Below are 70,017 nucleotides of genomic sequence, written 5' to 3'. Positions count from 1 at the left end.
GGTTTGGAATACAGTAATAGATATAAAGCAAGATGGAGGTTTTAGGGCAGAGGCTGCTCCTTCTTCTTTACTAGTGGAGTCATGTCTTTTTCTTTTGTTTTCCTCTCCCTTATTTGTATCTCAGTTGTAAGATCTAATTTCATCCTTCAAGATGAAAACCAGGACTGATGTTGGGGTTTGGAGGTGGAAAACCCTGCTGTGCCTGGAGGGAGCCCACTGGATCCGAGGGGTCACCAGGTCCTTGGCACATCCTGTGCCCAGCTGGGCTGGGCACGGTGTGCTGGGGATGGTGATGCCCTGGCAGGGTCTGCTGGGGACAGAGCCCTGGTGGGACAGAGCCCTGCTGGGGACAGCCCTGCTGGGGACAGCCCTGCTGGGGACAGCCCTGCTGGGGGAAGGGCTCTCTGTGGAGTGCATGTACATGGGTCACCCTCGGGCTTCCACGTGAAGAGCTTTTGTTATTTCTGCCGAGATACTTGAGATCTCAGTGGTTTTCACGCTAATTTTAAACTTGTAAGATGTTTCTCATGGGCTGTTTATAGACTGGTTGGCTCTTCAAAGGCCCAGAGGGACTTTTTCTGTAGAACAAGCCTGAGAACTTCACTCAGGGAGACCAGCCAGGAACCCAAGTCTCATTTATTATCCTCAGAGGCAGAGCTCACTGGAGAGGGTGAATCCTGCAGCCTTAATGCAGCTTCTCATCTTGGACTGACCACACTGGTGCTGAGGGAACTGCTCAAGAGACCTCAAATAAAGGCTTGTATGGAGGTGTGTTAGGCTGGGATCAAAGGGACTCCAGTACCTCAAAATCCTTACCTTTTGAAAACCAGGCTGCTGAAGATCTCCAGCTGCTGTGCTCCTAAAAAGTTAGAAGACCACAGATATCCTCACCAAGGACAGCTTATTTTGAAGAAGGCAGGTTTCACACCTGACTACTCAGTGTGCAGTACTTTCCTACCTGGTTTCTTGCTGAAAAATGTGTAGGCTGACGGGACTCATTGTTTTGGAGCTTAAGGGGGGAGTTAAATCCCTCTTCTGCTCAGTAGTGCACATGTAGAGGTTTCTCTAGTGAGGATTAGGCATTGATGTGCAGAAATAAAGGCAAAGAAACAAGCCTCCTTTTTGAGGTTGTTATAGAAGGCATTGTGCAATAATACCTCAAATTATTGTCTGCGTTTGGCTTGTGTAGATGGCCAAGATAGGAACTTTTCCCTGTGTTTCCTCAAATTCCAGTTTGATGGGAATAATTGTTAAACCCAGGCAGTTCCACAAAGCAAAGGCAGGTAATTGGTCCTCTAGTGCTTGTTCAAATCTATTTCCAGTTCTTGTGATGGAACAGGGTTGTGAGCACTTTGACTTTAATCATCTTCCTTTATTTTCCATCTTTCTTTAAATAGATGCTGAGGTTTCTTCTCCATTGTTCATCAGTTTGGGCTGTGTAACTGTGTCAGCTGCTAATTGAGAGCAAGTGGAGCAGGAGCCTCTCTTCATTCCTCCCAGGTCTCCTTTCAAAGGATGTTTTTCTTCTTGGATCACAGCAACTTCTGCTGAAGTATTTGTGGCTGGCAATTAGTGCATTTTTACTACATTTAGATCTTAAGGGTGACACTTGCATGAACCCTCATCACTGGAGCTTTTTTCCAGCATCTTTGCCTTGAAAAAGCACTCCAGGCTTTTAAATCTCATCCATGGGAGGTACTGTGCAAGGGTTCATTAGGTGTGAGCAGCAGGCTTTGAATTGTTTGATGAAAACTTGTCTGTGGTGTGTGAGGTTGGCTGCTGTGGGACTGCAAGCCATGAGAAATGTGCTCTGTTAGCAGCACCAAGTGTGGCATGGCAAATGTGCTGCCCCTGGGATGTAGCAAGAGGCCTCTTGTGAGCTTGTGAAGGTCTTGAAGGTCTTTGGCTTCATTTTCATCTTTGATTTCAGCTGTGGCTCAGAGTGCTGCACGTGTGCAGCTGGATCACTCTGTCCTGGGGCCAACAGCAAACTTGTGATGGAGCTGATGCCTTGGAGGGGCTGCCTGGAGCAGAGGCTGGACAAGATTCAGAGAATAAAGTGTGTATTTATTGAAGGCCTTCAATAGCTACACCCTGGGCAGCCAAAGCTCCATGAGGCTGCACCCAAGGTGGACAATGGGCACCAGTTTTACAGACAATTAAAAGTTTGGCCCATTCACATATCAGGGGTTAATCCTCCAATTCCATCTTCAGGTAATGAAGTCATTTACCCCCAGTTTGCTCCCCCAATTCACTTTTGTTTGTACTTTTTGGGGCCTGAGGCTGTGGGTGTCCTTGGATCTCAGGCCCAGAGGGATTTATTGTCTGACCAAAATGTGAAGACAGTAGCAAACACTCTGTATGGAGTTTGGAGTTGTGCACTGATGCAGTACAGGATTTGGAAAATACAAAAGCTAAAATCCTAAGGCATCAGTGCCCCATAAAATCCCTTATGGGCTGGAGTATCTGCAGTGTTCAGGGCAGGGCTGTGCAGGAGGCTCCTTCCCTCCCTGGCATGGCTGGGGTGGGATGTGCTGAGCCCAGACCAGGGCAGAGCTGTGGGAAGGAGCTCTTTGCTCACAGCAATCCTGCCTCCAGCCTGCTGCTGCAGCCCTGCCTCTGCTGAGTGACTAATCCACATCACTGCAGTGCAGGTCACCCCAAGGGCAGCATGGAAGGGATGGCAGGAGCTTTTTGTGCCTTTGGGTGGCCCTCGACTTGTCCAGAGCTGTGGCGATTTTGCAGATTAAAGAGTGCATGGTCAGGGCCAGATGGTGGCATTAGCAGGGGCTGACTCTGCTGACACCCCAGGGTTTGCCCTTTGGAGGATTTTTGGCTGTGCGAGGATGTGGAAAGTTGACCTGAATTAACATTTTAAAAAGACAGACCCTTTCAATTGTTCAAACCCTCCTGTGGATCTGGATTTCAAATAGTGTTGCTTTACTATCAGGTACGTCAGATTAATTACATCTGAAATTAGAGTAAAGATCCCTAACTCAGAATCAAAGCAACTTAATGCAGATCAAGCATTTAACTTTAAATCCACAGCCCTGAGTTAACTCCAGTCGATTTCCCCGTGTCCCTGGGCAGGCAGGTCCAGGGCCCTGCTGCTCTCCAGAGTGGCTCTTCTCTCCCAAGCAGAAGCAGCTTCTAAATAAAGGAATCTGATGGCCTAAAATTGCCTCATCATTCCTCTTTCCCTCCTTGGGAACCGCCTCTCTCTCTGCTGAGGAGCAGACATTGTAACGTTACAATTAATGGCACCTTTGTAATTAGGAACTGCCTGGAAGACACTCTGCTCCAGTTCTAAAAAATCTTGTGGAAGGACCTGGAAAAGCTCTCAGTCTCTGCTACCTCAGTGACAGAATTCACTGGCAGTCCCAACACTGCTGCTAAAACAGTTTTTATGTTTAAATCACAACTGGTAACTTACACTTTTTGCAAGAGAAGGAGTTCACACTTAGCTGAGTGTTGCCTTCCAGCCTTCTGGCAAAGTGAAGCCAGTAACACATTCAGAAATAAAATTACATGCAAGCACATGTATGATGATCTAGAGCTGGGGAATTGGATGCTGCCTCTTCTCTCCTGCTAAGAAAAGGTGCTCAAAAGCCTTCTGCAAGAAAACCTATGTGGGGAAATGAAAGGTGCTCTGCAAAAGTTGTTCACAGACTCAAGTTCAACCACACCTACCAGCAGGACTTGCTGGTGCTCAGTGAAAACAAGAAAACCAAGGAATCAGGTAAAGGAAAGGGGATACCTGGTATTAATCTCTCTATTTGGCTTGCCCAAACATCATGAAAGTGTTGCACAATCCATAATGGGCTGCTGGAAGTAGCTGGTGGCATTCTGGTGTAATTAGTTATTTAACTTGCTTATAGTTTAATGGAAAACCCAGTAAAATAAAAGCACTTTCTGGGGGCTGGATGTTACTTCAGTTGTCAGTGGTGTGACTGGTGTTGCCCACTTTTTTGGGCAATATTTTCTAAGGCTGAGGGGAGAAAAAAGCCATCTAGCCCATGTAGAAGACCAAAAATAAAAAAAAAAAAAAAAAAAAAAAAAAAAATCAGTCACTACAGCAACTGCACTGAATATTAATTACACTCAGTTTAGTTCTCCTCTGTCAGCTTCCTACCTGGGAGTTTGTCCTGGCCACAGACCTGACAGAAACTCTGCAGGATAACTCCAGAATGAGTGCTGGCTGTCCCCACATGGCCACTAATCCCAAATTTCCTTGGGATTGAGCTCCTCCTTCTCCTGTAGGATTTATGCTTGTTCTGCTTCTAATCTGGGACCTTGGCCTTTTACAGCTAAGCTGGTATTTATGTCCAATTCAAGGTGAGGCAGAGGGGCACTGAGAAGTGATTTGCTCTAAATTAAGATTCAGACTGTGGGCCTGAAGCTCTCTCCCATTGCCTGAAGAGACTTTTCCTCAGGCACTGTTTCTCCCTGGAGTGAGGCCACCACAATCCAGATAGAAAAGGGAAATAGTTGTTGAAAGCTTTTTCTCAGATCAGTACAAGGGAGTCTGTGCCTCTGGAGGTGACATCTGATGACATCTCACATCTTGATGTGTCCCAAGGGACACTGCCAGGCTCCCTCCTGCAGTGAGTGTGGTGCTTGTGCCCCAATCATCCTTTGTTCCTCCTGCCTGGTGCTTAGGGAGAGCTCCAAAGGAAATGGGGATGCTTGGAACTGTTTAATGTTAATTTCCTTACTGGTATCAGTTTTTTTTTACTCTAAACCCTGTTCTTGTGTTTGTATCTGAAAACTCAGCAAAGCCTCTCTTGGGGTATCCTAGGGATTCTCTGGGAATTTGGTCTGCATGCAGTGAAATGCATTCATTCAAAGCCAAATAGCTTTTCCTTATACAAAAAAAAAAGGATGCAAAGTAGTGCTAGGAGTGAATTTTGGTAATTTAGCTAATTTTGTATATATTGAAGGTGCTGAAAAATGGGTAAGGGAAGGCTTGACTGCTTGCTGAACACCCTGTGATACTGCTGGTTACACAGCCACAGTGCTTTGTTTACAAAAAAATCCAGGTAAATGGTTATGAAATGATCATCTCTTTAATGACAGCAAACCTACCTGCTGAAATGAAATTACCAGCTGCTGATAAATCTCAGAAAGTACAGACCTGTACACTCATTGAAAAAAATGGGAGCTGCGCCTCCTTTTCAAGTAAAAGTGTAAATTGAAATCTGGGGATTTGGGTGTTGTTTTGCTTGTGCTGGTGTGAGTGTATGGCCTTTTCTGTGTGTTTTTCATAAAACTGGTGTCACCTAGATGGTATCATCCAGCAAATTGGCCAGAGCACCCCAGAGGAGCTGGTGGGCAGCACAAGTCAGGTGCAGCTGCTCTCTCCTTGCTGCCAAATGTGGGAATTGTGTGAGGGCTGTGGTAGATGAGGCTGGTGAGGCACCACAGGAGAATATTTTTATTTACAGCTACAACATCCTGCATGTTTCCAGGCAGGGCAGCTACAAGCTGTTCTCAGGTGGTGTTTGCAGCAGGTTACAGGGTTAATGGTACAGAAACCAACAATTTATGTTGAAAATACACATTTGTATCACAAACTATGAACTATTTAAAGCCTCCAAGACATCTACCAATGCCCGGTTTGTGCTCTAAGAACAAATCCTTGCATGTACAAAAACCACTGTCACAAAGCTGCAATTCTATTATTAATGTAGAAATTCATGCTGGAATTTAACAATCCACCTAGAGACAATATCAAGGGAAAAGAAGAACTGAAAATTTCCTGGCATGCTTTCTAATCTGAAAATAACAAGCTACTCTTTAAAAATATGTGCTTGGGAATAAATAATTTATTAGTATTGCTTAGCAGTAAGTGCATCTATTGCTTTGATTTCATCCACTAATATAAGCTCAGTAAAAACCTCAATTCATGGCTTTTTCTGTATTTTAAAACATTTGGTGTTATTTAGGTTATTAGTACCATTGTGGTTTAGGGATAAAAAAAGAAATAGGTTGTGAAGTAATGTTGGGACTACAAGGAAGCTTTTGTTAATATTGCAAAGAAAAAATAAACCCACATCCCTGGAAGAAAAAGACAGCTTTGATCATCTGAAAAATCAAAAATATCCTTTTGGAACAGGTACCCTGGTAATGATATGCACGGAGTGTTCACTCACCCAGACCCCTGTGTTGGCTAATTATGGTAATTACAGCACTGTGGTACAAGTTTTTGACAGCTGTGTTGGCAGGGCTGTGGAATTGCCTCTGTGTGAAACTCCTCTGAAAGAAGACATTCCCATGGAGTTTGGGATTTGAAAAGTAATTCTCCACAGAATGGTGCTATTTCATGTTTTCCTTCCAAATTGGGATGAAAATATTGTCAAAATACTGAGACTGTGCTCAGAACTGACAAGGGAGAAGGTTATTCCCTCTTTGTCTGTTTATAATTCTCCCTGCAGCTGCATTTCTGAAGTTTTCCAAAGCGTTTGTGTTTGCAGGAGGCTCCGCCTGTCCCTTCCTTCCCAAAGATCCCCAGAGGAAGATCCTGTGGGAGCTTCCCCAGCTCCTGCTGGGCTCAGGGACAGTTCTGGGGGGAACCAGCCTGTGCCACTGCTGCCAGCTGCTCTGCCCTGCCACTGCCTTCCCTGGCCCTCAGACCCACCCTGCACAGAGGGCTGGAGTTGCTCTGCCTTCTTCCCAATGCTCACAGAATGGCATTTCCCAGAGACTTCCAGAGATTTCCAGAGATTTCCAGGGTCTTTACCCAGCTGAGTGCTGTGCATTCAGAGCTGCTTCTTTGTCAGAATCTGAGGTATTGATGATCCTGAGATTGTAGAAAGTCTCTGTCTGTCAGCCCCGCTGCCAAAGAAGAAGTCATAACTGGTCTGTGCTGGTTTCCAGGTGGTTTATTCTGTTTATCTCTCACATGTTCTGCTGCCCTGCCCAGCTCTGTCCTGCAGGGCAGCGTGTGGGGCTCTGCCCTCAGTGGGATGTTACAAACATTCAATACCAGAAACTCCCTGGGCTGGATTTACAAGAACGTGCCAATATCTGTCACCTACGTTGGACAGTGTGTCCCCAGCCTGAACCAACAGAAAAATGCCAACACCACAGTGAGACATGGAGGGCATGAAGAAGGAGAAAAAGGACGGGACACACCCAATTTCCTCCATCTTGTCCCCTTTGTACCCCTCATCTAGAATCCTAAAATTTTACTTTTGCACCCATGCCACACTTAATTATTCCTTATATCAAACACTCAGAGCTGGTAATTCATGCTGTAAGGTTGAAAACTCTTTTCCATGGACAGAGATCACAGCCAGTGTCTCTGGGGGCTCTGTCCAGGGGGTTCCTGACCCCTGCCAGGGTCCCAGACCTGCCAGGGAGCCAGAGGGAAGCCCTGGGTTCCCACAGGGTTTGACCAGGGAAAAGATGGAAGCTCGGTTTAAGCTCTCAGGAGGGGTTGGTTCAATATCCGTAACTGGAGGGATTTTTTCAGCTGCATGGCAAAACCTTCTGTGTATCTGAGAGCAGAGGGAATGTGCTAAGCATGAAGGTAAGGGAACTGCCTGTAGCTGAAAAACAGGTATTTTAGGTGGTGTGCTTGGTGTGCATGGCCTCCCTAAAGCTGCAGGGTCAAAGGCTGATAACTGATCTCTACACTCAAGAGTCCAAAACAACATTACTGGTAATTCTTTGTACAGCACAGCTGCTAGCAACGAGCTCTGACAACTCTTGTTATCAACAGCCAGGTGAAAAATCACGCTGGCTTTTCATCAGCAGCCCTGCTTGCTGGGGAAAATGGCTTTTTTAAAGTTTTACACAATTTTTGCATCAGCTGAGGTTCCTTTTTTTCAATGAGAAACTGCATTTTCTCATGCTGGCCTGTAACCTGTCCCAGAATTTTGTTCATGGCTCTCTCCTCTGTGTGCTACTCTGAGGAGGTCAAGATCTCTTGGCACAGTGACATATTTTAGTCTATAAAACATTTCAAGCTCAAATACAAAATATTATCACACCCATGTTGTTCCAGAGAGAAATCATGCTGGCTTTTCATCAGCAGCCTTGCTTGCTGGGGAAAATGGCTTTTTTTAAAGTTTTACACAATTTTTGCATCAGCTGAGGTTCCTTTTTTCAATGAGAAACTGCATTTTCTCAGGATTAAAAACTTTGTAATAATCATAAATTTTTCATCAGCCTCTCACCACTAAGCATTGAAATATTAAGCAGCTTCAAAACTCATGGGGAGTGCTCTCTATTTTCTGGTTTTTGCTGTACCCTCTCCCCTCATGGTCGAGCTCACATGGCTCTTCCCAGGTACCTTTCTGCAGCTGTTTAATCCCTCTGAATTCCTGTTACATTGGGAGTCTCCTCAATCTGTTTAACCTTCCCCTGCTCCTTGCCTGGATGCATTTCCTGCATGTGCATGTTATTTTATCTGGCCTGTTCTCAGATTTTATCCAGCCTGATTGGAGATTTCTGAGCATTTACTAGAGGTGGGGGGGAGCCTGGGCATAGATTGTGTTAGGAATGGCACAGAACTGGAGGGCAGTGTCAGCTGTGTGAGCTGTCAGGCTTCTCCTGCTGATTTCCACAGCCTCGGGATGCTGTTGGTGCTGAATGTGGTTTTCTGGGGGACCAACACCTCCTGCTTTCCCATGCCTGGCACTTCTGGGTGGCTGCAGCTGTGGCTGCAGCATCTTCTGCTCTGAGCTTCTCTCCTGAGTGCAGGGACCCAGACTAGTGACTTCTTATCCTGCACTGAGTACAGAACCCTGAGCACTGATTGCTGCTAAAATACTAACTGAGCAATGGAAACCAAGTGGAATTTAAGAAAAATCCCAAACCAAAAACACCACAAAAAACCCTTCCCCCCCAAAAAAATTAAGTGTGCATGGAGCACTAGTAGTAAAATTTTATGGTGAACTTCAGGAATCTGACATGGATAAACCCAGTTTAATTTGTGTCTAGCTGCTGTTTGTGTCAGCAAGCTATTTAGTGAAAAGATGAATTTAGAATTGTCTGTAGAAAACTCCTCTGCACAGTCTGTGTTGTTTTGGAGTGCTCTTTCAAGCCATGCACACGTTCAGACCAGCCTGGGATTTCTGAACTGCCCCTCTGGATGTAGCCAGGGCTGGATGTGTTTGGAGTGTCAGAGTCACCCTTCAGGTGCCTGAGGCTTTTCCCTGGTGGGGGATGGCAACAGCTCTCCAACCTTCCAGGAGGTTTAATCAGGGACTTGATTCAAAAGCTAAATAACAGAGGAGAAGGGAAAGAAGGGCTGCTACCCCAGGGAGGATGTCAGGGAATTCTGCAGAGAAGGGACTGCACCCCTGAGCTGTTTGTGGCAGTGAGTGGAGCTGATGGATGCTGAGGAGATGATGGATGGTGTCATGGAAACTTTCACTCCCTGGCAATTTCTCATGTCCCAATAAAAACACCCACAGCTAATTTAAGCCAGACTTAAATCAATCTTTTACCATCATCATTTGTTTCCAAGAGAGAGTGAGCAATTTACTATCTGTTCTTCCTAACAGCTTCCAAAAATCATTTCAAGTGGGGGATTTGCTGGACTCAGAAGCAAATGATCACCTCTCTAATCCCAGCAATGCAAAGATCAGTCAATGTGCCTGAGCACCCGGGCTGGTGGAGCTGGGCCAGCCTGAGGGATGGGAAGGGTCTGATGCTCTCTGTTTTTCTCTGTAGACCTCTGCTCATCCTCACTGGTCCTGTCAGTCCCTGTGGCAGGGGCACCCCAGCTCCTGCCTGCTGTGCCTCCTCTGGCAGATCCCACTGCTCATGGCTCCCACCAGCTCCCAGGAGGGAGAGCAGGACCACAGAGTGACTAAAGGATTGGGTGGGGGGGGGGTTAAAAGAGTAAATCAGGGAGTAAATCAGAGAGCTGGGTTTGTGAGGAGGAGGAATTACTGTGGGCAATGTCTGTGCTGGGGCTCGGCGTGGGGCAGCAAGAGATCAGATCCTCACAACACTTCACGTGTCTGAGTCACCTCAGACAATTTCTGGTGCTTTCACTCTTGCCAGAACATGGATTTCTTAGGAAAGGAAAGGAAAGGAAAGGAAAGGAAAGGAAAGGAAAGGAAAGGAAAGGAAAGGAAAGGAAAGGAAAGGAAAGGAAAGGAAAGGAAAGGAAAGGAAAGGAAAGGAAAGGAAAGGAAAGGAAAGGAAAGGAAAGGAAAGGAAAGGAAAGGAAAGGAAAGGAAAGGAAAGGAAAGGAAAGGAAAGGAAAGGAAAGGAAAGTCTATCATTTGCTCTTTGCACATCTGGGGAGCTGGTTGTCCAGCTGCCCAAAGCACAGATTTGTCAAACAAATTTGCTCCTTGGAGCCCTTTTTAAGAGCTTCCCTTTCATGGATTTAGGTGATGTCACTGATGCTCTCTTTATCTCCTCTGGCTGTTTTTTCACTCTTTGCATACCTGGAATCCAGGTGAAGGAAGGGGGACATTTCACTGACCTGTTTGTTCAGAAAAACGTAGATGATGGGGTTGTAGACAGTGCTGCTCTTGGCAAGGTTGGCTGGGATGATGCTGGCTGCAGGGGTGATGAGGCCAGGCTGCCCAAAGGTGGCCAGGAGTGCCACAGCTGCATAGGGCAGCCAGCAGAGGAGGAAGCACAGCACCATCACCAGCACCATCAGCAGGATGTGCTGCTCCCGGCCCCATCCCGGCCCCCTGGGCACGCTGCTCACCTGGGGACAGAGGCACAGGGGAGGCATCAGCACTGCTGGCCCTGGGGACAGGGAGGGCCTGGTGTGTTGGTGTGGTCATTTCATGAAAAGTGTCAAAGACCACCCTGGGTCGGGGGTGGCTGCGTGTGCTGGAAAAGTCTCTCCTCCCACCCGAGCTTCCAAAGAAAGGCTCAGCAGTCTCTGTTGTTCAATCTCAAGGCAGTTTATTGCAAGTTATCTAAAAGATTTTCTTCTGGGGCTGCTGTGGTTTGCTCAGCAGCTCAGGCAGAGGCACACACACACCCTGACATCCTCTCTGACCCCAACTGCTTCTTCTCTCCCACCCAGGGCTGCTGCTGCCTTTTATATGGTACATTACATATTACATGGTTTCAGTTTTTCCCAATGCCTATTACCTATATTAAATGGTGCTTTTCTATCTTTTATATGGTACATTACGTGTTACATGGTTACAGTTTTTCCACAATGCCTATTACCTATATTAAATGGTGCTTTTCTACTCTAAACCAATCTGTGAGTGCCAGCATCAACAAGAACATGGAGGTAAGGAAGAAGAAAGAGGAGAAACAGGACTGGCCTACATTCCTCCATCTTAAAACCTCTGACCCCCATGAGCAAAACCAAAGCCCCCTGTACAGGTGTTAAAACCCCCCTGTACAGCACTAAAAAATTCTTCCCTCTACTTTGTGGCTACTTCTACTCTAATATCTAAACTTTTGTGACTGCTTGTTCTTCCTGCAAGGTTGGTAAATCATTCCATGGCTCAAACCCAAAATCACAGCTGTTTGCAGCTGCCTGCCAGGGTCTCAAATGCTTCTGACCTGGGCCTGGAACCTCCAAAAATGTCTGAGGGACATTTTGAGTTCCCACAAAAAGGACAGGACTGCTGGGATGCATTCCTTGAGCTTTATTAGCAGCATCAGCCTCATGACAGGGTTGAGACAATGGCAAGATGGCAAAACTCAGGTACAGCCAGCAGCAGCCAAAGATTTATTTGTTACAGAGCATCTTAAAACCTTTTTACCCAATTGCACATTGCTAAAGCTTACAGGCAGTTGTTTTAGCCAGTTACTAAAAGCACACATACACCTGCTTTACACAATGTTTGTCTTCTTTCTATTACCTATACACATTACTCCATTGTAAAACCTTACACTATACTTAAAACCTTATACTATCTTTCAAATCACATTTTTCTGCAGTCTTAGGGTCTATCTTAGCTAAGTCTAAGACTCAAGCTTAGTGTCTTTATTATTATCACTGCATTAGTTTCATTCAACAATGAAACTCATTGTTTCATGTCCTTGCTTTCTATACTATTGTAAATTTTTCTACCTCCAGACTTTGCAGCTGCAGCTGATTCCAAGTTTCTCTGCTCCTTCTGTTTCTAAGGTTTGCTTTCCTAGCTTTCTGAAAATTTTCTTTTCTTTACTGTTTCCCCCACCTGGGAGCTTCTGGGGTGGCTGCACTGAGGGCAGGGCTGGCAGTGGCACCTGAGCTGTTCTGGCTGGAGAGGAGCTGGGCAGGGCTGCTCTGGTGTGCACTGAGTGTCCCTGACAGCTGGGCCAGAGGTGCCTTCTGGGGCTACCCAAAACCAGAGGCCAGACAGAATTAAGGGAATCAAAAGCAGTTTTATTTATTGAAGGGTCTTCATGGCAGAAAAAGCCCCCCAGGGGCTACACCCAAAAATGGACCATGGCTCACAGGTTTTCACACTTTTATAAATTTGCACCATTTGCATATTGGGGGTTCATTTTCCAATTCCAGCTTCATGTAATGAAGTCATTTACCCCAAGTTTGCTCCCCCCAACTCACTTTTGTTTCCATCTCTCTGGCCTGAGGCAGTGAGGTGTCCTTGATTGCCAGGCCTGGAGAGGAATTGCTGTGTCTGCCCAAAATGGGAAAGCAGCAGCTCACACTGTGTGTGGAGTTTAAAGACTAAGAATTACAGGATTGCAAAAATATGAAAAATATACAAGCTAAAATCCTAAGGCATCAGCAGGACCAACAAAAGTGCTCTGCATCCACAGCAGCCTCCTCCAGCTTACTCCAAACCCAGATTTTAATGGGAGTATCCTGGGCAAGAGGCAGGGAGAGGGGATGTGCCCCGGTGTGACCAGAGGGCAGCAGCTGCCAGAGGTCCCAGAGCCACTGCCCCAGTCCTGCCAGGAGAGATCCAGCATGAAATGTGCCTGTACCCACAGGCACTGGGGCCAGGGATGAGAGGGGCTGACAGAATCTCCTTCCCTGAATCCATGGCCAAAGGCAGCACTCGAATTAAAGTGATTTACAGCAGCTTCCTCCTCTGGACTCGGGGCTCACACATACTCCAAATTAAATCACACTGCAAATAAACACTGCTGGCCTGGGCCTCAGCCTGGCTTGCTGAGTGCTCTCAGGGTGTTTTGAAAAGCAGACCTTTCAGTGGCTGCTGTGTAGTGCCTGGGCTGAGAAGTGCTGCAGTAAGCACAAGGAACTAATTATTACAAGCAGTTTTATGGGGAATCTGTGGGGATGTATTTGAGTGTTGGAAGTCACCTTGAGACTAATTAAAAAGCCTAACCAAAACCGTTCAAAAAATAGAACATATTTGTAATTGCCTGCTGAGGGAACTCAAATACCAAGTACTTTATAAATATCTTGTTAATGTGCAAATGAAATCTTTTATGACACTTGTCTGTGATTTAAAAGGAAAAAAGTGGTATTTGCCACTAGGCAAATAAAGTTGTTAATCAAAATATTTCCATTAGTGAGAAGTGAATATTTCACTCAGAGCCACCCACAGGCATCAGTAGCTCAGATTTATTCACAGCCATCTCAGACAGAAAGCTCACATTTATCTTCTTCCATTGTATCTCATGGAGCTGATAAGAATTTTGTACAGCACATTCTCTGGGTGTGGATTGTTTGAGAGTCTGCCATGTGTAAAACTTCACTCAGGCTGTGTGTGAATCCAAACAGCAGCACTGGGGTGGAGGCAAGGCTGGAGACCAGAGAGGAGCTGCATTTCACATCATGGGCACTTGGTTCTGAGGCTCCTGACAAGAGGCACTGAAAGGCATCAGCACCAGCTGCCAGGGCTCTGTATCCCCACACAAATCCCAGTTCCTTTGTGCCTTCCTGAGGTCCTTCTGTCCACCCCCATGCCAGGAAACACCTGGGGACGTGGTGGGTGATGCTTGCGTGTGGAGCACCTCAAGGAAAACCAAAAGCTCCATTGGGTTCTATTGATTGCCATTGATTCCAGACAAGGAAACCCAACAACCTCTTCCTTCAGATAAGGCCAGAGAGGACAAATGTTTTTCTGATGTTTTCTAACTGGAGGTCAGGCTGCTGTGGGGCTGGCGTGGGAGGAGGGCTCTGGAGGGGTCCATACCCTGAGCAGGGCTGGGCTCCAGGCAGCTGTGCAGTGCTTGCCCTGCACATCTGCAAACCCTGCTGCACGGGAGGAGCAGCTGCTTTTGGCCACTGCTTCAACTCAGAGCCCGTGGGGGACTGCTGCTGCTGCAGGTCCCACCCGGGCAGTGCTCCCTGCTCAGGTGAACTCTCTTGACTTTTGAAGTGTTTTATCCTTTTGTCAAAGAGAAAAGCTTGCAGTTTTCAGACTGTTGATACCAGGGAATGGCTTCACAGGTAAGCAAGGAAAGGTTTCCATTTTCTTGCCAGCAGCAGGAAATTATTATTTTCATCTTACAAGGCCAGAAATTTTGAATATCCTCCCACTTCTGTAACTCTTCTTGAAGCATTGCTTTTGACTACAAGGCTCCCCTGGTCAGTCAAGGAAACCTGAGATAGTCATATGAGGCACACATGCAGAAAACTGCAAAACTAAATCACACCCATCAGCCTTGAAGTGTTGCTGCACCCCATCAGCAGATGGTGACTTGGCTGTACCACGTAACTGTGGGCTGTGCTTGTCATCAGATCACCCTCTGGAGGTGGGCAAAGCAAAGAGCTGTGTAAAAATGATGCTGCCGAATGGTGCTGTGGGCTTTAGTCTAATTTTGTCTTTATTATTATCACTGCATTAATTAAAGGGATGGGACTATTTTGGGGCTAAGAATGATTTATTGCCAAGATAAACATCAGTCTCAGAGGCTGTGAGATTTCAGGGGAGCAAGCATTCAGCCATAGCTCAAAGTAGTAACAAGTTCTTCATTACAAGGCAATATAGAACTTTCTGATCCAATGGACAGTTGCCACTGGGTTTATTTTGCTTTTCTAACCTGTCACTTTTACTTAATTTTGCTGCACTGCGGGTGCTTTTACCGATGGGCTCCTATCTCACATACACACAAATGCTTCTATTATAACATCTAAACTCTCAGCTACTCTATCCAACCACACCCCTACACTATAAACCCTTCACCATCTTATCAATGCAGTTTCTCACTATCTAAAGGTATGTTCTTACTTACCACTATAGAAACCTAAGTTTATATTTTTTCTGCTTAATGTCTGTGTACTTTATTTTTACATCAATCCAAGCTTCTCCCAGGGCTGCAAAGCAAACCCTCCGGTGTCTGTGGAAGTTTCTGGTTTTCCATTTCCCACAGTTTTGATATCTCCCAGGAGAGCTGAGAGCACAAGTGTGGCCCATGCTTGCCTTTGGCTGCTGGAGGCTGGACAGTCATCCAGGCTGCTGCTGGCTCAGGGCTGGCACCCTTGGCCGTGCACTGACCTGCTGTGCTCTGTCCCCTGCTTCTGGCTTGGTCAAAAATCTAAACCTCAACCTGCTGTGAAAGACATTTGTTTTTTAAATCTCACTGTTTCTGTAGGTTTTGGTATAGAAAACAGCCATGAAGAATGTGCTTTTATAGCCCTCATATTTTCTTCACTGGAAATGGAGTCTCTGTTTTTCTCCTAAAATAATCTTTTCAGTTTCCTAAAATTTATTTGTCTCTGTATCACACCTTCTATATGCTGAATGTGTGTGCCAGTGTACTGAGTTAGCAGGACTGGGGAGCTGGAAGCCCTGGCCCCATCTTGCTCTACAATGTTCTTTACTTTCACTTCCCATGGCTGTTGATTTTTTTACTGGCTAGATTTCTTTCTGTTTTCTCCTGCAGAGAAGCACCTCAAGGTGGTGATTCAGCCTGCAGAAGTGATCAATTTGCCTTTTTAAAAATCTCACTGACCATAATTGGGATTGTACCCAGCCACCCTCCCAGGGCAGGAGCAGAAATGCTCACAAATAGTGTTTGTTTGCTGTGGCATGGGTGTCACAGACAGAAGGCTGTGGGTGAGTGACTAATGCAACAAACAATAAGGACAGGTTTAAACAGAGATCACTGTGGACACAGCGAATGCCTGGCTGGTGCTGCTGACACTGTGCAGAAAGAACAGAGTCATCACTTCACCAGGAAAGCAAAATCTGTGTTTTCAGCACTGGGTATGGAAACTGCTCAGCCACATCCAGAGCACAGCTCTGCCCCTGGGAAGAGCTCCCGGGTCTCCAGGGCTATCTGAGCATCTCAGCTGGGTGCCTGACTGTGTTTTCTCTTGCCTTTCTGTGAAACCACCACACTCTTTAGAGCTTGGAGAATTGACAGCAACACTCATGGAACTAAGAGGATGGTCCTTGAGAAATGTCAGAGTAAGGGAGATAAAGGAGGAAAAACCTCAACCAAAGTGGGCATGTGCTGTCCTGAGCAGGCCAGCAGAGCCCTGTGGGCAAAGCTGTGACAGAAGGGGCAGCACAGGCACCCCTGGGCTGTGCCAGTAGCTGAGCATCACTGCCTGTCAGAATCTGTGATATTTAAATTATTCTGAGATTGTAGAAAGTCTCTGTCTTTCAGCCCCACTGCCAAAGCAGAAGCCATAATTGGTCTGTGCTGGTTTCCAGGTTGTTTATTCTGTTTATCTCTCACATGTTCTGCTGCCCTGCCCAGCTCTGTCCTGCAGGGCAGCATGTGGGGCTCTGCCCTCAGTGGGATGTGACAAACATTAAATACCAGAAACTCCCTGGGCTGGATTTACAATAACGTGCCAATATCTGTCACCTACGTTGGACAGTGTGTCCCCAGCCTGAACCAACAGAAAAATGCCAAAACCACAGTGAGACATGGAGGGCATGAAGAAGGAGAAAAAGGACAAGGCACACCCAATTTCCTCCATCTTGTCCCCTTTGGACCCCTCATCTAGAATCCTAAAATTTTACTTTTGCACCCGTGCCACACTTAATTATTCCTTATATCAACCACTCAGAGCTGGTAATTCATCCTGTAGGATTGAAAACTCTTTTCCATGGCCAGAGATCACAGACAGTGTCTCTGGGGGCTCTGTCCAGGGGGGTTCCTGACCCCTGCCAGGGTCCCAGACCTGCCAGGGAGCCAGAGGGAAGCCCTGGACTCCCACAACTGCCTCCTCATCAGAAGGAGCCCAGGAGCTGTGAAATCAAATACACTCTGCCCTGGAGAATTCCTGGCTGGGTTTGTTTGAATATGTACTGAGAAACCAGACTGTAACCCGGTGGAGATGGAATTAAACTGCACAGGCTGGGCACTGAAGGTCAGTCTGATTTCTTCTGAAGAGGGTGTGAGAATTCCTGGTGGTCTCTGTCCATCAGCACATGCCCTACTTCTAAGAATTGATAAATGCAGGTAGCTAAGTTGGATGCTGCAGAGGAAACCCTCTACCCTTTGGGGTTGGGATTAGATGATCTTCAAGGTCCCTTCAAACCAAACACAACCATTCAATGATTCTATCATTATTGAGAATTTCCTTGAAGTTCTGAAGCAGTGAGCAGCCATTCAGTGCTGGTTTAACAATATTTCATAATCTGTCCTAATACTAATTTGAAAAAGTTTCGCTTGGAGAAGAAATAAATGGCTGACACTCCCATGCAGAAATATTGCAAGAACAAGTTAGATTTTATTTTTAAGGAAGTGTTTACTCTCTCTGTTAACATTCAAACATTTGAATTATGCTTTAAAACCTCTAAGTACAATCGTAAAAGCCAGAACCTCGTTACCTGCACTCACGGTGAGGCACTGGCTTTCTCAAAGTCCCATCCAGTCAGTGCCTTGCCATGACCATGAGAGTGGGGAAGGCAAGTGCCAGCTCTGTTCCATGTCAGTTTTAATGCTCCTGAGAGAGGAGAGCTCTGCCCCTGACAGAGCTGGGGCTCTCACCCACGGAGCAGTGCTGGACCAGCACTGAGCCAGCAGAGCAGGCAAGGACAGCACGGGGACACAAGGGGAAGAGCAGAGCTGGAGACCCAAAAGGGCATCAGGCAAAAGCAGCTGCACTGCTGCCGTGTCACCGGGGAGTGCTGCCTCCCAGACCCCGGAGTGCTGAGTCCCTGCACGAGGCTGGCAAACCGCCATTTCATGGGGCTGAGCTGCATCGCTGATGACAAATCCCTGAATTCCTCTGAGTGAAAGACAAACCTTTTGTAGTGCCCTTTGTGCAGCACCACCTGAGTCATGTCCCTACTGGTTGGGGCCCAGGCCTTTCCTATATGAAAGAGGACAGTTAGAAGCCCCTCTGATTTAATTATATTTATTTATATGTTTATTTTTATTTATATATATATTTACATTTATATTTATATATTTTATTTGTATTTATATTTATATATTTTATTTATATTTTTATTTATATTTTTATTTTTATTTTTATTTTTATTTTTATTTTTATATATTTTTATCTATGTATATAGTATATATTTCTATATATTATATAATGTATAAAATATATATAATATATTATATTATATTATATATAACATATATAATATATATGATAATATATAATATATAATATATATTATTATATATATGTATAATATATAATATTATTTAAATCATATCATATCATATCATAATCACATCCATTATATATTATATTATATTATATTATATTATATTATATTATATTATATTATATTATATTATATTATATTATATTATAGTGTATATATATAATATGTGTATATATATAATATGTATCTATTTCTGTATGCTTTGGGGGAAATGGGGTATGTGAGGTGGGGGTGGTGTTTTGTAAAAGATGGGAAATGGAAAGGGTTTCTCAGACCTCTGAAAGCCCCAGAAAATGCAGCAGCTTTTTGTGCAGGGCAGCAGAACTTCCTGCACTGCCTTGGCTGAGGCTGCAGCCCCAGCTGCACACGCAGCACAGCTGAGCTGGCAGGGGAGAGTGGAGATGGAAACTGATTTAAAACAGGGGGAATTAGTTTGAAGCACCTTTATTCTCGGGGCTGGCACTCCTTGCTCAGGATGAGAAGCAAGCCTGTCTGCAGGCTGTGGAGAGCCTTGCACCTTCCTTCCACTGCCACAGCATTCTTCACTCTCACTTTCCTGCCTGGGACTAAGTGTATTTTTATGGCTAATGGAACACCTGATGCACAGCAAGGAATAAAACACCTGTAAGAAATTGCTTTTGCCTCCAGCTGTTGGATATTTTCAACCAGAATTCCATCCTTCTTTTGCAGAGGAGGTGTTGGGATGGGGGAGCTGAGCTGGAGTTTGGCTGCACTCATGAGGTGCCCTGTTTTGCTTTCCTTCAGCTTTGCTTTCCTCCTGCTTTGCTTTTCTTCTGCTCTGCTTTCCTCCTGCTCTGCTTTCCCTTTTCTGCTCTGCTCTTCCTTTTTCTCTGCTTTCCTCCTGCTCTGCTTTCCCTTCTCTGCTTTCCTCCTGCTTTGCTTTCCTCCTGCTCTGCTTTCCTTCTGCTCTGCTTTCCCTTTTCTGCTCTGCTTTCCCTTCTCTGCTTTCCCTTTTTCTCTGCTTTCCCTTTTTCTCTGCTTTCCCTTCTCTGCTTTCCCTATTCTGCTCTGCTTTCCCTTCTCTGCTTTCCCTTTTTCTCTGCTTTCCCTCCTGCTCTGCTTTCCTCCTGCTCTGCTTTCCTCCTGCTCTGCTTTCCCTTTTTCTCTGCTTTCCCTCCTGCTCTGCTTTCCCTTTTTCTCTGCTTTCCCTCCTGCTCTGCTTTCCTCCTGCTCTGCTTTCCCTTTTTCTCTGCTTTCCCTGCTCTGCTTTCCCTGCTGGAGGTCTCTGGGCTCCCCTGCCCTGCCCTGTGCCCAAGCAGAGATTCAGAGCAGATGTTTATGACCTGCACAGTTGAGAGGTGCCCACCTCTCTTCTGTGGAAAGGCAGAGGAATCCTCAGCCACATCAGGACATTTGTATCACTCAGGCTTGACAACAATCCACATAAATTACTGATTTTTCTAGTCACACATTTCCTTTCCCCCTGCCTTTTTCCTGTGCTGTTCTACCCTTGTCTCCCTCAGTTTCTGACACACAGGCTGGGTTGCTCTGAGCATCTCTTTGCTTTTGAAAGGCTGTGGAGACCCCCACCTCACTTGGCTGTTCTAGGGAAAGGGAACTGGACGACAAATGTGACCATTCATGATGTACAAAATGTGCTCCAAATCCCACTGATGCTTCTGCCTCAGCTTCAAACCTAATTACAGAGTGTGTTCATGAGCCTTAATGAGCTGGGTTTGCACCAAAACATCCCAAGTTTGTCTGCTCATACACCAGTTTGGTGGGTCCAAACACAAAAGTTCTGACCCTGGGGCTGTGCTCCTGGTGCTGCCCAGCACTAAGAGCTGGGGGAAGATTTGCCTCTGCAAATCATCTTTTCTTTTCCTGAAAATGGAGGCTGTGGAAAAATCTCCTGTGATAAGTGAATTAACAAGACTGGTGCTGTGGAAATTTGGCCAAAGCTGGCTTCAAGAAAGGAAGGTGGTCTCAGGCTGGCAGGGGATCACACAGCCCAGGCAGGGACCATCCATCACAGATGTGTTTCCAGTATTAACACAGACCCTGCCAGAGCACTTGGGGAGGGGAGAGGAGAGAGAGAAAAATCCATTTCCATCTGCTGTGCTGATGTCTTTCACCTCTGTGCTGCAGAGTGATTTTTCTCATTTCTAAGAGGGCTTGGAAGGTGCTAGAGGAGCCAGTGAGGGCAAGGGAGGAGCTCTCTGGCTCAGATATCCTTTGAAGTGCTCACAGCATCCTCTCACATTCACCTCTGTCCACTCAAGGGTGAACTACATGATTTAAGATCAAAATTTAAATCTCAATTCCGCCCCTCATTTGCTGTTATAGAAATTGAGGATTGTAAGGAGAGGTCTTGTAGTCACTAAAGGGGGTTAATTTTTAATTTCAAATGCCAGAATATTAAAATAATTCATCCTGGTTGTTATTTGCAAAGGCTGGAGCACTGAGTGCAGGCACAGTGCAGGGCTGCTGGAGTGTCTGGGTTCTAGGTGTGCCTCATTCTTCTCAGTCCCTGTGTCTGAGGTTGGAAATGCAAGATGTGGCTGGGGGCCTGTATTCCATTCCTATCTGTCAGAGCTGGGGCATTCTCTGCTGTTCTTTGGGTAGTTTTTTCTTTATCTCTCCCACAGCCAATCCTCCCTCCAGGAGATCTCTGCTGTCCATGGCCACTGAGTGTCCCTGCATGGCTGAGAAAATTCCATCATCCATGGGGAGATGCTCTGCCCAGGGGAGGAGCCAAACATTCCTACCTGGATCCAATCTGACCTGGGAACAGCACAGCAGCCTATGCCCCCTGCATTCCCAGAGGAGCAGCTTCCTTCCCCCTGCATTCCCAGAGGAGCAGCTTTCTTCCCCCTGCATTCCCAGAGGAGCAGCTTCCTTCCCCCTGCATTCCCAGAGGAGCAGCTTTCTTCCCCCTGCATTCCCAGAGGAGCAGCTTTCTTCCCCTGCATTCCCAGAGGAGCCCAGGCCCATCTCCCCCAGCCCTGGAGCTCCAGAGGAAAACTCCCCCCTTGTGCAGGATCCTGCTCCAGCAGAAGCACAGCTGGCACTGCAGGAGGCTGAGCCCCCCTGGGATGGGGCTGAGCCACCTCCCTGACACACAGGGGACAGGGCTGCTCTGACTCTGGCAGTGGGGTTTTGTATTACTGCACTGTTTATTTTTATATTTCCTTTTAATTTCTTTTTCTTAATTAAGAACTGTTATTCCTATCCCCCCATATCTTTGCCTGAGAGCCCCTTAATTTCAAAATTATAATAATTCAGAGGGATGGGATTTACTTTTTCCATTTCAGAGGAGGCCTCTGCCTTCCTTAGCAGACACCTGGCTTTCCAAACCAAGACACCTTGAGTCCTGTGCAACACAGCCAGGGTGCTTCCAGGCTTGGGGGCTCCCTGTGCAGGGATGTCCTTTGGAATTCTGACTGCAGAGCCCATCTGTCAGTGGGAATGGTTTCTACAACATCTCAGCACCACTGCTGTTCACACTGGTTTGGTTCCCCTCCTTCTGCACCTTGCACTGATCCTTTAATCAGTAATGTCTGTGGTGAGATGTGCTCCTCTCACTGAGAGTGGAGTGCTCAGTTCTTGCTCACACAGCAGAGGACCAGGGAGAGCCAGGGGAGGGCAGTGGAGCTCAGCCTGCAGGGCACGGCTGCTCCCTGCTGTCCTGCCAGGCTCTGCTTCCCTCACTGCCTGTGCTGGGGCACTTCTGAGCTTTGGAAGCAGCTGCAGAAAAATTTGCACTACAGGAATAATAATAATAAAAAAAATCACAGCTGCCTTGTTTTCAGCTAGGAAAATCCTTAATGTGCTCACCAGGTCTGTGAGTGCTGTTGGACAAATGCTGCTCTGGCACACCCAGCACGAGGTTCTCTCCCCTCCAGCTCTCTGGACATGCAGTGCTCCTCTTTAAGCAAATCCTCCAGGGAATCCCAGTCCCCCAAAGGGGGGAAGTGTTGCCTGTTGTTCCAGAGCTCTGGCCCTCCTTGCACATGTGCTTTGTATTCACTTGATGCCTTAGGATTTCAGCTTGTATATTTTTCATGTATTTGTAATCCTGCAGTTCTTTAGTGCATAACTCTAAACTCCACACACAGTGTGAGCTGCTGCTTTCCCATTTTGGGCAGACACAGCAATTCCTCTCCAGGCCTGGCAGTCAAGGACACCTCACTGCCTCAGGCCAGAGAGATGGAAACAAAAGTGAGTTGGGGGGAGCAAATTGGGGGTAAATGACTTCATTACCTGAAGCTGGAATTGGAAGATGAACCCCCAATATGCAAATGGACCAAACTTATAAAAGTGTGAAAACCCGTGAGCTGTGGTCCATTTTTGGGTGTAGCCCCTGAGGAGCCTTTATCTGCCTGAAATGTACCTGAAGGCTCATCAACTGCTTTTTATTCCGCTAATTTCGCCTGGCCTCTGTTTTTGGGTACCCCCACAAGGCATCCCAGGTCGTGTCCAGGAGCGGGTCCCTCTGCAGCTCTGAGCAGGGGGGAGCAGCGCTCACCAAACAACCACGAGCATCTGAATGGGCAGAGCTCCTGCTGCTGTCCGAGAGGGGAAATACAGAATACAGAAACATCCCTCGCCGCCTTGGCACTGGCACCGACCTCCGCCGAAGCCAGGAAAGCTGTGAAAAATGCATATTTATGATTGGCTTTTCGCAAATGTTACAATGAATATTATATGTGTAATGTTAGAAAGTTATGCTGTATTAATTCCCTTACGTATTGTGTTAAGTGTAGTTTTAGGTAACAACATAATGTTAAAATAGAGACTGTATGTGGGGAAGTTTTTTTTTAGGGATGAGATACTCGCTTTGAGGAACACCTAAATCTTCCAAAGGAGAGGAATTTATGGCTTCTATCAGAAGAAGCTAATTTCTTCAGGCCTTGCTCAGACCCAAAGATGCCAGGGGAGTAAAGGAAACAGTTGACATACAGCAGACAGAGTTCTAGTTTTAAATAGAATGTATGCATAACCATGAAGGATGTATGAATATGCAACAAGTGTATTGGTTTAAGGGTGATTCCTTTGTTCACAAGTCATGCTTTTTGTGACTTTGTGTCCGAGACCATCCGGACGTCCACAATTCTTTGTTTTTTATTGTCTTGCAATTGTCCTAACTCTAAACTTTATTACTCTAATTGTATTATTATTTTTATAACCATTGTATTATTATTAAACTTTTAAAATTTTAAACATCAAGTGATTGGTGTTTTTCACAAAAGCCAATTCTTTGGTTTTCCTGCGTGTGGGTGGATTGACCCAGGGTGATTTCCCTCTTCAGTCACTGACCTGCATGGCCCCTGCAGCTCTTCAGGGCTCAGCTGCCTCAGGACTGATTTTCTCTTCCCTGGTGTCTCAGGAGCTCGGGTGCTTAAGCTGCCATGATTCCTGCCTTTGGGGATGTGTCTGTCTCACATGCCCAGCTCAGCCTCAGTTTATGGTGGCTATTCAGGCTGGCCAGATTAAGGCTGGAGGAGCAGTGTAATCACCCTTTCCCCTTCCTGCCAGTGGAAGGGAATTGCTGGAACACAGAGCTCTTCTCCCCCAGTTTCTCCTGCCCATGCTGGACAAAGCTATTCCCTGCACTGGAAACTGCTGCACTTGCTAATTGACATAATGAAATTAATATGGAACACATCAAAGGCCTCCTTGCTGCACTTTTTTTTCTTTTCCATAACACATGGGGGACCAAGGGGGCAGAGGGCTGGTAGAAACCATGCCAAGGTGTTGGCTTCTCCTTCCTTGCCTGTGATTACTACTCAAGGTAGATTTACCCTGATATGACTCAACCCAGGGCAGGAGTCTGCAGAAAAGCAGAATATTGAGCCTTGCACTGGTTTGCTTGGATGAATAATTTGAAGGCAGGCCCCCAGATTCATTTGTCAAGGAGATAATAGAAAGGAGGTTGTCTGTGCATTAAAGGGGAAAAACCCCAAGCACACTGTAATACAGGGACAGAAAAGCTGGGATCCATTGTATTTGCATTGTGACAAGTCATGTGAAAGACTCTGCCAAGCTTGCCAGTGACTCCAGCTAATGCCTTTCCAGCCCCTGTGCTCACAAAATGATTTCTCTGTTTCCAGCAAGCATTTTAGGGTTGCACGTGCTGACTAGAGCTGTTCCACAGCCTGGGAGCAGCATGGCTGTCTCCTGCAGGGCTCATGAATTCTGCCTGTGTGCTGCTTTCCGTGAGCTGGCTATTTCCAGCTGCAGTCTGGGATGCAGATCGTGTTTGACCAGGTGGCTTGCCCAGACAGGAACTGGGCTACACAAGACAGATGATGGACTTTGGTTAGCATAAGAGATTTGATAACAGGATGCCTTGGCAAGAGCAAACAGAACTTTGAGGATTAAATCAAGATTGTGAGAAGATTCAATCACATGGATTTACTGGGAAAAGAAAATTACATCAGACTTCTGCAAGCAAGAGATGTTTAAAATTAATAAGTTTGTTTATGTGACTTTTAACCCAATCACTGTAGTAAAATATTACTAGCCTCCCTAAAATACTATATAAGCGGTTGTACTTCACAATAAATTTGGATTTTTTGCTCATCCCTCTCTCTCTCTGCACTGCCAATAGACAGGTCTTTACGGGGTGTCTCTGCACACCACACCTGGGGCTGTGCAAAGTGCTGAAACACAGGAAGGGCCAGGAGAGCCCTTCACTCCTCAGGACATCCCCAGCTCGGGGTGAACCCAGGCTACCAAGTCCCAGTAGAGATTCTGAGCTCCTGTTCCTTGGCAGCCATTGATTGTTTGCATGGCCAACGCTGTCTTTGAGGGTCCACGTGTGCTGTTTGTGCTGCTGGAGGGGTTTTGCAGAAGCTGCAGACACGACCAAGCTTCTCAAAGCAGCCAGGAGGCTCGGGATGAGGGTGCCACCCCTGGGGCACTGTGGTGAAGCCAAGGGAGCAGAGATGGAGCCCCTCACCCAGCTGTGTGCCAGGGCACCCCTGCATCCTGCCCTCGCTTCCCCAGGAAAGCTGCAGCCTTCTTTTTGCTGCACAGTCCTTCACAGGAGAGCTGTGAAACCTGTATCAAAGCAGAAATTAGATAATTAAGACTCAAGCTCAATGGGATTGGAAACCTAGATATCCCTCATTTTCTAATGGTTCTTTTCAGAATTCAGACTTATGGTTGGCAGTGTGCTGTAATACATCCCAGCTCCTGTGGAATTCATTTTAAATGGTTCAGAGCAAGCCCTTCCCTCTGGCCATTCCCTGCCAGCCTCAAACATGGGAGGAAAAGCAGATCTGCTCTTAGTGGTGAAAATTCTCCTCAAATTTAAGGAAACTTGAAGCAATACAGTGGGAGTGGGAGCCTGGACCTATTTCCAAGAATTTCAGCATCCTTGCAAATCTCCCGTGATGACAATCAGGCCAGAAATCAGAGCATGAAAATACAAATGTCAAGCGAAAGGATAGTTTTTCATGCCTGGCTGAAACCAAACACCCTGATCTGCCAGCACAGTTTTGCTCCTGTAAGTGCTGCAGATAATCTCACTTACAGGCAGATATGCATGGCAGGAGCTGGAAGCACCATTAAAGGCTTACACAGTGTTGCCTATAATTTAGGATCCACTAAAAGCACAAATGTCTGTTGTTCAATTCCTTAAATATTAAGCTGGCATGTGAAGCTTATTTTTGTTCATTTTTTCCCCTCTCTCTTACACACACCAGGGGTTTGGCTGCTCCTGCACCCTGCTGCCCTGGGGGCTCCTGGGCAGCAGCAGAAGCAGCTGGGAGCAGCCTGGGTCAGGAACAGGCATGGGAGGCAGCAGAGAGGCTCTGGGGCTTCTGCCTCTGCGCCTCCCCTCTCTTCTGGCTTCCCAAACGAGCCCAGGTGCATCCACAGGACCGTCCAGGTCTGACTTTCCCTCTGTCACCCTGATTCTTAAGATTTTCTAAAGCCTTCTGAGTTTACATTCTGTTGGAGAATTTTCCCACACAATTTCTGTAAACAACATATTGTTTACATTCTTTTATGGGGGTGGAGAAACTTAATGTACTAGTAGTTTGTCCAATGTCTTTGGAGAGGTGGCCCATTCACTCTCCAATCCAATGTCACCTTTGGGAAAGTTGTCATGGTTTGACACTGGCACAATGCCAGTGCCCCTATGAAAATGTGATCCCTCCCTTGAATGCTGTGAAGTGGAATCTAGAACAGAGCAAAGCAGGCCCAAGCTTAATAACAGGAAAAAAACTTTATTAGACTACTACTACTAAATAAAAAAGAAAACTAAAGAAGGGGAAAAAAAAACCACACAAAGATCAAATGAAAACCTTGCAAAACATTCCTCCCCCCACCACCCAACTCCAACAAACCACAGTGAGACACAATCTGGACCCCAGTCAGGTTTCCACCCTCCAGACGATCGATACTCAGTCCATCAAGGGAACAGAGTCTCTCCTGTGCCACAGACCTCCCAAGAAACACAGCTCCACATCCTGTGCTTCCATGTCACACATGGCACCGCCCGGAGAAAAAGTTTGCCATGGTGACCCTTCTCCTTTCCATGCACAGTGCTCTCACCACTAATGCATGGATGGACAGACTGCTTTTAGGACTTTTCCTTTCAAGGATGCCCTGCCAAGAGGGGAGAAAACAACAGTTCAGTTTTTCATTGTTTGGGACCACAGTCCCCCCCCATTTTCCCCTGGGGCTGAGGGCTCAAGAACAGAGATCTTCTTCTCTTCTCTTTCCTTTCCAGGACAGGGGGACGCCACCACAAACCCCCTAACCTTTTCTCTGTTCACTCCAATTTTGTCTTTTTCCCAGCTGAAGCAGGTCTCTTGACTCACTGGCATCCTCCCAAAACACAGTCCCTCTTGAAGGAGAAGATTTGGTTCAGGTTGTGGCTAACAGAAAAGTCCAGCCAAAAGCCACTCCTTGTCCCCCTCCCATCCAGAATTCCTCCTTCCAACATCCCATCCTAAGGTCCAAGGTGTCCCTCTTCCTCTCTTTCAAACTGAGGAGGGGAAAAATTTCACAAAGCTTTCATTTCTCAAGGAAGGATTAAAAGTCCGAACTCCCAGGATGGCTCGATGCCCGGACATCCAGCAACTCCCACACAACTGGACACCTTGCAGCAGCTCCCCCCACTCCTCCTTCCTTGCGGCTTTCTCTCTCCCTCTCGGGAGAGGAACTCTGGGGGTGGGGAACGGAGACATCCCAGATTTCTCCACCCTTCCATCTGCAGGGGGCCAGCCCGGCTCCAGTCCCTCCACCCTTGGGCCCACCTCAGTCAGGCCATGGGCCTTCCCCTCCCCACCCAGCCACGCCCGGGCAGGGGAGAGCACAGCACTGCAACCTGACCGGAACCAAAGAGAGCGAGTTCTCCTGGGAATTCTGCTTTTAACCTCCCTGTGTTCTCAGAGGTGTGTCCACCTTCAATTGGTCAATATCTAAATTGACCTCTTCCTTCCGGAAAAAATTCTCTTTCCGTGTCAAACCATGACAAAAGTATAAAAGGTGGAATCAGAGAAATAAACTTTCTTCTTTACCTTGCAAATAGCAGGTGGCTCACGTCGTGCTTTCACGTGTCCTGTAGCGACATCCCTCTTCGTGGAAAATCCCTTCCTGAAAGGATAATTTTGATCCAGACAGAACAAATTTTGTATTATTTTCCCTTGTTTGGGGGTTTCTGCAGGACCAGGGAGCACAGGAAAGACAACTCCTGACCTTTAGAGTGGTCACCCATCTGACAGGGAGGGTGACAGCCCCTGCCACCACCCTGTCCCTCTTCCATGCCACTGTGGTCCCTGGCACAGCAGAGATCCCAGTGCAGCCACCGAGGGCTCTGCTGAGCCTGAACTGCTGCTGGCACTCACCCTGCTCTATTCCACAGCTGTCCTGGAGACAGACGCCTCTCCTGAGCCCAAATGCAACATTTCATGGGATGGCTGCATCAGTGGGGAGAGTATTTAATGTGAAAACTTCCACCCTGCAGCGCTGCTGCACAGCTGCAGCTCCAGCAGAAGTGAAGGAGAGCACTGGAGAGGGCAGAGGCAGCAGGGCTTGTCCCAGCCCTGGGATCACTCTGACACACCAGACACACAACCCCGACAGGAAAGCAGGTTTGTTTGCTGTTTCTTGCCCTTGGAGGAACTTTGGAGAGGAAGAGCCTCTCTTGCAGGCAGGACCTGCTCCAGCCCCAGCTGCTGTGAATACCTTGCAACAATCAGCATGACTAAAATAGTATTTTTAGCCCTAAAAGATGGAAAAACACTGAAGTCCTGTGAAATCCAGCCCTTGCCTGTGCTCAGGAGACTGGTCCATGGTGGTGCAGCTGTTCCCAGCACAGGGTGACCAGAGAGGACTGAGGTGGCTTTTGTGGGGAATGAAATGTATTTGTAACAAGACAGTAGGCTGGGGGTATATGAGGATTAATTTAAACATCTCCAATGATTTAATTTGCTCCTGCCCAAAGTCCCTGAGCAATAATAAGCTTAAATTAAATGTTTACATCTGCAAATGTGTCTCACAGGGTGATCTTTATTTAATTCCCTCTTATGTTACAGGTGCTTTCTGTGTCAGGTGAGCCCAAGCCAGGTCTGGGATCACTGATGGAGCTGGAGCCCAGCCTGGGGTGGCTCCCAGGCTACAGGGGCCAAGTGTGGAGGTGTTTAGGGGGTAAATGATCCCTTTGTGCTGGGAGAGTCCTTGCCTGGCCACAGACTGGTCCCCAAGGGGGGCTGCCCTCTGTGCACGAGCAGCCAGTGCTGGTCCATCACTCGTGGCTAAAGGCAGGTGTTCTTCACAAAGGAGGAAAAACCTCTGCACTGGCATTTCCAGTGTCTGACAGTGCTGCCCTGATGGTGTTTGGCACCAAATGTTCCACTGGGGTAGCAATATGTAAAGCTACTATTCCTCATCTCACAAAAAAATGCTCATGGTCTGTTGGAACCCTGGTTAATGAGAGTTTTAGATTTTCTGTGCTGCCAGGCACTGACCCCCAGGAGAACACTGCATTTGACCTGAGGCCATGGAAAAGGCTTCCAAAATTGAGTGATAGCACTGGGATTGTGGGTGTGGAGTTTGAATAGAAGTGTGTGATATCACAGGGTGGAAAACTTGGAGTTTAAGGGTTTAGAATACAGTAATAGATACAAAGCAAGATGGAGGTTTCAGGGTGGAGGCTGCTCCTTCTTCACCTTCTTCTCTGTGGGTTTGGGAGGTTTTGTGTGATTGGACAAAAAAGTCCCCATTGTGGGCATGGGTGGTTGGTTATTGGGTTAAAAGTAAAAATAATTTAGGTGTAATTTCTTAATTGGACAGTTGATCCTTAAAAGGCCTTGTAGAGAGAGAGATACAACTCCATTTTTAGTTTGTTAGAGTGAAGTGCTGCAGAACTGACAGTTTCTGAGACTGTGACATAGATAAGAACTAACAAACATCTGAGTCCAAACAAGAAATTCCATCTCACACATTTAATCCCGACCCTGGCAGAAATGAAGTTAAAACTCAGTGATGGTCATTTATGGAGTGGCTTTGCTTTGTGTCCAGGGTTATCTGCCTCATGTCATGGGTCTGTCTTACAGTTTGTATTTGTCAAGTTACATCTTCCTGCTTTGCCTGATGCCACCAGCAGCTTGGTTATCTGTGACCATTTTCTTAGCAGCCTTTTTTTGCAAGATTCACTTTGTGCTTTCAGAAGAGAAGCCCTTCAGAAATCACCACTCCCACACTCTCCACGGACCATGCTGGACCTGCTGATAATGTTCACCCCTCTCCACAGCATTCCTGCAGATTTAAATCCCGGGACCAATCTCATCAAGGTAGGGAAATCTTTCCTAGTTTTAATTAGGGGTAACTGGAAGTATCTAGAATTCTCTGGCAAACTTCCCCCATTTGTGGTGCTGTTATAGGGACCTCTCATGCCTTAGCTTTTATATTTTTCAAATCCTGTACTGCATCAGTGCACAACTCCAAACTCCATACAGAGTGTTTGCTACTGTCTTCACATTTTGGTCAGACAATAAATCCCTCTGGGCCTGAGATCCAAGGACACCCCACAGCCTCAGGCCCCAAAAAGTACAAACAAAAGTGAATTGGGGGAGCAAACTGGGGGTAAATGACTTCATTACCTGAAGCTGTAATTGGAGGATTAACCCCTGATATGTAAATGGACCAAACTTTTAATTGTCTGAAAAACTGGTGCCCATTGTCCACCTTGGGTGCAGCCTCTGGGAGGTTTCTGACTGCCCAAGGTGTGGCTATTGAAGGCCTTCAGTAAATACCCACTTTATTCTCTGAATCTTGTCCAGCCTCTGCTCTAGGCAGCCACCCCAAGGCATCAGCTCCAGCTGTACACACCTGAGTATGACTTTTAAAGCCCTGGTAGGCTGGAGCCTGTCACCAGGAGAGCCACATCTGACTGCAGAGGAGTTCTAAAGGTGGAAAATGGGCTTCATCAGCTTCTGCCTGGTTGGGGGTCACAGGCAAAAGGCAGCTGAGGAATCACCTTACCTGTCTGACAGCACAGAGCAGCTTCCCATAGGAATAGACAATGATGGCAAAAGGGATTACGAGGCAAAAGATGAAAAGGCAGATGATGCAGGATGTGTTGTTGGCATCCTGGGAATGCCAGTTCACAGAGCAGGTTATCCCTGGTCCTTCTGGCCCGTAGCTGCTCCAGCCAAGAAGCAGGGGAACAGTCCAGAGCAGGGAGTATGTCCAGGGCAGGATGATGCCTGTCCAAGCTTTGCTGTACTTGGTGGTGTCAGGCTCTGCTGTCCTCGTCATGGTGCAGCAGCACTCGTAGGAGAGCACAGCCAGGGAGATGAGTGAGATGATGCCTGTGGCAAACCAGAGCCTTGAACTGGCAAAAATGAATCAGTGAAGGCTTTGCTCTGTCTCCCAAAAAAATATGTCAAGCCATGGGTGAAATTTATGGCACTGGCTTTGGAAACAAGGTGGGCAAGGACTGCGACTGGAGGTGTCCCCCCATGAGTGAGAGGTGCTGAGAGCTCTCACCAGGAGCTGGGGCTGTTTAAACAGTGTCCAGCCAAAGAAGCCAGCCATAAATGCTCATCAATAATTAAGCACACCTGTCTGAATGGATGTGTGTGTGTGTGTGTGTGTGTGTGTGTGTGTGTGTGTGTGACCTGCAGCAAAATTCTGGCTTCTCCATCACATTTGGTTCTTGCCACCTGTACAGTTCAAGATTAATATCTAGATTTGCCCAAAGTGTGGAGCTGATCTGGTGCTCCTCTGCCAGCTCTGAAGTGCAGCCTTCTGAGTCCTTCTTGGGGAAGTGCAGCCCCACAGGGTTTCCATAAGGATTCCATGCTGTGCATAATGAAGAGCTGTAGATTAAACCTGTGTTGAAGCCCCTGTGCCAGCAAGTGCCCCCCTCGGGGGGGACAGGCAGCTCGTGAGCTGAGTGATGGGTCTCCTGCAATTGGGGTACTGCCAGCAGACACCAGTGGGACAATAAAACCACCAGCAGCAAATCAAAGGCTTCTTTTGTATGCAGAAATGCTGGAGGAGAGGTAATTTCTGAAGCTGATATAAGAGTTTGGGATTTCCCTCCACACACACCTCCAGGGCTGCATTGTGGAAGCGATGCTGGCAGCTACAAGGGGATGTTGCTGGATGCTGACACACTCCTGCTGAACTTTCCTTGCCAAGTAAAGGTTTTACATGCACAAATTTGGCTTTTTAGCCTGTATAACTTCATGAGGGAAAGAGATGGCAGCAAAGAGCTGCTGCAAATCTCTCTTTAGAGTGTGCATAAGCAGTGTCAGTGTCTCCTGAGTGGCTGTGTACAGCTCGATGCCAGGCTAAGCTGTGTTCCTGGGGAGGTTCAGCTTTGTTCTGATGGGCAGAGGGATGCTCTGCTGGTGCAGCCTCTGCTCCGTGTGAATGCTGGCTAGGGGAGAGCCCCAGCGATGTGTGCCGGTGTCTGCAGTGGTACAGCAGGCTGGGAGAGACTGGCAGCGCTGGGAAGGTTGAAAACACGAGCTATTGTCATGTGTAACACGATATCCATCGTACCTGCCACCCCCACAGCCCCCAGCGCTGCGGGGGCTCTCCCCTGTGTGCCCGGCTGGCAGCTGAGGACAGGGCTGGGCAAAGGAGAGGGGCACAGGGCTGGATAAAGGAGAGGGGCACAGGGCTGGATAAAGGAGAGGGGCACAGGGCTGGATAAAGGAGAGGGGCACCGGGCTGGGCAAAGGAGAGGGGCACAGGGCTGGATAAAGGAGAGGGGCACAGGGCTGGGCAAAGGAGAGGGGCACAGGGCTGGATAAAGGAGAATTGCACAGGGCTGGGCAAAGGAGAGGGGCACAGGGCTGGGCAAAGGAGAGGGGCACAGGTCTGGATAAAGGAGAGGGGCACAGGGCTGGGCAAAGGAGAGGGGCACAGGGATGCTCTTTTCTGCCGGCCTGTCCTGCCCGGTGGCATCTGGGGTCAGGGCTGGCAGCCACCAGATTTCCAAGCAATCGCGGCTGTGAGGGATCAGGGCTGCCCGCGCTGAACGCGACACTCAGGGACAGGGTTCAGTGGTGGGCCTGGCAGTGCTGCGGCAGAAATTGAACTCGGTGAGCTTAAAGGTCTTTTCTAACCTAGACGAGGCGGATTCTACCCCCGTTTGCATCCTTTAAAGTTTGTAGAGCTCTTCCTCAGCCGCTGGAAACACGCAGTGGAGCTTGAATGAGGACTCACGCTTAAGGCTGCCTGAGCTTTTTCCAGCAAAAGAACCGCTGAAGCTGGGGACGTTTGCCCCCAGCCCTGAGCTCCTGGCGTGCCGGTGTCCCCTCCCCGGGCGCAGCCCGAGCTCCACCGCGCCCGCCGCTCTCCCGGACACGCACCCACCGCACCTGCGGGCTGGCCCTGCCCTCTCATGTCCCCCGGGGCTGCCGGCGCTGTCCCGTCCCCTCCCCGGAGCTCCCGGGGGCCGCAGCGGCAAAGCCAGGGCTGCACCGAACCCGGGCCGAGCCCAGCTGCGCGGTCTCGGCTCGCAGGGCGCAGCCGGGAAGAGCACGGGCTCTGCCGGAGCGCAGGAAAGGCGAAGCTTCAGCTGCCAACCAGCTACAGATCCAAGTGTTTCTTATCAGCTGAACTTCCTTCAAATCTAACTTCTGGTCATACCCCACCCATCAGTAAGGAGAGCCCTGTCGGACATTTTAATGTATTGATGTGCTGACCTAAGAGGGGGAAAAAAAAACCACCCGCACTTTTCTACTCACAAGGCAATTTTTCTCACTGTTTGCAAACAAAAAGTGAATTTGTTCCATTTCCTTCAGCTTGGCTGCTACGAGCAATTAATACTGAAAAAGAGAGTGTGAAGCCTGGTATTCCCCCTCTTTTTTTTTTTTTTTTTTTTTTTTTTTTTTTTCTCCTCTTTTTATCATTTGGCACTTCAGAGTATTTCTGCTTGTAATAACCTTCAAGTTTGTGTTTTTTTTAAACAAAACCTCTGCACTTTGGGAAAACTGGCCGCTTCTTGCCTTTCCTCTGGGCTGCTAAGGGGATGGGCAGGGTCCACCATGATGCAATTATTTATCAGCATTTCTGAAGACTAAGAATGTAACTGGCCATGTAGCTCAAGAGGTCAGTCACCCGAAACTCTGCACTTTAGATAAAAAATAAGGATGGAGAAACAGCCCCTTCACCAACTTTTTTGCCCTCCTCTGGACGTGCCCTTCAGTGTCTTTCATGCCCGGAACTGGACACAGGATTTGAGGCGCATCCATCCAGGTACTTTTTAATGCAGCGAAGAATGTGCCTGTCCAAGCTGTGGGCTGCCAGTTTTCCCAGGAGAATGCTGTGGGATGTTTCAGACCATTTACTGAAAATGTGCCAAGATGTCGTTTTGATAATGCAAAATTGGTTTGATCACCTGGAAAATCGTGTGGCAAAAGGACTCATTTGGGGAAAAGGTGCTACGGTGCAGCACGTCTGTCTCCTTGATAATTTGGGAACTTGGCTGGAACTACACAGCTGCCGGTGAAACTGGTTTCTCCTCTGAAAGAAAGGACAGGAATTGCCTAAACCCCAGTGTGGAATCCGGAGCGATTTCGTTACGTTTCCCTCGACTGTAGCAACAGCAAGACGGCACAGGGCCGCTCCGAGTAGGATGGGGCTCGGCTCCCTGGGGGTTTTCCAAGCTGCCCGGAGCAATGCTCGGCTGAGCGCTCGGAACCGAGCCGCGGGCACACGGTGCCCGGGAGCCGCGGGCACACAGAGCCGCGGGCACACAGAGCCGCGGGCACACAGAACCGCGGGCACACAGAGCCGCGGGCACACGATGCCGGAGAGCCGCGGGCACACGGTGCCCGGGAGCCGCGGGCACACAGAACCGCGGGCACACGGTGCCGGAGAGCCGCGGGCACACAGAGCCGCGGGCACACAGAATCACGGGCACACAGAATCACGGGCACACAGAACCGCGGGCACACAGAATCACGGGCACACAGAATCACGGGCACACAGAATCACGGGCACACAGAGCCGCGGGCACACAGAATCACGGGCACACGGTGCCCGAGAGCCGCGCTCCAGCCCCGTGCGGGACGGCCGGACCGAGGGTGCCCCGCACCCCGAGCGGCCGCGGAGCTGCCAGAGCGGCTCGGTGCCGGGGCTCCGGGAGAAGCGATCTCCAGGTAAACAAACGCCTTGGCCGGGGGCTCTGTTCCGGCTGGGTGAATTCCCTGCCGGGCTGGGAGCTGCCCGCGCTGTCCCGGGGTGATCGCAGCGCCCGGACACGGGGCCGGGCAGGGCTCGGCGTGGCTGCCCCACGGGCGATGCCCGGGCTCTGTGCCGGAGCCCAGGGCACGGTGCCGCGCAGGGGACGGCGTTCCCGGCGGGGGCAGCGCTAAATGCCGTGTCCCCGGCGGGACCCAGCGCCGGCAGCTTTGCCGCTGTGCCTCTCTGCTGGCTATCGAGTGGTCCAGCCAGCATCCAGACCCATTTCCCGCACAAATATTTCGAGAATGGCTGGAAAGGGGCAGGAAAGAGGCACAGATATTTCCCTCTGGCTCGCACCAATCTATGAGTTGCACTATCTTGTAAATCCATTGTCCCGATGTGGAAATCCCACCAGCCACAGCCACCAATGGCACTGAAGTCAACACTGTTACAGCAAATTATCTTTACTCTCTTACTAATGATAAGAGAAGTAATAATCCTCTTACATGACTAATTACAGCCACAGAAATTGTGGTAATGAAAAGAACTCCCTTTGCCAGCATTCAAAAAAGTTACAATTTACATGAACTAAGAGCCTTATGTAAATAATTATTATTATTTTGTACATGACTCTCCCTGGTCCCACCTGATCTCAGTAAATCAGGGTGTAATTAATCACAGAGGATTAAATGTTGCAGGACAAAGACTGGAAAATGCAGTAGAAGCAATACTCTGGTTGGTTTTGATTTAAAATAAGCTTGGGTTATCTGTCTGAAGAACATGGCAGCTCTGCTTCCCACTGCCAGCTCCTCTTGCTGCTCTCAGAAATCACTGGAATTCTTGTTTCAAGTTTTGGGGTTGTGTTTTTTATTTCTTAAAGATTCTTTTTTTTTTTTTAATAGATATCTTTATAAATCATCATGTCCTTGTAGGGCTGTAAGCCCCAGAGTGTCTCAGAGATGCAGTGGCCCTGAGCTGCAGGCTTGGGTCTCCCAGCCTGGATCATGCTGCTGATACAGGCTTCACATATTTCTGTTGTTCTTGTGGTGTTTATTAGTGCAGACCTGTGGTCTGTGCTCTTCTCCAGCCTTTCAGCCTCCCCAAAAGATGGTGAGCACAGCACTGTGGTCCTTGTGGAGCCAGGAGACCTGAGTGGTAACATGGCCCTCCATGCCAGGGGAGAGCTCTGGGGAGGAATGTGTGTCTTAGGGAACCTGGAAATTAAATATAATGGACATCAAACTGTAATTTAAAAAAAAAAAATATTTAACACTGGGGGAAATAGACATGAAAAAGGCAAAGGAAAAGCAAAATAAATTTAGTGCTTGGAATGTTGAAGTCAGTAATGTCTGTTTGAAAGACAGCCTGGTACAGAAACAGGGTGTTTCCTGTGCAAAAATTTCCAGAGCAATAAGGGAAGGGCTTTGACTATCTGGAGTTGTCACTGGCCTTTTCCCTCTCCCTGTGACCCAGGCAGGTGGGTGCAAGGCAGGTAAAGCTCCAGGAGCAGAGCTCAAAGGCTACAGAGGTGTTAAGAAGCAGAGTCTCTGCTCACAGCAGAAAAGAAAAACAAGAAAAACAAACAAAAAGGAGAAAATAATAATTAACTCTTTTAAACTTAGAGACAACAACAATTCTGAACAGACCAATTTCTTAGGATACATTTCTCACAGCAGGGCATCCTCGGGATCCCTTTCCTAGCACAGCAAGACAAAGGAGCTGTGAGGCATAAGCACATAAACACTGTGTGCCCTATGCTGAATCACAAAAGAGGCTGTCAAAGAAGAAGGTAGATAATAAGCTGTGGAAACAAGGAGAGAGTTTAATGGCTTTTTCTCATCTCTTTTTTCAAGGCCTATTAAGGCTCCTGGGATGTGCTAAAAGCCAGAGAGGTCCCTGTGCTCTGCACATTAACAGACATTCACAGATTTTTTTTTTAGTTTTTTTTTCAGAACTGTTCAAGGGCAAATACAGGGGGAGTCTCCCAGCCATCAGAGAGAGCACAGCTGGCTCCTGGCAGGATAGTGCTTGTGCACTGCCTGTGGAGTGACTCCCTAAAAAACCTCCCAGCTGCCAGCTACACAAGACCATTTAGTAGGTTACCAGACCCCACTCACCTCTCTGCACTCCTGGCTGCAAAACCCAGGTGAACAAGCTGAACCTGGTGTCAGCTGCCCCTGTCCCCTTGAAGGGTGCACGAGTGCCACAGCAAAGGCCATGAGGTAGGCACTGAGCAGCCAGGTGGTCTGGGGGCACTGAGCTGCTCACAGCCAGTGAGAATAATGAGAATAATTCTAGACCTACTGTTTGTTTTGTCCAGCTGCAAGTATTTAAAATGTCCTCCAGCAGTTCTGTGTAAATGATGTCCCAGTCCCAGGTCCCTGCTGCACCGAGGGTCCTGCTGTCACCAGAGCAGCCTGAATTTCAGATGTCACCCTTGCTGCTCTCTAAATAACCAGCTCAAATGGTCAGAATATAACCCTGAATTATTCCACAGCTTGGTATTCTTCATACCTGATTCTTGTGGTATTGAGGGGCCATCTGCTAGGCAGACCTTAACACCACAAATGAACCCATTTCCTCTCTTTGGCTGCATTAAAAATAATTTCAGCACCAGTTTTCCCAGCCAAATGTAGCAGTGGTGTCAGGAAAGCACTTTAACTGAAGGTACCAAAGCTGAGGTTCAGCAGGGACTCTGCTCAGCAGTCACAGCACTGCTCACAGGGGGCTGCTTGGGCTGTGTTTTGACTTACCTTGGTGGTGCCAGTGTATTCAGAAGTTGTTTCAGGCAGGAATTACTTTTACTATGTAGCTGGAGCACCTAAAAGCAGCCTGGACATGTTTAGGACTTGAGGTGCTCCTGCCCTGGAACAGGGCCTGCCTCCCTCCCAGGGATGGGATCTTTCCCTGGTTGGAGGCTTGAGGCTGTGAGAGCTGCAAGTGCTCAAATGTCAAGAGGAAATATCACTGTCATGAAGATCTGCCCACACAATGTGGGGCTAATCTGAATTTTGGAGTGCAAACTCCTTCACTTCCGAACTGTCTTATCTGGAAATGATGCTACAAAGTTTAAAGATGACCTTTAGACACCTAGTTCAAACACCATTTTTCTCTGACTATAACCTTCTGGTCACCTAGGGTGTTACAGCATCCAGCAGGATGAAAAAATAGTATTAAGTCTTGGCAGAGCAACTGCAAAGTTGCTGTTAGCAAAATGGAGGTTATCTCAGCTTAGAGGAGAAGCAACACACTGATCTGCAATCAGGAAAGCAAATTGTCATGGTTTGACACGGAATGGAATTTTCTCGGGAGGAAGAGGGTCAGGCCAGTCAGTGATTGGGTTGGATATTGGCACTTGGGGTGACCAGTTGAGGGTGGACACGCCTCTGAGAACACAGAGGGGTTAAAAGCAGAATTCCCAGAAGAACTTTCTCTTTTTGGTTCTGGTCAGGTTGCAGTGCTGTGCTCTCCCCTGCCCGGCCGTGCTGGGTGGGGAGGGGAAGGCCCATGGCTTGACTGGGGTGGGCCCAAGGGTGGAGGGACTGGAACCCCCTGCAGATGGAAGGGTGGAGAAATCTGGGGTGTCTCCATTCCCAGAGCCCAGCAGTACGCCATGGGGAAGGAGAAGAGTGGGGGGGGCGAAGGAAGGTGCCCAGCCATGGGAGCTGGAGTCTGGGCAGAGCCAGCCAGGGAGTTGGGACTTTTAACCCTTCCTGAGAAATGAAAGCTTTGTGGAATTTTTCTCCTCCTCAGTTTGAAAGAGAGGAAGAGAGACAGCCTGGGACCTGGGATGTTAGAAGGAGAAATTCTGGGTGGGAGGAGATGATGGAGTGGCTTTTGGCTGGACTTTTTCTTGTTAGCCATAGACTGAACTGATTTCTCCTCCAAGAGAGACTGCATTTTAGAAGGATGCGTGGTGAACCAAGAGACCTGCTTCAGCAGCTGAAGAAAAAGACAGACGTGGAGCGAACAGAGAAAAATTGGGGAGGTTTGTAGTAGTGCCCCCTGTCTTTGAAGAAGAAGAGAAAAAGAAGATCTCTGTTCTTGGACCCTGGGCCCCAGGGGGACATGGGGGAGACTGTGGTCCCAAAAAAATGAAAAACTGAACTGTTGTTTTTTTCCCTCTTGGCAAAGCATCCTTGAAAAGAAAAATCCTAACAGCAGTCTGTCCATGCATGGTGGTGAGAGCACTGTGACATGGAGAGGAGAGTGTCACACTGGCAGATTTTCTCCGGGCGGTGCCATGTGTGACATGGAAACACAAGAAGTGACAACTGTGTTTCTTGGGGAGTCTGTGGTACAGGAGAGACTCCTCTGTCCCATGATGGACTGAGTATTGATCCTCTGAAGGGTGGGAAACTGAAGGGTGGGGGTCCAAGCTGTGTCTCATTGTGGTTTGTTGGAATTGGGGGGGGGTGGGGGTGGGAGGAGGAATGTTTTGGAAGGTTTTCATTTTGGTTTTAGTGTGTGGGGTTTTTTTTCTTTCCTTTTTCCTCTTATGGTAGTAGTAGTTTAATCAAGTTTCTCCTTTGTTATTAAGTTTGGGCCTGCTCTGCTCTGTTCCTGATTGCATTTCACAGCATTCAATTGAGAGGTTGCATTTTCATGGGGGTGCTGGCATTGTGCCAGTGTCAAACCATGACACAAATCAAGCAGAGATTTCCTGAGATAAAAGGCTTACGGTGAAATTGATGTAACTGAATGGAAGAGAAAGGAAGAACTATGACTGGTTTCATCAAACACGTAAGCAAGGTGAGCAAATAATTTCTTCCTTGCGCACTGTTTCTTTCCCTAGAGGATGTGGTCTTGCTTGGACTTACAGGTCCTGGGTATTTCTATTTAAGGATCTACATCTGTCTGGCTGATAAATTGTCACTGAGGGTTTATGTTAGTGTGAGAGGGACCAGAACACAGCTGTGGGGCAGCAGCTCACAGAGGTGGGGGTACGAGGGCAGCAAGGCTTGGGGCAGGATGGGTGCTGGAGGTGCCTGGCCCAGCTCCCCATCCGGCTGTGCCCAGAGCCTCCTCCATCCTCACCCTGCTTTATTCACTGCTCCAGCCCCTCAGCACAGGGGACAGGAAGGAAATTCCCCCTTTATGCTGGTGGGGATCTCCCTGAACACACAGAAAGCTGAGGTGGGCAGGTGTGTGCTCACAGCCACACAGAATCAGCGTCCTCCTTCCTGTGGCATGGAAGGGTTAATGGGAACGGGGTTTAGGCACCCCAGCACTTCAATAAACCAATAGACAACTCTGTCATCTTGTAGCAAACTGTGAAATTGCTTTCAAATTTAATGGAAATAAGTCATGGAAGATTACTTCCTGTACCTGCAAATTTTTTAAACCTAGGAGGCAAAAAATAAACATCACATCTCATTTGTGTCATATGCATTCTGGTAATACCAGCAGAAGAGGCTGTTTTTCCCCTGACTTTTACTTCAGGGAGGAAAGGAGAACTACCAGATGAGAGGTTTCTTCTGTGTGTGGGACACACCATACTGTGCTCAAGGTCATGGTGAGTAGAGTCACTGACATCTCAGTTGAAATGCTAAAAAGATACTGATGCAGTGAAAGAAATAATGCACATTTCAGGGGCTGCTGGGATGAAGCAATAGCCTGAAGTCACATAAGCAACTCAGAGCAGCACACATGTGCCCAGAGGCTCCTGCCCAGCGTGACCCAAGGGGTCACAGCCTGCTCTCATTGCATTAGGGGGTGACTTTGGGCAGTGCATTTCAGGCAGCACCAGCAGCAGAATCTCTCAGGAGCCTCAGAGTACAGGTGGGGTTTCTCAGGCCTGCCCTGTGTGCAGCAGTGGTGGCATGCACAGCAGATGGAGACTCCCAGCAAGTAACCCCAAAATGTTTTCTCTCAGGTGGGGAGCACTGGTCTGCTGTGAGAAGGGCTTGCAGTAAGTGAAAAGATAGAAACTGCCACAGACACAGGAGGGTTTGATCTGCAGCTTTGAAAGACTCTTGGACTGATGTAAAAATAAAGTACACAGATATTAAGTAGAAAAATAATAAATTTCTGTTTCTAGAGTTGTAAGAATATGCCTTAAATAAGTGAGAAACTGCATTGATAAGATGGTGAAGGGTTTATAGTGTAGTAATGTAGTTGTATAGTGTAAGAGTTTAGATTTTATAATAAAGCATTTGTGTATATGTGAGATAGGAGCCCATTGGGTAACAGTATCCACAGTGCAGTAGAAGTGAGTAAAGGTGATAGGTTAGAAAAGCAAAATAACTGTCCCTTGGACTAGAAAGTTCTATATTGTCTTGTAAGAACTTGTGACTACTTCGAGCTATGGCCAACTGCTAGCTCCTCTAAAATTTCACAGCTTCTGAGACTGATATTTATGTGAGCAATAAATTGTTCTTAGACTGATGCTGGTCCCATTCCTTCATTAAAAAGTGGTGAAAATGATAGGAGCTCAGTGCTTTAACCCACCCCGGGGCTCTGGAAGCAGCTGGGCATGTTGGTCCCATCCCTGTGCTTCAGTGTTCTGCTGGACAAGCAGGTCAGGAGATACCTGTGTTGCCTCTTGAGGACCAACCTCCCACAGGAGGTCTTTTCTTCTCCAAAACAACTGATACTGTGATAAATTAGTATTTCAAAGCAATAAAAGTATTTAAACTGTTGAAGCTAGGGAGAGGTAAAGGGCAGGGACCCAGGTAAGGGTAAAGGGGCTGCTGTCACTATTGGAGCCACAAAGCTTGGGCAGGTTTAGGTGTCCCTGACTAGCACCAAGGGAAGCCCTGCCCTAAATAAACATGAGAAGGTGCAGGGTTGTTGTTTATGTGCAGGCTCAGGGGCTGTATCAGTGATTTTGACAAGATCAGAATCTGCACTGTGGTCAGATTATTTGCACAAAGGGGCTGTGGGGAAATTTGCTGCCTTGCTGAGTAATAAAGGCTGTGGTAATAAAGGCTATCCCACAGGAGAAAAGTACTGGAGCAGAGCAGACACAGAGCCAGCCACCAAATGAACCTGGCAGTGAAATGGGATGCAGCACAGCTTTATGGGGTTCTAGTTTTCCTTCCTCACGTGCTCCCTGATGAGCTCACTGTTCTGCACAGCCCCTGCTCACTTACTGCTGGGAAGGAGAGCAGCCACTGCCATCACATGGGGTATTTTGGGGCCAATTTCCCCATCCAAATTTTGGTATTTTGTTTTCCTAGACAACATGGAGGTCTGGAAGTGGGAGGCCCAGAAGGAGCCTGCATTTGCTGGCAGAGCTGTTGGTGTTGTCAGGGTTCTGGGCAAAAGGGTGTGTGTGGCATGAGGCCAGGGGGGTGGAAATGTCATGCTATGCCCATTTCTTACCTTTCATGAATGGTTGGATAACAGAGTGATTAAGTAAGAGTGAAAATGCCTTGGTGTAAATCAGTGCTCTCCGTGGATGCACAACTTCACAAGTGTTTTAACTGTGAGACACTGAAAGCCAAGATTTCCAAGTTCAAAATTAAATTCCAGTGTCAGAGGCTGGAGGTGACCTCACCAAACCACATTTTCCCTGCTTCCTGTCCATGCAAGTGAGAAATATGCACCTCTCACAAACGTGTTCTTCAGCCAAATTCACCTTCTTTGCTCTTCTGTTTTGTTCTCTGAGCAGTGTGTCAGCACAGCCCTGCAAAGTGGAAAGGTTAAGATAGATATTTTAATAGATATTTATAGATATGCTTATATGCCTCCCTAGCCTGAGAAGCAAAGCAAACATGACCAGCTTACTGTTTTACTCCACAAGGCAGCCCTGCAAATGTTGCCACTCCATCCCATCACTGACACATTACATTTTCTACAACTGCAGGGGCAAATCTGTGGCTCACACCACCCAGCAGGATCAGGGTGGTGTCATTGCTTTCAGCCCTGTCACCCCAATGGCACAATGTTATTATGCTGATGCTCTGTAGCTTGCACAGGAAGGCAAAACCCATTTGTCATCATTAGCTGGTTGCCCTCTGTTCCCAGTGTTTTGGTGCTATTGACAGATCTTGTCAAAATCACTCTTCCTAAATTTCCATTTATTAAACTTATTATTAAACTGTATTTCTAAATTTGCTTTCAGTTTCAGGAAACAGACACAGGTCTGATGTAACAGGGCACAGACTCATCATCACCTTTCCAAATGAGGTGAGACTGACTTGAATCTAATTTATCACCTCTCTTTGCCAGGTTATTTCTAGTTCTTAAATGATGGGGTAATTTTCCTTCTGGAAAGTGGATGTTTATGGAGCACTCCCCCTCCCCATACCCTCTGATGGCTTTCCTGCCTCCTGCAGCAAAAGTTTCCCAGTTTAAAAACCTCTGAGTTAAATTGCTTGTTCTCATCCACATTTATGAAAAACCAAATGGAATGGGGGGGTTTAGAAGACAAGTGGAAAAATAAGCAGGAGGAAGAAGGGTGATGAATCCAGTAAGTTTTAAGAACATTTTTATTTCAGGAAAGCAGCATACACACATTTCAGCCTAGTCTGTGCTAGTAATGCCTACGAGACTGAAAGCAAAACAGGTCTACAGGCAAAGCCCAGAAGATTAAGCAAAGCCTCTAACACTCCTAAGTACTCACAAGCACTACATTGCAGGAGTGATGCTTCTCTAGGCTGAAAGTGCCTCTGTCCAAATGCAGAAATGGGGAGGATAACTACAGGCAAATTACAGACTTCCGGTGAAAGCCAAGGATAAATTGACTTGCTCTCCTGGGACTAGACACAGTCAGAGCATGGGTTACAATTACCAGACCTACTTCCACTCTCCTCTGTTGCTTTCCATTAGCAACCCCCTTTTTTTTTTTTTTTTTTTTTTTTTAGTGTTTTGTGGTTGAGGGAGAGTTATGAAAAAGAGCTGATGGAGCTCTTGAAGATTTTCACTCAAACACAGTGCACTCAGAAACAAAATTATTATTACAGAAGGAGAGAGACAGCAAAAGGGATGTTTTAATCTCAGGAAATCAATGATGTGAGTCTTTAGCATCAACATCACAAGTCTGGATAGGCTGGAGCGCAGTTTGAAGAGCACTGAGGATTTGGTCCATTATGGCCAGGTCATACATTAAATAATTCAAAATCTGTGAGATGTATTTGTACAGCATGGTACAGGTGGGTATTGCTGCAGCCCACCCTGAATAAAGCTTGGCTGGCTGTGAAAACACTGCCATCCTTAGCCCATCTTTGTTTTCCTCCTTCTTGGATATATGAATGTAAACTGTAAATAAATTAAGCTTTGAATTTGGACTATCAATGAAGGTGAAGACCTTCCAAACCCAAAGGATTCCATAACAAAGTGACCTTTCAAACTGATTATATGGGGAAGGGGTAAAAGACCCAAACCAAGTTTAAGAGTGTTTTTGCCTTGCTGTCATGGGGAAGGTGGTATCTTTGAAGGTTGCCCGGGCTGGATTGTGAAGGTTTGCAGCATCCCATGTAGGTGTTACCCCTGTTTCACACCACAACCCACTTTGTTTAAGTCCTGCTTAGTATACTGTATTTTAGCAAACACAAACAGATGTAATCTGTACCAGTTCAGCATCTTCCAGCATTGAGATTTGGTAGAAGAGAGGTAAAAAATGCCAGGTGCTCAGACAGACCCAGCCTGAGCAGCCTTCTCCTGTGTTCCATGGGGACTGAATCCTTCTGGCCAGGCTAGACACTGCTGCAGGCAGGTGCCACTGTCAGAGCCTGACCTTCCCCCAGTGCTGCTTGGCTGCCACCATCCCAGAGGTCCCCTGTCCCACGTCTCTGTGTTCTCTGGCCCCTTCCAGTGGTGGAGCTCATCAACCCAGACAGTTTGGCCAGCCTGTATCCATCCCTGTCCCCCATCCATGGTGTTCTCCCCAGCCACCTCACGCTCCTGGTTTACACCCTCTTTGGGGCTCTTTCCTAGACCACCACCTCCAAGTCAGCTGGAACTCCACAGCCTGAGTTCCATCTCCTTCTGACACTGGCAGTTTTTAGTCCCCACCATCAGCTGCAGCCCCTGCAGATCATGGTGGCACAAAGTAATTTTCCAGTGCTGCTCATCTCCTCATCTTTTACAGCCAGGTCTGCATATGAGCTGACACTCATGGTGTGCTCTTCCCTTCAACACTGTTGTGTCCCTCAAATGTCACCCTTCAAGAAAGAGCATCCAGAGACCTGCAGGAAAGTCAGTCCCTGTGATTCCTTCAGCTGAAGAGGAACTCCATATCCCTGGGCAGGCTGGGGCTGACCCTCAGGAAAGGAGCCTGGCAGAGGAGAACCTGGGCTCCAGGAGGAAATGAAGCTGATGGTGAGCCAGCAGTGTGCCACAGCAGCAGAGAGGGAGCAGCAGCTGGGGCTGCTTGGGAATGAGCACTGCCAGCAGCTCAGGGGAGGTGAATCCTGCCCCTCTGCCCAGCACTGGTGAGGCTGTACCCACTACAATAAAGACCTGGACTTAAATGGAGCAGGTCTAGGGAAAGGCCACAAAGATGATTAAGGGACTGGAATATCTCTTGTATGAGGAGAGGCTGAAAGAGCTGGGAATATTCAGCAGGGAGAAGTCTCTCAAGGATCTGATCCATGTGTACAAACACCCAGTGGCAGGGAGTAAACTTTTTTTATGTTTAAACAGACTTTCCTATATTTCAGTTTGTGCCTTTTGCCTCCTGCCCTTTCCCTGACATTGCAGAGAGGGCAAGAGGCAAAAGGCACAGACTAAAATATAGCAAAATCTGTTAAAATATTAAAAAAGTTTAGTCTCAGAATGATCAAACACTAGAACAGGTTGCCCAGAGAATGTGTGGAGATATCCTTCGAACTATTCAAAACCAAACTGGACATGGCCTCAGACAATGGCTCTGAGCAAAGGGTTGGTGGAAACCTCCTTTTGGTGGAAGGAGGTTCCTTCCAAGCTCAGTGGTTGTGAGCAAGGCTATCACTGTGGGCTCTAACTCAAAAATAAGTCACAGCATCAGATACTCTGGGGAATGCAGCTGCAGCTACCACGGGCAAACATCTCCCACCACCTTTGCTTTTTTGGCTCTCTTCACACAGGTCTTTCCTGTCCCTGAAGATCTGCAGTGAGCCTCCTGTCCCTCTTACTGTGACCAAAGTGCCACTGCAGCATTTCATGTCACCCTGCTTCCCTGTCCCCCTCCTCCACAGCCCCTTACAAATGCCAGATGCTATCTGAAGGTCTTATCAGCCTGTGGTTCTGAGATACCTGCTGTGGCTCCTGCCTTGCACACTGGCTGTTCCTCCTGTGACAGGCACACCCAGGACTCTGGATGCCTGTTTGCCTCCTGAGGGCTGTGATCAGCACGCACATCTCTGTGGTTATGGGATGGCAGCGAGCTGCAGAAGCCTTGTGGCGGGGCAGAGTGGCCTTATCGACAGGATCCGTGCCTGGAGCTCCGCCCTGCACAGCCCCGTTTGCAGCTGTGCTGCAGCGCTTCCTTGGCCTGGTGCTGCCCAGCGCTCCTGGCCAGCGACCTGCGGGCATCCCGCCACCCTGCATCGCCTCGGCCGTGCCCGAGAGCCCCAGCTCTGTGGGAACTCAAAATGTCTCTCGGACATTTTTAGAGGTTCCAGGCCTTGGTCAGAAGCATTCTAGACCCTGGCAGACAGCTGAAAAACAGCTGTGATTTTGAGTTTGAGCCATGGAATGAATTACCAACTTTGGAGGTGGAACAAGCAATCACAAAAGGTTAGATAGTATAGTATAAGTAATTACAAAGTAGAGGGGAAATTTTTTTAGTATTGTACAGGGGGGTTTTAACACATGTACAGGGGGGTTTTTACTTTGTACATGGGGGTCAGAAGTTCTAAGATGGAGGAAAGTGGGCTGATCCTGTTCTTCCTCCTTCTTTTTCCTTACCTCCATGTTCTTGGTGATGTTGGCACTCACAGATTGGTTTAGAGTAGAAAAACACTTGGCAACATAGGTAGTAGGTATTGGGGAATAATTGTAAACATGTTATACGTAATATATCATATAAAAGATAGCAGCAGCCCTGGGCGGGGAGAGAGACGAAGAAGACAGCAGATAGAGAGGATGTCAGGGTGTGTGTGTGCCTCTACCCAGGCCACTGATCAAACAGCCGCAGTCCAAGAACATAATCTGTTAGATAACTAGCAATAAACTGCCTTGAGACCAAACAGCTAAAGCCTGCGGAGTTTTTCTTTGGAAGCACGGGTGGGAGGAGGAATTTCACCACCACATGAGATCCCAGAGCAAGGCCGGGGTTCTCACAGAGCTCCAGCCGGCTTCTTCCCTTCTCTCACAGCTCCCCCAGCCAGGACAGCACCCACTGTGCTGATCGAACAGCAGCCAACCACCAGTGCATCCCTGCAGCACAGCAGTGCAGTGCTGCCCAGGGCAAAGTGTAAGTGAAGCAGTTCCCACTAGCAGCTGATTACTGACACCAATTAACAGCCCATTACTGAGCCCTTTGGGGGTTACAGCTCTGCCTGCCCCCTCCACTTCTGTCAATGCAGATTTTGACAGGTGAGGCTCTTTGCCACCCGTGTGAGATGCTGAGGCCTTGGTTTAGGTGCCAGCTGAAGCTCCCCAATGGTTTGGCTGTACCTGTGCTCAAACAAGGCTGCAGGCCAGAGACCTAATGCTGGCCCCATCATGATCTTCTGCTGCTCCATCCATGCCCCAGGCACCAAACCCAACCCAAGACACCATTTGATGCAGCCTTTGAGGAGGGCTGGGGAGGCTTTCCTACACTGCATGCCAAGCTGCTCCCTATGCCCACCTCCAGGTCCAGAGCTGTGCAAGCACAACTCAATTCCACACTCAGGTGTACCTCTGGCTGCATGAGGCCATCTAGACCAGGCCGCTGTCCTGGCTTTACTTAGCTTAGACTTCAGCACTAGTGGGCATTTCAAATCCCCACTTGCTGAACATCTCTGTTGGCCATAGAACACACCCTTTCAGAAACTGCAGAGCAGGGAGGCACCAGAGCTCAGAGCAGTGCCACCATTGATTTGGCCAGAAGGTTGGCATTCAAAACCTAACTGATGTGAAATCTGCTCTTACGCAGGAGGAGGAGGTGCTATGGAAACCCTCAAGTACCAGGGAGCTGCTGGTGCCAGGCCCTTCCCTGCACAGGCATCCCGTGCCCAGCCCCGCTCACCCTGCCTGGGCTGTGTGGCTGCACAGAGCCCGCATGCCCTGCCTCGGGTGGCACCTGCTGCTGACTTTGTCACGTTAAATCTGCAGGTAACATCACTTTGTTTCCTCCTGTCTTGCTGGCTGAGGGTCCTGCTGTGCCTGGGGGGAGGCAGAGGAGGCTTTCAGCATGGTTTTTGCTGGGCAGCGAGGGCCCTGCGAGGCAGGAGTCCCTGGGGTAGGTTGTGATCTCTGAGCCTTTCAGTTTCTGTTCTTACTCCAAGGTATTCTCTGGGTACTTTCCCTGGGATATCACAGCAGCTGAGATCTGGAAGTTAATTCATCCCAATATGGGAAATGAGTGATTTTATGAGATTTTTTTTTTGTCTAAGAGAACCCCTGCTAGCATCTATCAAAGCAGATCACGGTTAGGGTGACCACATTACAGTTTTCAAGGGATGCAGTGATAGATAAGCCTGAAAGAACACAAGTTTCAAAAAAGAAGAGAACAAACTGCTGTGCCTTAGATCCTTGGATCTGAGAGAGATGTGAACAACAGCAACAAGGCTGGAGCAGGCAGTTTGCAGATTGCTTTATGCTATTTGGAAGCAAAGAGGAAAAGCTCCTCACTTCAGCACCATGACAGGGCCCTCACCTGGGTCTCCTCTGCCATGGGGACAGTTTGCTGCTCACTCTTTCTAGCCATGCCCAGGGCAGGCCAGCAGTGCTGTGGGTACATTAAAATCTCTGGGAGGTACTGCCCTGCCCAGGTTTGTTCTCACACCTGTGCTGCATCTTCACTGAGTATTTGCTGAGAGCCACCCATTCCATTTATAGGACTGTTGGTGACAGTCAGGGCTGTTGCCATGGAGGTGGCAGGCCTGAGGGCAACTAATGCACAAGATGCTGTGCTGTACCTGACTTCACCCCCATTTTCCTTCTTGCTCTCCCTCTGCTCAGTTCCAGGTTCCTTCCCTCACGCACCAGGGTTCCCATGCTGTCTGTAGCCACTTCACCCACCATACTCACCCTTTATTTCACCCACCATATTCACCCTTCAGCCCTTGGTGCCTGCACACTTTGGAGCTCTCCCCAGAAGGAAGGAGGAGGATTTTCCATGCAAGACTCCTTCAGTGCAGCTGCTTTCCCACTGGAAAAATACTGTATGCAGCCACCACAGTACTGCTGCAACATTCCCTGTGCCTCCAGCTTCTGCCTTGCATCTCTTCTTCTAGCCTCTCTGTTCAGAGTCTGGCAGAAGCCTCCTGCTTCTTGAGCTGCTGGAGGAAACAGGCCCAGCCTGGGCCTTCCTCCCCAGATGGACACCAGCTTCTGTGCTGGAGGACAGCTGCTGACCAGCTCTCCCCAGCCTATGGTGGGGACAGCAGGACACCCTGCATGGTACTGGTGACCTTGTTTATTGAGCCCCAGCCCATTGCTGGTCTTGCAGAAGCAGCAAGATGCTGTTTCACAGCTGTCTCCATCCTTTTGTCACAGCTCTAAGTCGCTGCCTAGCCACTCTTATGCTGCAGGCATTTCATCTACCCCACATGAAGCATTTCCAGCAGCCACAGGATATGCTAGCTGGTCAATCTGCATATCTTTAAAGATTTTTTTGTTCATTCATACCCTATCAGTGCTTTTTGGTCTCTTTAAAACCCTCTACTCATTTCCTCCATCCTCCTCCCAGCTTCTGGACTGCCTTGTGGCCTGGAGCTCTTGTGAGCCCTGCTGCTGGGAAGTGCACTGGGACAGGTCTCCAGCTCCAGAGGCAGTGCTGGCCAGAGCCCTTTGGTGCTGCAAAGCCCAGCACTGTGTTTTGCCTGTGCTGCACCTCTGCAGAGGCTGCTGCAGGCACTGCAGAGCAGCACTGCTGTTGGCACCACATCCCATGGCAGTGAAAAGAAACCTGGGCACCAGTGCAGCTGTCAGACTTCTGCCTTGTGCCATAAGCAGTGACAGTTCCCTGCTGCTACTGTTCCCTGCTGTCCATAGTGCAAAGAGGTCTCTGAAAGCAACAAGATTTCACCAGATCCCTCCTCACTTCACTCTGTAAAAAACTTACTTTACTTTAAAAGTAAGTAAGTTTTTTTTTTGTTTGCTTGTTTTTATCTGAAGTGAATTTAGATGCAAGCAGAAGTGACAGATACTGAGAATTGCTGGTTCAGAGAATTTTTCCATGTGCTTGTCACATGAAACCGCTTTGCACAGGAAGGGGTCTACTGAAAGATGATTTTTATCAGCCCATGAACTCACACTCTTCACACAACTAATATTCTTGCAAAGCATCTTGCAGCTAGTGTGACAGAAGCTCCACAGCTACTACTCACAACATGGATTTCTGAGGGTGGCTGGCTGCCTGCCTGGAGCAGGAGCCATCTAACTCAGCCCTTAACAGCAAGCTCCTTGTTCTGCAGTGGTGCTCCTTCTTCCAGAGGTGGCCTTATGCTTTGCAGACTCTCTCCTGGAACAAATGGGCTTAAAATCAGGTTAATCCTTCCATCCCCCCTTCCCCTCCTGACAAAGTGGAGAGCAGCATACCTCGTTCTCTCCCTTAAGGTTTCAGTAGGAATAAAGGAGCTCCAGGTTCAGAAGGTGGTGCAAAGGCTCAGAAACCTTCCCAATTAGAGCCAGGGTATGAGGATTTCTATCAAGTGACATCTGCCCTCTCCCCCGATCTGAATCCAAAACCAGTAGAACTGACAGAAGAGCTTTTGTTCATGGGTTGTGCTGGGCTTTAGTTTTGCTGCAATCCCTCCCTAGCTCAAACACCAAGCTAAGGGTAATTTTACATCATCTGCACAGCCTGGCTTAAGGAATTGGTGTTCACATTGTCACAGGATGCGCCCAGTACCTATGGGGGCTCTTCTGAGCTTCTTGTTGCCTCCTGCCCTCACACACTTCAAGGTCTCCCTATTTAATAAAGGCTGTCTGCCATGTCCTCCTGGAAATGTACCCTGAGACACTCATAAACTGAGTGAACGTGAACAAAGCTTAAGGATGACACAGGCTGACTGAGAAAGACAGCTCTGTAAAGCTCAAATTCACATTTTTAACAAAGGACATACATACTTTTTACAACTACTAAGAGGTCATACCATATCTTTTCCTATTTCAGGTCTCAGAACATTGTACAACATCTGTAACTCAGGACAATGAATGTGTCCAACAACTGCAGCACCACAAGTCTAGAACTGCATCCCCATGTTCACCTCATTGAATTTGCTCTGTATAGCCTAATTTTCTTTTTTGGAGCACTATTTAATGCCCTTGCCTTCTGGGTGTTCTCCTGCAAGATGAAGAAGTGGACAGAAACCAGGGTGTATGTAATGAATTTAGTCTTTGCAGATTTCTCTGTCATCTGCACCTTGCCTTCCATGGTTTATTTGCTCTGGAATAAGTCAGCCCGAGGGGAGCTCTGCCAGTTTACAGAGACAATGTATTTTATCAACATGTTAGTGAGCATCTACATCATTTCATTCATCTCCATTGATCGATACATTGCCATAAAGCACCCTTTGAAAGCCAAGACCTTCAGGTCCCCATCAAAGGCTGCTCTCCTCTGTGGGCTCCTGTGGGTCTTGGTGATAGTCAGTGCCACCATCCAGCTCTGGCACAAACATTCAGCTCTCTGCTTCCATACACCTGCTGCTCTCAGCCTGCTGGCCATTTTCTTTGTTTTCACTCTCCCATTAGCAATCTTGACCTTCTGCTCCACAGAAGTCATCAGGAACCTCAAGAAACATCTGAACACGAATTCACCAGAGAAGAAATCGATCCAGAAAGCCGTACACATTATTTATGCAAATCTGATTGTATTTCTGATATGTTTTATGCCAGCCTACCTCGGGCTACTTGCCAGGTTCATCTTGGAGAGCCTTGGATCTACCTGTTTCCTGCTCTGTGTCATGAAGAACTTCTCCTCCGTGACGAGGTGCATTGCCACGTCCAACTGCTGCCTCGATAGTGTCTGCTACTACTTTGTCACTAGGGAGTTCCAGGAAGCCTTTCTACATCCCCAAGCCAGCACTCAAAAACCAGAGGCAACCCCACCCCTTGCAGATACAGACATGCTAAAGGAAAAAGGGGAACAAAACTCAACATCTACAACATAAGGAGGAAATACAGCTTCAAGGCTATTGGGATAAGTTTTGGTCTTTTTCTCTAGCAAGTTCTTTGTTAGGTTTAGAAATTTATATTCTATGTTTCCATTAAAGAAATAGGTCACAGAGATGTGTAAAAGTGTGTATTTAATCAGTTGTTGTTAACATGCCTCCATTCCACCCTCCAGCACCTACTTGTTACTGTTACAGGAAGACAGGTGAGCCATGTACCTCTTTTAGTTCCTTCTGCAGCTAAAATCTACTGATCCTTCTGCCAACATGTACAATGTGTATATCATATTATACCTCATTGTGTATTTCAAATTGTTTCCATTTGTAAATTAATCCAGTTTATATTAATCCCATTCCTTTGGCAGCCTGGGCTGGGTGGTGGTTCAGATGGTTTGGGCATATTATTGAGCACTTGTCCCTACAAAATAGCCTAGGATGTCCTGACCTCCTTCCCCTTCAGCTCAACAGGTCAGACAGGTGTGAAGGAACACTTTTGGGATGAAAGCAACACTTGTCCAATGCCATAAAGGCACAAAGTCCAGATTTCAGAGCTGAGTCCTCCTGCCAGCTCCCCTCCAGCTGCCCTGCTGAGCCCTGGCCCAGAGATGGCTCCTCAGAAGAGCCATCCCTGCAGGGCTGCCTCTCCCACACACGGAAAGCCATTTCACTGCTGCCCTGGCACTCGCCACCCTCGCACTGCCCTGCCCTGGTTTGTGCTGTGGCCAGCCCCAGGGCCACCATGGCTCGGGCTCAGAGCACCCCAGCTGAACCCAGCTGGGCTTCCACAGCCTGCCCACACAGACACCCCTAACATTTCCATCACGGAAATGTGTTTTTCCACAAGTCAGCAGCCTAGAAAAGTCAGGGGAGAGAGGAAGTGGATAAATGCTGTGTAGAACTGGGCTTTTTTCTTTCTGAATGCTAAAAACCCCCCAAAACGTTGTTGAGTTCTGCCCCAGCAAGACTCAGTGTTCTGCCAGACAGTGTGGGGGAGTCTTTCCTGCCCACAAGCATATCTTCCTCTGTGACCTACGCCTGCTCTCAGTGAGCCCACAGCCGGTTCCCCATCTGCTGCTGTCACCTTTGAGAGCATGAGCTCCTCTGTTAGTTTTGCAGGGCCTGGTTTTTGGTAGCAGGGGGTCACCATGTCTGGCAGAGCCAATCCCTGATGGCTCTGAGGATGGACATGCTGCTGGCCAAGGCTGGGCCAATGAGAGATGTTGGTAACGCCTCTGTGGTAACAGATTTAAGAAGAAAATCAATATAAAGGGAGACACAGCTTTTTCTAGCCAGAGAAGAGGAGAAGGTGAGAACATGTGAGGGAAATAAAAGGGAGACACCAAGATTAGTGGAGAAGGAGAAGGAGAGGCAGGAGGTGCTCTAGGGGCCAGAGCCGAGATTCCTCTGCAGCGTGGTGAGAGCATCCCACAGGGGATGCAGAGACCCATGGGGGATGCAGAGATCCACCCACAGCCCATGGGCATCCATGGGGGATGCAGACATCCATGCACAGCCCATGGATCCACAGGGGATACAGAGATTCCCCAACAGCCCATGGATCCACGGGGGATGCAGAGATTCCCCTACAGCCCGTGGCAGAAGTGCCCACACTGGAGCGGGTGGATGCCTGGAGGAGGCTGTGATCCAGTGGAAGACTCAATGGAGAAGGGGGCCCTGCTTCCAGTCTGGACCAGCCTGTCCTTGGATGGTTTGGGGACCTTTAGGACCGCATGGATGAGTGACCCACACTGCAGCAGTTTTGGGGAGACTGTCTCCCATGGGAGGGACTCACATAGCAGGAATTTTGGTAGAACTGCTGCTCATGAGAGTGGATCCAACTCTGGAGAAGTTCATGGAGAACTGTCTCCTGTGGGAGGGACCTCACAGCCTCACAGGGGAAGGACTCCTTTTCCAGAGCAGCAGAAGAAAATCTCGGTGATGAACTGACCAAAATCCCCTTGTCCTTTCTACCTGCATGGTTGGTGGGAAGAAGGGAGGGGTTGGGAGAAGAAAAGGTGTTTTAAGGGCTTACTTTACTTCTTATCATCCTCCTCTAATTTTGTTAGTAATAAACTCACTTTCTATCTCTAAGATGAGCCTGTTTTGCCCTTGGAGTGTTTTCACCCGATCCTTATCTCAACTTAGGAACCCTTTGTTAAATTTTCCTCTCCTCTGCCCTGCTGTGGCAGGGGAGGGTGAGTGAGGAGCCCTTGTGGGATGGCAATTGGAATTTGGCAAGCATCAAATTATGACAACTCCAAAGACAAGAATTAACGAGACAAGTCCTGAGGGAGTCAATCTGGCTTCTGTCAGCTGGCTCACAGAGATGGGACTGCAACTGCTGTAGCCAGTGGGCAGCAAAAACCATCCAAACGTCTGTGACACACCACTGGGCAGCTCCTAACCGTGCTCCTAAAGGTCTCCAAACCATCCAAATGTCTGTGAAACACCACTGGGCAGCTCCTAACCATGCTCCTAAAGGTCCCAAACCATCCAAATGTCTGTGAAACACCACTGGGCAGCTCCTAACCATGCTCCTAAAGGTTCCCAAACCATCCAAATGTTTGTGAAACGCCACTGGGCAGCTCCTAACCATGCTCCTAAAGGTCCCAAACCATCCAAATGTTTGTGAAACACCACTGGGCAGCTCCTAACCATGCTCCTAAAGGTCCCCAAACCATCCAAATGTCTGTGAAACACCACTGGGCAGCTCCTAACCATGCTCCTAAAGGTCCCAAAACAATCCAGATGTTTGTGAAACGCCACTGGGCAGCTCCTAACCATGCTCCTAAAGGTTCCCAAACCATCCAAATGTTTGTGAAACGCCACTGGGCAGCTCCTAACCATGCTCCTAAAGGTCCCAAACCATCCAAATGTCTGTGAAACACCACTGGGCAGCTCCTAACCATGCTCCTAAAGGTTCCCAAACCATCCAAATGTTTGTGAAATGCCACTGGGCAGCTCCTAACCATGCTCCTAAAGGTCCCAAACCATCCAAATGTTTGTGAAACACCACTGGGCAGCTCCTAACCATGCTCCTAAAGGTCCCAAAACAATCCAGATGTTTGTGAAACACCACTGGGCAGCTCCTAACCATGCTCCTAAAGGTCCCCAAACCATCCAGATGTCTGTGAAACACCACTGGGCAGCTTCTAACCATGCTCCTAAAGGTCCCCAAACCATCCAAATGTCTGTGAAACACCACTGGGCAGCTCCTAACCATGCTCCTAAAGGTCCCCAAACCATCCAGATGTCTGTGTAACGCCACTGGGCAGCTCTAACCGTGCTCCTAAAGGTCCCCAAACCATCCAAATGTCTGTGAAACACCACTGGGCAGCTGCTAACTGTGCTCCTAAAGGTCCCAAAACAATCCAGATGTTTGTGAAACGCCTCTGGGACGCTACTAAAGTCCCAGCACCTGAGTGGCACGCTGGTGGCAGTGGCTGTGGTTACCTGGCTTCCCGGCGGGGCTGTTACACTGCGGCTGCTGCACGGACAGCGAGTCACCCGTGGCCTCCGCCGCCGTGCAGGTGCAGCCGCTCCGGGTCCTGGGCTCGCCGTCCCCGGGGGCACAGCACCGACCCTCGGAAAGGTCCCCGTCCCCGCACAGCCTGCCCAGCCTCCCTGGGGAACCTTCTGCTGCCAGAGGGGCACTTTGCAACCATTATGGGTTTTATCTCAGCAGTTGTTTTCCCACGACTGCAAAGACGAAATTTTAATTGCCGGGCTGTGAGGCGAGGAGGGGGAGCGCCCTGTGGGCGGAAAGGCTGACGGCGGAGCTTGGAGCTGCCGGCAGCGGGACAGCAGAGGGCACCAGACGCTCCGGCGGAGGAAATGGGGAATAAATGAAGCGCTGGGCTCGCAGGGGCTCACTGAGGGCTCAGCACTGCCGGCTGTGGCAGCCCGGGGCGGCGCTGACAGCACGGCCGGCGCGGATCCCGGCCCGCCGCCTCCCTGAGGAGCCGGCCCCGCGGAGCAGGTAAAGCCTCCAGGGCAAAGCCTCCCTGGAGCCTCCCTGGGCAGAGCCTCCCTGGGTAAAGCCTCCAGGGCAAAGCCTCCCCGGAGCCTCCCTGGGCAAAGCCTCCCCGGAGCCTCCCAGGGCAAAGCCTCCCTGGGCAGAGCCTCCCTGGGCAAAGCCTCCCTGGGTAGAGCCTCCCTGGGCAAAGCCTCCCTGTCCCACAGCGCTGCAGAGCAGGTAAAGCCTCCTTGGGCAAAGCCTCCCTGGAGCCTCCCTGGGCAGAGCCTCCCTGGGCAAAGCCTCCAGGGCAAAGCCTCCCTGGGTAGAGCCTCCCTGGGTAGAGCCTCCCTGGGTAAAGCCTCCCTGGGCAAAGCCTCCCTGGGTAAAGCCTCCCTGGGCAAAGCCTCCCTGGGTAGAGCCTCCCTGGGTAAAGCCTCCCTGGGCAAAGCCTCCCTGGGCAAAGCCTCCCTGGGTAAAGCCTCCCTGGGCAGAGCCTCCCTGGGCAAAGCCTCCCTGGGTAAAGCCTCCCTGGGCAAAGCCTACCTGGGCAAAGCCTCCCTGGGCAAAGCCTCCCTGGGCAAATCCTCCCTGGAGCCTCCCTGGGTAAAGCCTCCCTGGGCAAAGCCTCCCTGGGTAAAGCCTCCCTGGCAAAGCCTCCCTGGAGCCTCCCTGGGCAAAGCCTCCCTGGGTAAAGCCTCCCTGGCAAAGCCTCCCTGGAGCCTCCCTGGGTAAAGCCTCCCTGGGTAAAGCCTCCCTGGGCAAAGCCTCCCTGGGCAAAGCCTCCCTGTCCCAGAGAGCTGCAGAGCAGGTAAAGCCTCCCTGGCAAAGCCTCCCTGGGCAAAGCCTCCCTGGGTAAAGCCTCCCTGTCCCACAGCGCTCTTGGGCCGCGCTCCGCGGCTCCGCCCGCCGCCGCCAGCCCGGCGCGGCTCTGCTCCGCTGCTCCGTCTGCTCCGCGCCCGCTCCCCGGGCTCCGCCCGGCCGCAGCTCCCGCTGCTGCTCCCAGCGTGGCGCAGCTGCCAGCGCACGGCCGCGGAGCGCCACCAGCGCTGTGCTCGCACGGGCTCGGTGCGGCTGGCTTGTCCAGCCCGGAGAGCTCAGCTGCTCCTCAGCAGATCGCGCTGGCAGAGTGGCTTTTTCACTGCCAGGTGACCGCAACAGGCTGCCAGGGAGCAGCTGCAGCATAGGCTGAAACCACAGAGTGGCCAAAACCTATGAGGCTGAAAGCCCAAGAGCACCAGGACACCAGCTGTATGTTAGTTCCTCCGTGAATTCCGCCCTAAAAATGACTTTATGCCTGGGGTTCAGTACTGCCATACCAGTTGCTGTGCTAGGGCAGGTGTTATGCTTTCCTCTGGGGTTGCCAGGTCTGTCTCCCAGTCTTGGACAATAGAAACAGTTCACTTACTTAATGCAATAATCTATATTCACTATAATTTGCATGTTGATATTTAGAAGTTGCTGACTTATAAGGCAAGGTATTGGTAAGAGATTGTAGGAATTTGGGCACTTTCTGTGCCTGGCTCATTTCAAACACTTCCTATATGAGCTGCTCACAAAGTCAGATTCATCCTCTTTGCTGGTGGCAAATGCCCTGAGATATTTAAAGGAAGAGCAGGAGACAGTCTAAGTTCTCAGATTCATGTTTTCTGTCCTAGCAAAATTTTTGCTGCGTACCTTTGAAGGCTGAGATCAGATACGTTTTGCCCACTTTCCCTTCTTTCTCTGGAGGCCTGTTATCTACTAGGGCTGCTGGTACCCCTGTTGAGCTGTTCCTCCCCAGCAGAGGAATGGCTTTGTATTTAGGGGCACAAATCCTGCCCACAGCAGCCTACAGCAGTGTTCCCACTGCCCCCGGGAGCAAAGCTGCTGGGCTTGAAGGGCTCAAGCCCTGAGGATGTACTCATGTCTGGCAAGACCCAGAGCAAAGCCACGGAGTGGCTTCAGCAGCAAAGCAAGGGCCATGGAGGGCAAGTGGGGAATGCTGCCCAGGGCAAATGGGGAGTGCTACACAGCTCTGGTGTGGGCTGTCCTAAAGCCAGTGGCTCTGACAACCACAGCAGGGGCAAAGATAACAACAAAAAAAGTCATTCTGCTTTGCTATGACCCAAACTGTTCGTACCAGGACTGGAGGGATGGTGAAGCAGGCTTAACCCTGCACCAGCAGCAAGACAGGGCTGTCTTGGTGGCTTTGTTCTGCCTTTTGTGGTAGCTGGCTGTGAGTGACAGTGTAACTTTGATGGCTGAGGGACTGATGAGCCACAGAACCCCTCCAGAGGCTGCCCACACGGGCAGTGCAGGGACACGAGGAGCTGCAGGGCCATGAGAGGGGGGACAGCTGCAGGACACTGCCACTGAGCTCAGTCTCATGCCTGCACTCTTTCCTTGCAGAGACAGCCCAACATGGAGAACTGCACTGGGAGAGTTGCATATGATATCACTGTGGTGCTGCAGCTGGTTGTGTACATCCCCGTGCTCGCTCTGGGGATCCCACTGAACGCAATTGCCTTCTGGGTCTTCTGCTGCAAAATCAAGAGGTGGACCGAGACCAAGGTGTACATGATCAACCTCATCGTGGCAGACACTTCCCTGCTCTTCACCCTGCCTTTCCTGCTATATTTTACCAAGTACAAACACCCCATAGACCAGCTGTGTTTAGCCATACAAAACATCTATTTTACAAACATGCCTATGAGCATCTTTATCATCACCCTGATTGCGATTGATCGGTACATTGCAATCAAGTTCCCTCTAAAAGCAAAGAATCTTCGATCCCCACTGAAATCAGCTTCTATCTGTGCCTTTCTTTGGATAGCAATGATAATTTATTCCAGTTTGTATCACACACTTCACAGTAACAATAGGGAAGATTGCTGCTTTCGGAAACAATCTCTTCTACCTAGGTATTCCTCTTTATTCTACACTATCTGTGGGTATTTTATTCCCTTAGGGATTGTGATTTTTTGCTCAGTACAAGTCATCAGATGTCTAAAGAAGAAGATGGACACAAGCCCTCATGAGACAAAATTATTCCAGAAGGCCGTGCAGATAGTTTCTGTGAATTTGTGTGTGTTTGCCATCTGTTTCTCACCTTTCCACATCTCACTGCTCTTGCGGTTTGCAGTGGAAGTTGCTGGAGCTCATTCTCTGATACCGGGAGTTGTAACCTATATTAAGGTCTCAGCATGCTTAGCAAATTGTAACTGCTGTCTGGATGCATTTTGCTATTATTTTGCAGCCAAGGAATTTCCAGAGTTTTCTTCTATGTTCCCCAAGTGTATATTTATGAGGTCCAAGATGAGCCAAGGTGAGGAGTCACAGCCACCCACAGACCAAGTGATACTATGAACAAGGTGTAGTGCACAGCAGGTGTTGAGTGCCACAATGCTGCTCAAGTTTTGAGGCACAGGCAATGGAACCACATACAGTGTTTGCAATCATTGTAGGCATAGGCATATGTACAAAAAAGAGCAAACCCCTCCAAAGAGTCTGGTGTTAACTTGAATTTTGTCCTGCTGTCCTCAGTGACTTGACTCCAGCTCTGACTACCGTGTTGTATCATTGCATTGCAGCTCCAGGCGCCTCCTGGTGACAGCTTGTCTTGGTTGGCTTCATGGTCCTTCACTTTCAGTGTCTTCTCACTTGTAAACCTCTAAAAAATTTCCTCTGGGGGCTGCAAGCTCATTTTCTGATGATGTAAACGCAGAGACATTTAACTTCCTTAGTGACAACTGACATAGAGTTCCCCAAAAAGTCTGTCACCACGCAGTGACACTGGTTCGGACCACAGTCTGAAACCACTGACTAGACCTTGGTGAAATAAACATGCAAAGAGCTGTTCCCAGCACGGAAAGTGTCCATATCCAGACATTAGACCCTCCTGCTGTGCGTCAATTCTTGGGCAGGCAACACGGTGGAAACTACAGTGAGCAAGGGTGCCATAAAAACAGATGAAACTACTCAGGTGGTTCAGCTGGTAATTCATGTCCCAGTTTTCTTCACTGGTGTATTTTTAATGCTTTGGCACTACTGATATTTTACTGCAAGCAGAGCAAGTAGTGTGTGTGTATGTGACCAGTTTAACCATTGCACACTGTTTAGCCCTCGTTCTGCCTTCTAAATTCTCTTTTGAAAGACAGGAAAAGATATGGGAGACAAATAGTGCCTGATCTTATCAACTATCTACTGCTTAAGGAGATGTGTGAGTGTCACCCATTAACAAATATGCTGCAATTAATTCAGAATGCAAGGGGCTTCTTGACAGACATCTCTTACAATCCAGGCAAGTGGCGTTCAGCAAGGAAAAACACTTCTACTTCAGGAACAGCACAGAGGGCCTTCAGAAACATTTTTGGACCTAGGTTCCCTTCTGAGAACTTGCATCTCATTTCTTATAATGAATGTCTGTTCCAAAAATATTATTATGATTTTTTAATTATTTTGAAAAAAGAGATGAAGATTCATATCAACCTATTACAAACAGCTTGATTATTTTTGCAATTCAGTCATGCTCATGTTTTCTTCCAGTTAACATGGAGAACTTGTTCAGTTTCCAGTGGGCTCCAAATAGGTCATCTACCCTGAAATACAGAAGAGCAATGCTTTTTATACATGTGGCCTCACATATAAGTGTTCCTTTTTCTCATTGTAAAGGGGAAATTAGTTGACTTCACAATCTCTGTCATCATGAAGATTTTTTTTTGCTGTTTACACTGAATGCAATGAAAACAAACAAAAAAAATCCATACTTTTGCAAGTGAAAATAAAGATGCAACATAGTAATATATCTATAAATAAATATTCATTTATTACCATTATACATCATAGTCCTCTACTCTTAATGCTAAACCAGTACTGGAGATTGGGAGAAAAGACTTTGCTACTGAGATATAAGATCTGCCTTACAGCAGGGTATTTAACAGTGAAACCCAAGGAAGAACAAGGAACTTTCTGATTATCTGAAGATATATGTTTTACCTTGGACAAAAATTATTATCTGGTTTATATGTCAAGTTTAGGATGGGTTTCTGGCATCTTGCTTCAGTCTGAAAAAAGCCTCAGCTCCCTGAGTGCTCCCAGTAAATGGAACAGATGAGTTTTCAGACCCTGGGCCACAACAAGCAACTGCTGGCCACCATCCAGCACTGCAATAGCAATCCAGGAGGATGGTGACACCCTTAACCCCAAATCTTTTCTACTTCCTAGCACAAAAGTCTGGGAAATGGTAGTGGGGACCAGCCACAGCTGCCCAAGTCCAAAAGCTGCTCCAAACAGCAAGGCTGAACCACTGCATTTTACCAACATTTCTGCAAGATAAAACTTTTCTGTCCCTTAAAAGAAAAAATTGCTAATAATGGTTTCTATTCAGGGTTGAGACAAAAAATATAAACAACAAACCACAAAGAAAAGCTTACAAAATAATTTGGAATCTTGCTTTCCCGTGAGTGAGTAAGTGAGTGAGTGGCCATTGGATATAGCATTTTTGGCCCACGTATGTATGGAAGGCAGGGGCTGGCATTGGACAGTATTTTGGGTGCCATTTGGGCAGGCCTGAAACCTGAGTTCTTCCAGAGGTTTGAGCTCCAGGGGGCTGAAGGACACATAGTGGGGAGCTGTGGGCTGGGTGGTGCTTTCTGGTGCTGCAGACATCTCTGATTTTGTTTCCTTGGCACAGCACAGCTGTTCCAGGGGTGAGCACTGCCCAGCAGCCTCCAGGGAACTCCACAAGCCCTGAAGCAGCACCAGGCTCTTGGGAAGCACAGGCTTTTCCATGCCCTGCCCAGTGTGTGTGCACACATAGCTGGTCCCTGGTGCTGCTGATGCCTTAGAACTTTAGCTTTTATGTTTTTCATATATCCGTAATCCTGCGGTTCTTTAGTGTATAACTCTAAACTCCACACACAGTGTGAGCTGCTGCTTTCCCATTTTGGGCAGACACAGCAATTCCTCTCCAGGCCTGGCAATCAAGGACACCTCACTGCCTCAGGCCAGAGAGATGGAAACAAAAGTGAGTGGGGGGAGCAAACTGGGGGTAAATTACTTCATTAGCTGAAACTGAAATTGGAAGATGAGCCCCCAGTATGCAAATGGACCAAACTTATAGAAGTGTGAAAACCTGTGACCCGTGGTCCATTTTTGGGTGTAGCCCCTGAGGGGCTTTGTCCACCCTAAATGTTCCTGAAGGCTCTTCAATAAATATAACTTCTTTTTGTTCCCTTAATTTTGTCTGGCCTCTGTTTTTAGGTACCCTCAAAAGGCATTGCTGCAGGAGTGTGGGAAGGGTTGCAGCACAGGAGCCCTGACAGTGTTTTCTATTGCAGGCAATTCTGTGCAGTGCTGGGGAAGGGGAAAGGGGAAACAGCCCCAACAGCCAGGGCTGGTCACTTTGAGGGATTGCTGCACTTAGTCTCAAACTGCCATTTGATGTGCTAAAAATAAGACTGACATGTTTTGCTCTCAACACTATAGTTCTCTTTTGGTCAAGATCTGCTGTTGCACCATCCCCTCTGGCCGTGAGAAAGGCAGGAAAGAAACCCTGCAGGGCAGAGGCCCTGCAGGGCAGCCCAGAGCCCTGTGTCCCTCTGTGTGTGTGGAGATGGTACCAGCACCCCTCCCATCCTGCCTGAGGCTCTGCCCCACTCCGACATTCCAGGGGCTGCAGCCAGCAGGACACAGATGGAGATTTTCCCTGGCAGGGAAAGGAGGCAAGAGCCCATCAATCTGTGTGTCAGCTGGCCATACCAGTGCTTCTTTACCTTACAGGAATATTTTTCCCACTGGCTACTTTCATTAAGAAAATCACTTTTCCAGGCACAATGTGGTGGATGCTGGTGTCAGTGCAAGGTTCTATGGGGCTTGCTGCAGGCACCAGTGCAACCTGTACAGGCACCAGTGCTCTGCAGTGCTGCTGGGTCCTGGAATACCCTGGCTGAGAGCTGCCGGCAGGGAAGTGAGAACGCAGCACAAGTGTCACCCCACTGAGCCACACGGGGACAGCACTCACAGCATTGAGACAGAGGAGCTGCAGAGGCAGGGGAAATACCAACAGTGATCCATGGCAGGGCTGATAAAACCTGTGACTGCGTGGAAGGAGGGGACCGTGCGCAGCTGCAGACGACAACTGATGGGGACACGAGGTGGAGAGAAGAATGGGGATCCTGATGCTGTGGTGACCAGGAATCAGGCACAGACCCAAGAGCCTCAGCAGGAGCCATGTAAGTTCTCTGCAGACAGCACTTTATGCTAGCTTTGCCTGCTGGTAGCTGGTGTTGAGTTGGCTTTGACACATGCTGGTGAAGCTGCTGCTCACAGACAGGTGCTTTGTGCTTTGTGCCTTGTGACATGGCTTCTGCCTCTCTTGAGACCTCACTGGGCTGATGAGACCCTCATCTGGCAACCACAGCACCAAGCTGTGGATGGGAAGCACCACACTGGAGAGGTTCTGTGAGCTGAGCCCCTCCAGGCATGACTTTGACTGCTCATGGTTTATACCACTAGTGATTGCCTGGACACAGACAAGAGGAGGCTGTGAACAACACTTGAGGACAATGCAAAGTTTTCTATACAGTGATGAAACTAGCACAGCCCAGAATCTGAATGATTTTGAAGACTAAAGTACCAACAAGGACCATGACATAAAAATGTTGTTGGTTGGGGATTGATGAGCTGGGCACACTAATATGTCAGTAACTACTTGTAAGCATCCACCAAGGAGCAGCCCCAAGAAAGGCAAAAGCAGTTCCTGGAAATTGAGAAGTTTGTAATATCGTGACTGTACACTAGCATGGAATTATTTTCAAAGGGTGTGAATGTGATATCTGTGATATGCAGACAATGCAGAAATACTCCGGAAGCTGCTCCAAGGTGACCTGGAAAGTGGAAAGGGGAAATACGTTTGCCCAAGACAGCAATTCAAGGTGCTAACATCAGGACCTTTAAGCTCATTGATGACCTTGTCTGAGCATTTCTGGTAAATAGGCTGTCATGGGGAGCCCAGAGCAGCCCCTGGGACACAGACACCCACAACCACTGAGCAGTCACAAAGCCAGCAGGTCACAGGGTCACGGTGCCACGTTTTCTCAGAATTGCTGGCTGAGAAGAGCTATGGCAGACAAGAGAACTACTATGATTCAGAGTGAAATGCTTTGTGATAATCATGAAACTGCCTGTAAACCACGGTCCTCACCTCTCCAACAGCTGCAGGACTGTTAGGGCTGTTCTGTCCCACGGCTCAGGCAGTGTGACAACAGAAGCCACTCCTGCTCCAATCCCAGGGGTGGCACTCTGGAAGGCAGAGAGGAGACCTCAGGACCTTCCAGGGCAATGGGTCCCCTCCAAGCAGAGTCTGTAGGGTGAGGAGGGTCAACAGGCATTGCCCAGTGAGACATCAGGCAACGGAAGGTAAAGGAAAGACCCAAAGATATTCCACCTCCAGAGGAACTGCTGCAGGGATTGCAGGGCAGACAAGCCTTTCACCTCCCTGCAGGACTCTTGCAGGCTCCTCAGTCAGCAGGAGGTGGTACAAGCTACACCAATGGTGATGACAGAGGAAGCTCTGCCCTTTGTTCAGGAGGGGTGCGGGTGCTTTATCGGCCAGCCTTGCTGCTCTCACAGCCACCAGAAATTGTGATCAAAGGACACTTCACTGGTCATGTGCAAAGAGATCTGCTTGTCGAGCCTGCATAGCACTCCACAGCTGGGCTGGAGGAACTCACTCTCTGCAAGGACAGCAAGAGAACAGGTAATTTCTCCTGGCTATTTACTGACACAGTTATTTGCATTCTGCAAGGCATCGCCTTTCCCCAGCCATGGTGGGACACCAGAATGGGGATGGAGAAAGAAAGGGCTGGAGCCAATATATTTTCAAATGTTCGTTTTGATGCTGACCACATCTGACATGTTTTGGGATGCTTAAGGGCTGTCTCAGCCTTTGCTAGATCTTTTCTAGGTCTCCCTGGTATGATCTTCCCTTCTATTGTATGGGCTCATAATGCATTTCTCATGTCCAGAGAACAGAGCTGCTGCAGATATCTGCTGTACGACATTCTCTCACCTCTTCAGAGGTCTCCTGGCATGATTCCTCTGCTGCATGATTTTCAAAATTAACCAAGGCCCACAGATGCACATAAATGCTGCAGCACTGCCTTATGGTTTGCTCGCTGGGGACGCTTTTGAGACCCATGAACCTTCCCCCATGGAGCCACGTTCCCCTGGCAGGGAAAACCCAAAGACATATCAGACATCCTGGGTCTCTTCTGTCCATAAACAGTTGCACCTGGAACATGCTTCTGCATTAACTCCGCCAAAACTGGAGGGCAAACAGCAATATTGCCCATAGATCCAAGGTGATCAAACCACCCACTAGACCAAACATAGCTCACCTCTTCCACATCACATTCCTGCCACGGCATAGGTGAGTTTCCTTTGTCTTGGAATTGTGGCAGATTGCTGTAACACTTCTGAGATAAAGAGTAGCTTTGGCAGTCCTTGAAAGGCAGTGAGCAGACCCAGTACTCAGATTCACGCTGCAGCCCTCCAAGCACAGAATTTGATGGCAGCTGAAACCAGTATACACTAATAAGAGATACACTAATAATTTCTCATATACCTAATGAGAGGTGATGCAGAGACTTGTCAGGACTGAGGGAAAGGACAGCTGTCCTTCTGCTGCACATCTGGGACATTTTCAGCTGTGAGATCACCAACTGGCTTCCACTGAGCCCTGCTATAAGGGAAGGGATGAGAGCTGGGTTTAGGGATCCCCTTCCCACTATCAAATGTTTGCAATGGCTCACATAACTCCTTGTTGCAGGATATCTGTTGCTGCCTGATCCAAGTCTGAGCCAAAATAAGGGCCTAAGCCCTTTCCCCTGCCCCTCTCCAGGAGCTGTCTTCCCCGCAGAGGACCCAGGGAGAATCTAAGTGTTTCTGTCCTTCACAACTGATCAGGCTTGTGTCCCTGTCCCTCTTCCTCCCACTAGGTACCCTACATCAGGTTTTCATGGCTGGCAAAGCCCTGAACTCTCTCAATTAGAATTAATCACCAAATCAGTCCAGGGCCTCCCTTGTAAAAGGCTTAATTTGCTTTTGCAGGAACTGTACGTTTTGATACTCCCAAAATGAACCACAGCAGCTGCAATATCACAGCCTATGAAATATTTTCACTTTTCCAGCTGTGTGTTTACATCCCAGTTTTGGTTTTGGGCATTATTCTGAACATGTTGGCACTGTGTGTATTCTGTTGCAAACTTGGCAAATGGACAGAAACCAGAGTATATATGGTCAACTTGGCTGTGGCTGACTGCTTGCTGCTCTTCACCTTGCCGTTCAAAACCCTGTCCCAGTTCCAGCACCTGAAGGTGGATGGGTGGTGCCTGGTTCTGGAAGGTGGCTATTTCATAAACCGCTTTATGAGCATTGGCATCATCACCCTCATCGCTGCTGATCGGTACCTCGCTATCAAGTACCCTTTGAGATCCAAGGCACTGAGGTCGCCACTGAAGGCAGCTTTTGTCTCTGGAGTCCTTTGGATATTCATCATCTGTGGGACTTCCCTCATTAAAAGCTTTGAAGACCGAAGTGAGGATTATTTTTGCTTTGAAAAATTTTCAGTGACACCCTCGGTGATCACACTGTGTGCCATTATTACAGGGTTTTTCATACCACTGCTCATCTTGAGTTACTGCTCCATACAAGTCATTGCAGAGCTCAGGAGAAAGAAGAATGACAACTGTTGCAATGAAATGCTGAACAGGAAAGCTGTCTACATTGTGTCTGCAAACATGGCTGTGTTCATCATCTGCTTTTTACCTCTTTACCTCGGGCATCTGCTGCGCTTCGTCCTGGACTCCACCAGCTCCGACTGCTCGGCAATACAGAGCATCAACAACTTTGTTCACTTCGCCTCCATCCTCGCCAACACAAACTGCTGCCTGGATGCCATTTGTTACTACTTTGTCAACAAGGAATTTAAGGAAGCGTCTTCCAAGCTAGCAAAGTCCAAATCTGATGCCAGTGAAGAAGGGGAAATTCAGCTTCCACATGTAACACATTAACACAAAACACATCCAGCATGCATTTTATATTTGTTCTGTTCAACTGGGACTCACTAGCAGGGTTTCACACTTGCTTTTTGTAAGAGCGGTATGGAGGGACATTCTACTAAAAGGAAACATTCAGATATATGATTCAGCTCTGAATCAGACAATCACAGCAGTCCAGGTCCTGATCTAATGATCTAGACTGCCGCCGAAAATTCTCTGCCTTAATGCAAATTTGTGTAAAATGATAAATTTCCCCTGTCAAAATTCCCCTGTCTTTCATTTTCCCACAAAACCCAGAAGAAGCACAGGCACTGGTAAAGGATTGGGTTTTGTCTCTCATCCCCACCTTGTATCAGTGTTTGTGCAGCTGTGACAAAGAAACAGGCTATTCCAAATATCGATTCATCAAAAAAAAAAAAAAAATCAGAGTGAAACCATGCAGAAAAAGAAAGAATGGTGTTTCTATATGTCACAATATTACTGGTTTTTAGTTGCTAATAATGCACAATCCCATAACAGGCATATTTAGCTTACTTTAAAGAACTTTACAGCAGTGTAACAACTACAAAATGGTCATCATTACAACCCAAGGTCAGAAGAAATTGCAATTGCTTGTACTGGGGAAAAACTTTACATCAAAACTGTTTGAGTAAAATGGCATTTAAAATTAAATAAAAGAGTTGGTGCAGGGCAGTGGGAACAAGGACGCTGTACTAGGATTCTGTTCAACCTTGTAATGTAAAGGATTGTGTAAAGTGTTCCAAAGCTGTTCCAAAGAAATCAATCTAAATAAAGTTGTGTCTCTAGCATGGAATTCAGTTTCTTAATGAGGTAAATGGAAGAGATGGGAGATGGGGTGGTAAAGGACCTGCTGTGCTGCCTGTCCAGGAGGAACAGCTCCCGTTGTCCAAGCCAGGGGCAGTGGGTATGAGCTGCAGCTGGGACTGGGATTTTCTAAGGCAGAGCAGAGTGTCCCACCCTGTGATAATTTTACCACAAATACCTAAAAAGTAGATGAAAGCACTCAGCAACTTCAGACCACACACCCTGAGCTGGGCTGTACCATGCACCCACCTCCACTCCCAACTCCACTCACACCTCCCAACCCCAGGCTGGGCTGCTGGATTTGTTTTGGTTTAGGGCAAATTTGGGACGAAACTTCCAAGGGGGTTTTTCTAGAAAGCAGATTTAAGTGGCCCTTTTCCCAGTTGGTTCGGAGAAAGATTTCTTTGGCGAAAAGAAGGAAAAAAAACGTGTTTATTTAACAAGCAAAAGTATCCACAAGTATATAAAAAAAGAATAATACTAAACAATAACATTTCTCATTGTTTTGAAGAGATGGCAAATTCAGAAAGTTTTTTTTTGGTGGAGTTTTTTGACTCATTCAGTCACTTATCAGTCCCTTCTGTGCTGGAAATGCAGCATCCCATCCCCACTGGGCCACAGGTGTGATCTCCCTGTGTTCTGGGTTTGCAGTCCAGAGCAGGGCTGATCAGTTCCAAGAAAAAAAAAACGTCACAGTCTGGGGAATTTCTCTGCTTCAGTTAGCTAAAAGAAAACTAACTAAAAAGCAAAGGACAGTTCTTTCTTGCTGTCTGTGCTGCAGACAGCACAGTCTGTGAGAAGGAATGCAGGGCAGCAAGTGAAGTTTCTGCAGATAAACTGTGCACATTTTTAATTCCCCTTTGCTTTTGGAACCAGTCTGAAAGGTGCAGAACTTAATACCCAGCCTAAACAGAACAGATGACTGGGGATCAATGAAGTCACCCAACTGCTGTCCACCTGCACGTGCTGGGCCCAACCCTGCTGCCACAAAAACATCCTTACAGTTCTCACACCCAGCCCTGCCTTTGTGTCTCCTAGTCAAGGCAATGCCAAAAGGAGGAGCCCCCTGCTGCAGACCATGGCTGAGCAGAGCCCTCCATCCACCTGGGCAGTGGCTGTTCAGTGCACAGGACAGCAGCAAAACCCTGCCAGCATTCCCAGGGGATGCAGGCTTCTCAGCACGCTTCCAGAGATTCAGACAGAAATGGGGATATCTGCTCTGTTATCACCAAAATCTGAAAGCAGAATCTTTCCTTTGCTCACTACACAATGGGGACTGAAAGGAGGAGAGGCTCTGGCTGCAAAGACCTCCTGAGGAGGTTGGTTCATCTCCCCTTTTCTACACTTGCATTTTCTTTGAACAGATCAAAGCTGCAAAGGGTGCTGTGCATGCAGAGATGGATTATCTGCTGCTGGCTCAGCCCAAGGGTCACACCCTGCTTCCCCAGCCCTGCTGCTGCTGGTGGCTCTCCTGCATCACGGAATGACATCTGCACTTCTGTCATCTGATGGATTGTTCCCCAGTAGAGCTCAACAGATCTTTAACATTCTCCCTCCAGTACAGGATTTGGGGGGTGAGAGCATGGTGATTTGAGAGATCACCTGATTGCCAGTGTGCTTTTTCTGTACCTCTGGTCTCACCAGCGTGGATGTGAGCTCCTCAGAGGCGAAAGTTCTGCAAGAACCAAACGGCTGTTTAAGATGGGCAAGAAAAAAAAAAAACACTGCTACTCCACCAACTGCTGACAAAAAGGGTGGGGGAGATGCAAAGCAGCCTGTAAACAAAGCACTTCCCAGCACGCTCCCTCACCCACCTAACTTCTAGTAACGCCTCTTCCTCTGGCAGCCCAGAGGCACACACCACGAGTGCCTGCTTGAGGCAGCCAAGCTTCCTCCCCACACAAACCTCAGGGCACAACCTCTCAAAGTTC

At 48.3% G+C, this 70,017-nt stretch overlaps 3 protein-coding genes, 1 long non-coding RNA gene and 1 pseudogene across 5 annotated transcripts; 3 read left to right on the top strand and 2 right to left on the bottom strand.

Annotated features, from left to right (window-relative positions):
- Window positions 1-9,844: 9,844 nt before the first annotated feature.
- Window positions 9,845-35,207, bottom strand: LOC146766569 (pinopsin-like). Its single transcript, XM_085587473.1, has 3 exons — window positions 33,263-35,207; window positions 30,901-32,383; window positions 9,845-10,739 (listed from the first exon to the last, which is right to left on the bottom strand). The coding sequence occupies exons 2-3, from the start codon at window positions 31,182-31,184 to the stop codon at window positions 10,349-10,351; spliced, it is 675 nt and encodes a 224-aa protein (XP_085443599.1). The 5' UTR covers window positions 31,185-32,383; window positions 33,263-35,207; the 3' UTR covers window positions 9,845-10,348.
- A 1,128-nt stretch (window positions 35,208-36,335) lies between these two features.
- Window positions 36,336-52,132, bottom strand: LOC146766568 (uncharacterized). Its single transcript, XR_014957152.1, has 2 exons — window positions 51,995-52,132; window positions 36,336-42,702 (listed from the first exon to the last, which is right to left on the bottom strand). It is a non-coding gene; the product is annotated as an uncharacterized LOC146766568 (long non-coding RNA).
- LOC146766567 (G protein-coupled receptor 35-like) lies at window positions 45,729-52,564 on the top strand (annotated as a pseudogene). Its single transcript, XR_014957150.1, has 2 exons — window positions 45,729-48,260; window positions 51,268-52,564. The product of XR_014957150.1 is annotated as a G protein-coupled receptor 35-like (transcript).
- Window positions 52,565-58,622: 6,058 nt separating this feature from the next.
- On the top strand, window positions 58,623-61,038 carry LOC110484860 (G protein-coupled receptor 35). The gene has a single exon (XM_077785548.2). The coding sequence runs from the start codon at window positions 58,623-58,625 to the stop codon at window positions 59,565-59,567; it is 945 nt and encodes a 314-aa protein (XP_077641674.2). The 3' UTR covers window positions 59,568-61,038.
- A 134-nt stretch (window positions 61,039-61,172) lies between these two features.
- Window positions 61,173-68,075, top strand: LOC110484859 (G protein-coupled receptor 35-like). Its single transcript, XM_077785547.2, has 2 exons — window positions 61,173-64,959; window positions 66,312-68,075. The coding sequence occupies exon 2, from the start codon at window positions 66,338-66,340 to the stop codon at window positions 67,271-67,273; it is 936 nt and encodes a 311-aa protein (XP_077641673.2). The 5' UTR covers window positions 61,173-64,959; window positions 66,312-66,337; the 3' UTR covers window positions 67,274-68,075.
- Window positions 68,076-70,017: the final 1,942 nt, after the last annotated feature.

This window comes from Lonchura striata, chromosome 9 (assembly GCF_050655825.1).
Source record: "Lonchura striata isolate lonStrDom1 chromosome 9, ASM5065582v1, whole genome shotgun sequence".
Classification (NCBI taxonomy): domain Eukaryota; kingdom Metazoa; phylum Chordata; class Aves; order Passeriformes; family Estrildidae; genus Lonchura; species Lonchura striata.
The sequence above is the reverse complement of the archived record's forward strand: the minus strand, read 5'-3'. Positions and strand labels throughout refer to the sequence as shown.

What these genes read in the sequence shown, in the direction of transcription:
- LOC146766569 (XM_085587473.1), bottom strand. Translation starts at nt 31,184, where the DNA reads ATGACGAGGACAGCAGAGCCTGACACCACCAAGTACAGCAAAGCTTGG. An exon ending in GCTGTCAGACAGGTAAGGTG is followed by an intron (nt 10,740 to 30,900) that starts ATTCCTCAGCTG and finishes CCAACACACCAG; the next exon opens with GCCCTCCCTGTCCCCAGGGC.
- LOC110484860 (XM_077785548.2), top strand. Translation starts at nt 58,623, where the DNA reads ATGGAGAACTGCACTGGGAGAGTTGCATATGATATCACTGTGGTGCTG.
- LOC110484859 (XM_077785547.2), top strand. Translation starts at nt 66,338, where the DNA reads ATGAACCACAGCAGCTGCAATATCACAGCCTATGAAATATTTTCACTT.